This window comes from Haliotis rubra, unplaced genomic scaffold, assembly GCF_003918875.1.
Source record: "Haliotis rubra isolate DU_JTF1 unplaced genomic scaffold, ASM391887v1 Scf74, whole genome shotgun sequence".
Lineage (NCBI taxonomy): Eukaryota > Metazoa > Mollusca > Gastropoda > Lepetellida > Haliotidae > Haliotis > Haliotis rubra.
Window position 1 is genome coordinate 2,564,589 of NW_025767457.1, and position 72,089 is coordinate 2,636,677.

General features: G+C 39.4%; 1 protein-coding gene and 1 long non-coding RNA gene across 2 annotated transcripts; both read left to right on the forward strand.

The window, feature by feature from the left end:
• Positions 1-2,760: 2,760 nt before the first annotated feature.
• Positions 2,761-25,748, forward strand: LOC124259835 (sodium/calcium exchanger 3-like). Its single transcript, XM_046694043.1, has 9 exons — positions 2,761-2,814; positions 4,143-4,312; positions 13,929-14,116; positions 14,987-15,228; positions 18,118-18,350; positions 18,862-18,964; positions 20,402-20,580; positions 21,149-21,478; positions 21,917-25,748. Exons 2-9 carry the CDS (start codon positions 4,166-4,168, stop codon positions 22,154-22,156), a joined length of 1,662 nt encoding a protein of 553 aa, XP_046549999.1. The 5' UTR covers positions 2,761-2,814; positions 4,143-4,165; the 3' UTR covers positions 22,157-25,748.
• Positions 9,422-11,980, forward strand: LOC124259836. The gene is made up of 3 exons (XR_006893936.1): positions 9,422-9,435; positions 10,647-10,653; positions 11,889-11,980. It is a non-coding gene; the product is annotated as an uncharacterized LOC124259836 (long non-coding RNA).
• Positions 25,749-72,089: the final 46,341 nt, after the last annotated feature.

A 72,089-nucleotide genomic window follows, 5' to 3' on the forward strand; every position in this document is an offset into this window, starting at 1 on the left:
ATGTTCGTAACTGCCGGTTCAAGAATGAGTCTCGTGGAGTATTTTCTCTAACTTGCATCCCTATTTATTCAAATTGTTTATAGCTCTGATTGAAAAAATTATTTTTCTAAAATATTTGAAACATATACTGACTCGTTCTCTGTGTTCATATCGTGTGTGTCGCCCTTGCGCGCTACACATAGACTGCATTTTCTGGTGCTGATGCGCGTGCGCTTAGCTCTGGGCTGAGCTGATTTCCGTGATACATGGCTCAAGAGACTCTTTGTTGGTCCTAAATGAGTATATTATCAATCACTTGTACGTTTTTGACGGGTGTATATGAAACACAGAGCAAAGAAGAAAGGATATTAAGTAAAACTCCGTCGTATCGAACTCGGATTGGTCGAACTTACGGTTGACTGGAATAAAAACTTGGTCCCTTTGTATTCTTTCTGTATTCACTAATATTTCGGTTGTGTCGATACCCGTATAACTCGCAGCATTAACATACGTGCCTTCAAATTCGACACAGCAGTGTTTTCACTTGAGTTTGTATTTCTTCAGCTGTTTTGTCGTATTTGTTCTCTTCAAAGAGTTACCTAATTTTACAAGCCGCCGTCGAGAAAATATGAACGTGCGTGTCAAAACAGAAGTGCATTATTGTACGTTGTGACAGCGGTAACGTATGCATGGATGATTAACATTGTCAGCCTGAAGTCAGTCGTTGTTAATAATGAAAATTGTAAACACTAGAATGACGTCATTCTTTTTTATTAGTAAAGTACATTCCATTTGGCAAGAAGTCTCAAGCAGTAAGTCATACCTTGTTCTTTAGAATGAGTGAGTGAATGAGTTTAGTTTTACGCCGCACTCAGCAATATTCCAGCTTAATGGCGGCGGTCTGTAAATAATCGAGTCTGGACTAGACAATCCAGTGATCAACATCATGAGCATCGATCTGCGCAATTGGGAACCGATGACATGTGTCAACCAAGTCAGCGAAACTGACCACCCGATCCCGTTAGTCGCCTCTTTACGACAAGCATGGGTTAGTGAAGATCAATATTTTAACCCGGATCTTCACGGGTTGTTCTTTAGAACCTAAAGGAGCGACAATTTTGGGGAACGTATCTATCGTCTCTGTCTTACGTTCTTTCAGGAACCCTAATCTGTGAGAAATGAGATGAACATTCTATGGTCCATTTTATGCATCTCCCAGTGACGTAGCAGGTGAGGTGAGGTGAAATTGGGTTTTACGTCGTGCTTGAAAATATTTCGCTCATATGACGACGTGCATGCGTGTGTATGTGTATGTGCGGCCGCTTGTACTAGCCCAGACTGAAGCTGGTTATTATAGTGCTAGCCCACTGAGATACCATGCCGCAGTGAAACATGAATACCCCACTCAGACACATTATACTGACTCCGAGCCGACCAGTCCTTGTTGTACCCATTAATGCTGAGCGCCAGGCAGGGACCAACAAGTACCATATTTTAACGTCTTTTGGTATGACGCGGTCGGGGATCGAACCCGCGGCCTTCCGCTTTCCGGAGTAACGTAGGAGAGATCATGCGATTATATTATGTCCGTTAAATTAGAATTACTAAGTACGCAAATAAGCGCTGTGTTTGCTGTTTCAAATTCAGCAATATACCAGCTACATGACGGCGGTCTGTAAATAATCGTGTCTAGATTAGGTAATCCAGTGATTGACATCATGAGCATCGATCTATGCAACTGGGATAGGATAACATACATATACAATGTCAGTGAGTCTGACAAATGAATGTTGGGAGTAACCTTTTGAGATGGCTAACTTGCTGAGAAACAATTCTAACCCCTATCTTTATGGCGGCAATATTTAAATATTTATTGGGTGATTCTGATCCGATTTCAAGTAAGGTTCACGTGTTACTAAATAACTTTCAGACTCAAATGGTGTGTCAGTGTTCCCTGTTGTCCTCGGGATGTGTATTGTAACGGGGATATGTTTAACTTTGTCCTCTTCATGCTAAGTGGCAGGCAGGGTAACAACAAATACCATGCCTTTTGGTATGACGCGGTGTGTGCGGTGCGATGCGGTGGTTGTGTGACAGTTCCATCAAAGCGAATAATGAAGTTCCAACAGACATATTAACATTCATTTGATCACATTCAATGATCACAGATGTTGTCTCGGTTATGACGTTACATGCGCATCCATGACTTGTACGCGACGTCACTTCACATCGTTGCATCTTGCCTGAACGGAATCATCTAGCTGCATAATATATAAGAAAAACATGTTCTACTGCATTTATTATCAAAATTGATAAACATTGTAGATATCTAGCTGATAAAGCTATTACCATTTAACATTAGTAATAAATTCTACCTGAGAGTCTCAGCTTCAAATACAGTAAAATCCCTGTCCCACAGATAAACTGTCTGAAATATATCCGGATTTATAACTTACTTGGGAAAATAAGAACCAACTAATTATATGTTTCTCCACAGAGTCCGGTATCAATTGAATGTCATATTGTGTGTCTCATTATATTTTTTACCAAGTCTTACAATTAGCCACTGCTCATTTAATATTCACTCTGTCTATTTATGTGAAAGCGACAGGTCTATCTCGGGGAATGTTCACGTCTTGTTTACAGATCTTGAAACAAGATGTCAGTGTTTGACAAAATATTTCAGTTCACCTGAATTTGTTATACAATGAATTATTAATGTATGCATTGTCTAACACATGTAACATCTACCGTGCCTTTAGTTTGGGGATGAATGTTTTAGATCTGAGCGGTCAGCAACAAGATGGGACTGCGGACATCATTGAAGTGGCCAGGGTATGTATTTGAGTAGTCCACACAACGGGAAACAGGCATGGATTCTTTGTAAAACAGGGGACTCCTACAAAATAGAGAACCATATATCAACAATTAGGATCATAAAGTACCAGGAAAAGGAAAGTAAACATGTTGACTATGGCTCATTGGAAACAAAACAAGAAATGTATATTCGATGGTGATGTATTGATAAAAGCATCCCACTTGATTTGGACCTTACTTTTGCAGTGTTTCGGCGACAGTTTTTTTTGTGTGTATATAGTTTATACAAAGACCCTAAAGACCCTAAAGACCCTAAAGACCCTAAAACAAATATATCCCATAAAGTCCTTGCAAATCTAGAAAAAGTCTAGATTATCACAGTATCTGGGCTATTTTGATTATATTTTTAAGTACAATTAAGAAACCGGTTGTCTGTTCGCTTCAGAGACTAGATGTTAGTTGATAATATTTTGTTCAAATTCAGTTTTCAAGTGTATACCTTCTTTTCGCCGTCAGTTTAGATATACATTCAGATCAATGATGAACATTGTTCTATATAAATAGACAGACACGCAGAGACAGACAGAGTTTATTTCCAGTAAAAGGCCGTAGGCCCAAAATACATTCAAAAGGAAATTCCAGTGTAGCCAGGGGCACAATGATCATTCAAGTGTGTTTGTAATAATCCTTTTAACATAAAATAGATACAAGGCAACAGATTTTACAGTGTCTACATTAGTATTCTTGAAAAGATTTGCTAAAGAATATACAGTATAAGGCTTTTTAACACATTTTGTAATAAACCTCTCTCTTAGTTGTGAATAGGATTCACAAATGAACAGTACATGAAATTCATCTTCAATACAGGTAAGACCTTTAGATTTACATGATGTACAAAATCTTTGATTATAATCAGTGTTGTTATAACGCCCAGTTTCTACAGCTATTTTAAAATTACTACACCTAAATTGTGCTAAAACAGCTCTTAAATGTGTAGAAAGGTTAAACGATAAATAACGTTCAACATTTAACGCAGATTTAAAATACTGATAATAGTTGCATTTAGGGGAATTACTCAGGGAAGAGTACCAGGACTGTTTTAAATTATCTGATAATCTTTGTTTAAATAAGCTTATAAACATCTTTACATCACCAACATCTTGGCTCAACCAAACATATCCAAAACCAAAATTAAAAAGAATACTTTCTATATAAATACATCTTCTTGAACATTTCTTTTCACATGCAAAAATATATGGACAATATATATTAGCAATGAAGAACATAATGAGTGAATCAGCAGAGTTCTCACTGATGAGTTGATTGCAAAGTTTCTGTCTTTCTAGGAGTGTGGAGAGGTGACAGGAAGATGTCGCTGGATGCGGCTGCTCAGATCGCTGCTGCAAGGATTGCAGAACGCCAGACTCACAACTCGGCGTGGTACAGAGTGAACGCTACTCGAGTCATCACCGGCGGACACAAACTCACACCCCCAGTCAACAAGGCCATCAAAGATGTGAGTATATAGCTACAACTCACACCCCCAGTCAAAGATGTGAATATATACCTAAAACACACACATTTAGTCAACAAGGCCATCAAAAATGTGAGTATATTGATAAAACTCTCTCCTTCTGTCAAGGAGGCCATAAAAGATGAGAGTATATTGCTATACCGCACACCTTTAGTCAACAAGGCCATAACAGATGTGAGTATATTGATAAAACCCACACCTCTAGTCAACAAGGCCATCAAAGATGTGAGTATATAGCTAAAACTCGCACTTTTAGTCAAGGCCATCAAAGATGTGAGTATATAGCTAAAAGTCACACCTTTAGTCAACAAGGCCATCCAAGATCTGAGTATATAGCTAAAACTCACACCTTAAATCAACAAGGCCATCCAAGATGTGAGTATATAGCTAAAACTCACACCTTAAATCAACAAGGCCATCCAAGATGTGAGTATATAGCTAAAACTCACAACTTCAGCCAACAAGGCCATCCAAGATGTGAGTATATAGCTAAAACTCGCACCTTTAGTCAACATGGCCATCAAAGATCTGAGTATAGAGCTAAAACTCACACCTTAAGTGAACAAGGCCATCATATATGTGAGTATATAGCTAAAACTCGTACCTTCAGTCAACAAGGCCATCAAAGATGTGAGAATATAACTAAAACTCACACCTTTAGTCAACAAGGCCATCAGAGATGTACCTTCAGTCAACAAGGTCATCAAAGATGTTAGTATATAGCTAAAACTCGTACCTTCAGTCAACAAGGCCATCAGATATGTGAGTATATAGCTAAAACTCGTACCTTCAGTCAACAAGGCCATCAAAGATGTGAGTATATACCGGTAGCTAAAACTCACACCTTTAGTCAACAAGTCCATCAAAGATGTGAGTATATAGCTAAAACTCATGATCACCCCAAACTCATTATAGAAAACCAGGTTCGATTCCAACATGGGTACAACGTGTGAAGCCCATTTCTGGTGTCCCCCGCCGTAATATTGCTGGAATATTGCTAAAAGCTACGCAAAACTAAAACTCACTCACTCACTCATTCGGAGTAATACGACTTTGTACAGTTTATTCTATACTGAAAAATACAATTTATTGAACAAAATCCACTGCTTTTACACCATATAATTTTCACCACCGATCTGCCTTTTACGGCCAGTGGAATCTATTTCGGCAGATTATCGACCCTGATCATTCTCTGACGTTGGCATTTTACAGTTAAGGGGTTCCACTAGCTTTAATGGGCGGGTATCCTTTGTAGCCGACTCTTGTATTTTCTTGATCATGTATTTACTATTCAATTGATGTGAGCAGAAAAATCACGATTAGAAAGATTCAAAGATAGACTCACGTCCTTGCGTCACCAACCTTTGTCCGGCAAAATGTTCTTAGCCTAGGACATATATATATTCCCATTTTAACCACCCGCCCTTGTGACTTAACAGTAAATACTTGCTTTATAATACCAATATAAGTGTATACTGAACAAATAGGCGTACCGTCTTGCGGAGGACTATGTTACCATGGGAATTACAAACCCTTTTGAAGAACGGGACACATACGAAAAGCCCGGATGTGTATTTCTTTAGACACTCCTTGGCCGACGCGCCAAACATTTGTCTCTCTCACGTCGTCAATTTTTAACACGATAATACTTCTTCACGCATCGACGCAAAATGCATCATGTATCGATTTCAACAACATATTAGATTGATTTTCTATGTGGTTTTAAAAGCCTACACTAAGTGACTGATCCGATGTTCCAGAGAACTGTCTTGAATACAGAATATTGGTGGTACTCCGAACTTGGCGTAATGTTTACATAATTAATAGAAACTGTCTTGCACAAATGACTTCGTGTAGTACGGGTAAACAACAATGGTATGCTGGTAAGAAAGACCATACCTTCTCCTGAAGGCACGACCTGATAAGCTGGAACAAAAGAGCTATACTGACTTTGCTTATAATACACCCTTGGCTGTCCAAGACATTACACAAACCGCGGTGGGCGACGCAGGATGCCATATTTCTAAATTCCTAACTAAAGGGTAGTCTCTGATAAATAGGTCTCTAAAGTTATTTTCTTCGATCACAGCTTCTAAAAATACATCAGGTTTCCTTTGTCGGGAGCCTATGGCTATTAGCGACATCTATAGGGCAAACATTCATTAACATAATATGTAAGTAAATCTCAAACCGTAAACAAGCAAGCTTTCATGCCTTTTGGTCGTACCTACATAATTATGCTTTTCAGCAATTCTGTGTAATGCTTTAGACATGACATCTAAATGACAATCCAATTAAGTGTACATCTAAATTATAATTTTATGTGCACAAATATGTATTGATGTTTTGAAATGAATGGGAATGTAACAAAACATGGATATATATATATATATATATATATATATAAGAAGAAGTTTCTGAAATAATTACACAACACGGATCTTCTCCAACATGTTTCACTTTTATCTTCAGGGAGAAGTGATTACAGTTAAACGGATTATGTTATGACGTCAATTTGTCATGACGTCACAATGCAACTGTATACAAATGTTGTGACGCGGCGTTGCCATGACGTCACATTGGCGGCTTTATATTGACAGTACTAGTAGCACAATGAAAACAAGTATAATTCAGACACATTGCGTTACCTATTTAACGATGGACACAATTCTTTGATGAAAAAGTTTTCTTTAGCTTTACGCTGCATGGCGTCAGCAGTATTCATTTTATAGAAAGGGAATATTTTAAATTTTATTTCCTTTCCTGCTGCGCAATTGTCAATGTGAGCGCTTTAAGGGATGCACCTTGTTTTGGGGTCCTTAATCTGTTGTTTATGGACGCGCATTCTGTCCCTCAAGCACTCCGTTTGTCCAATGTATTCTTCATGACACCCTTGGCATATAATAACATAAATAATATGTTTTGCGGAGCAGTCCATGTTAGAGCGTACATGAAATAATTGTTTCCTGTTTTGAACTTTATACATGAAGTTTCAAGTATATATTCACAAGTTCCACAATTTCCCCGTTTACATTTTGAGACACTGAATTCTGTAGGTTTAATACATGAGTCGAATGTGGCACGTGTCAATATGTGTTTTAAGTTACGGCTTTGGCGTTTACTCTTTATCATTGTTACATTAGCCATAATTCGATTCATTTTCATATCAGCATTTAAAATTGGAACATTTTGTCTTATGATATGAAAAAGTTCCGGATTCTTGGGGTTGTGCGTTGAAACATAGGCCAGATTGACAGTGTTATTTATTTGTTTATCACGAACTTTCAACAGTGTCCTTCTGTCTATGTTTATTGCTTTCTTTATTCCATCTTCCACAAGAAGGACTGGGTATCCACGGGACTGTAGATATGATTTTAGTTCTGCAAGTCGTATGTTCCTTGTCGGTATTTGTGACACAATCATGCAGATACGTCTTGCTAAGTTATAGGGAATGCTTCTCTTTATATGACTCGGGTGGCAAGATGAAAAATGAAGGTATTGTTTAGTATCTGTAGGTTTATAATATATATCTGTTTCTAGATTACGTCCACATAGTTTTACTATGATGTCCAAAAATGGAATTTCAGAATAATTTGAGTCCATGGTAAAATGTAAATGTTTGTTCAATTTATTTAGGATGTTATAAAACAGAGTTAATTTTTCATCTCCAAAGGGCCATAACATGAAGCAATCGTCAAGAAAACGTCGCCAATTTGTTCTAAAGTATTCAGCGACTTCAGGTCCTAACTGTTCTTTCACTTTGGTTTCCAGAGTTCGTTCCAAATACCCTAAAACTAACGTAGCATACGTGGGTGCCATTTTGGTTCCCATTGCTGTACCCTTCATTTGTCTATAACGTTCCCCATCAAAATTGAATGTATCATTATTCAATATGAATGTAACACTTTCTATGACGAATTCCTTGGAGAATCGTGTTGGGAGTAATGCTGGATATTCGTGTAACCAGAATGATATAGCTTCAATCCCTAAATTGTGTGGAATATTAGAGTATAAATTTTTACATCAAACGTAACTAGTTTGGTTTTTCTTGAGTTTGTTGAGGTAAATAGTTTAGGAAATCCATCGTATCTCTAGTATAACTGTGCACTTTGGTAATAAAAGGTTTAAGCACTATGTCAATAAAATTACTCAACCGATGTGTAGCACAACTAGGTCCTGCAATTATCGGCCTAAGTGTCAAATCATTAGGGTGTTCTGTTTCAATATAGCTATCAGTAGCATTTTCACATTTATCTTTAATATCCCGACACTTGTGCACTTTGGGTAATCCATAAAAGTTGCTTTCTTTGCAAACGAAATTTGTTAGGTAATCTAACTCCTTTTTAGTTGTTTCGTTTGAAAATGTAGTTAGAAAATCTGTAAGTTTTTTATGAACATTGGCATTGTTTATAACCTTGTAATTTTCCTGATCATTAATTATTTCCAAAGACATTTTCCTGTAATGTTTAACGTCCATAATGATAACAGCCCCACCTTTGTCGGCCTCTTTGATAATGATGTTTTTATCATTAAGAATATCTTTAAGTGCAATCCGTTCTGAATTGGAAATGTTAGACTTATTTGAACATTTTTGTGGTAATAAAGGGACATTAGATATAGAATCAATGTATTTATCTAGATGTGAATTCCTACCTTTCTTTGGAATCCAATAACTTTTGTTTTTAACGAGTGATATATCCTCTCCTGTGTTAGAATCATCAAAATACTCAATATTCCTTAATTTCCGACAAAACTCATTGATATCACTTTGAAGTTCATTCACATTATTACTATTTGGAGTCGGTGTAAATTTAAGTCCTTTGTTCAAAATCCGCTTTTCAGTTTTGTTCAGTTTCCGTGATGACAAGTTGATTATTTTCACATCTACTTTTGGTTGCGTCGTGATGTTGCTATCCCTGTCTGTGTTGAGCTTCGGCCTGGTTCCAAAAAACGATCGTTATAAGATGTCTGTCCGTTTCCAGAATTTAACATACATTCAGGTGATGTATTATTATGTCTTGAATTTGACTTTGATCTTGATGGGAGTCCGTTATGTTTGTTGTTTCTTCTGTTTGGTTTGGTTTGTTGGTGTCTCATGTTTTCTTGTCTTTGATTGGTTACACCTTTGTGGGGAATTATCTTGCCGTTAGCTGTTCTGCTCCCAATGAATGTAACATTTGTATTCAAATATGTTGTTGCCTGCTTATTTCCGAACTGTTTGTTAGCTGTTTGCTTCTTTCGTGCATCTCCTCTGTGTTTAAGCCATGGGCTTTCTTCGACTATGTTTTGATGGAAGTTCTCAGCATATTTGTTTAGCCAAGTTAAAGATTTCGCCCATCTATTATGCGACTTTTCCTCTTCGTTGCAGCATTGTGTTGACCATCTGTTTAGTAATACCTCTCGGGTTTGCCCCCGCGATATTCTTTCTATTTCTTCTTTCATTAGTGCATCAATACTCAAGTATTTATCCTCTTGAGATTGAGCACGCATTTTCAAAAGTTCAATTTCAATATCCATATCTTGTAATGCACGAAGTTCTCTCTTTCTGCGTTGGTCTAAAGGTTCACTTGGAATAAACGGGATCTTGAATTTTTCTGGTATTTTTGTGGTCTTGATTCATCCATACTATTAATGTATCTGCATACCTGTTGTTTCGAGTGCTTGCCAAAACACTCTCTTGCGTTGCACCAGTCGTGTATTCCATGTTTGACTGAGGGAATTAAATATTTTGTCCGCTTCCTGTTCTATTTGAAACTCGGAGATATTGTCTGGCCTTGATGTCGCCAGTTCGTCTTTACTCCTCTGTATTCCCTTTACTGCCTGGTTTAATGCTTCCTTTATCAAGGACGCATCTGGCAAAGTTGATGATGAAGCTTTGGATTGGTCTCGTAGAATACCTGTAATTGTATCCAGCTTCTCAGATATCATAGAGAGTTTTTCACTGATATCTATAAAAAGTGTGAGGGACTGTGAGGGACTGTGAGTTTAGTTTTACGCCGCACTCAGCAATATTCCAGCTATATGGCGGCGGTCTGTAAATAATCGAGTCTTGACCAGACAATCCAGTGATCAACATCATGAGCATCGATCTGCGCAAATGGGAACCGATGACATGTGTCAACCAAGCCAGCGAGCCTGACAACCCGATCCCGTTAGTCGCCTCTTACGACAAGCATGGGTTACTGAAGATCAATATCCTAACCCGGACCTTCACGGGTCTTTGTCAGAGTAAGTGAATTAGGTTGAACCATGCTTTTTGAACAGTACTTCAGCAATATATGTGTGTCAGTTAAGAGTGGAAAGCAGCCTAAAGTAGTGTATGTGTGGTGGTGTGTGGTCCTGTGCATAGAGCTCAAGTCACAGATCAGTTGAAATTAAGCAACGACGGGGCGGAGAGTCTTGGATGGGTGACCGTGTTTGGCAGTTTGACTCCTGAGAGTTTCTAGGACTTCAGTTCTGCCCCACAACGAAGCACATGTGATACATGTGCTCTCACCTTAGGCAAGTGAGTTTGTTCAAAATTGCCTCTGTTCACCCAGCAGAAAATGGGTACCAGGTGGGATAAAGCATGTGACTATAAGCTTCTAGAGCCTAACAGGCAGTTTGGGTTATCCGGGGTAATAATGTGTTAGCGACAAGAGCATGCTTATGAGAGTGGATATGTGCGCATTATAAACATGGTATATAGTCGGCATTGGTATAGCTCTGATAAATCAAGAACCATAAACAACAAGAATCTGGGATTCGTACCAACGACTAAGGATTGACATCTGTCTGGCCAGTGACGCGATTTCTACTTCTGGACCAACCCAGGTGTCCAATCTTCCTTGTGGGAAATCAGACAAGTCTCCAAATAACAACGACAAATTCTTGTAATGGCTCAGACTTCCTGACACGTCAAGAATTGTTGTATCAATACATCTTCAGCCGTTACCTGACAATCAATATAACCAGTCTAATAGGACCGTCTCCGTTGTCTTTGTCTAACACTCCAAGGTCTGGGGGCGGTGGGGTAGCCTAGTGGTTAAAGCGTTGGTTCGTCACGCCGAAGACCCGGGTTCGAATGCCCACATGGGTACAATGTGTGAAGCCCATTTCAATATGGCATTTCAACCTTTCAATTATCTGGTGTCCCCCGCCGTGATGTTGCTGGAATATTGCTAAAAGCGGCGTAAAACCAAACTCAGTCAGTCAGTCCAAGGTCTGGACAATGGTCAAAGTCCTTGAACGTTTCCAGTTTACTGTCCAGTCACAGTGAGGTAAATTCAATAAAAGGGTCAGCAACCACAGATGTACGGCTGTCGTATTCAATCTCAATTTTAGCATTTTGTGCATCGATACCCATGTTTGTCATGTGAGATAGCTACTCGGTGGTGTATTGGGGAGAGTGGCTGCCCGAGAGTGGTAACCCGGTTGATGTCGGTTTGCCTGAAACCAAAACGTTTTAAAAGACGGCAGTTGTTGTCATCCTGGCTTGCTCACGACATTGTGGGGATACCTCATGGACTGGTTAGCCCGGGTTTAGTATGCTGAGTAGGGTATTCAAGTTAACCTGCAGCATATCAAACCGAAACATAAGTCTCATGAGCCAATTCAGACAATTACCTACTTTTCAGCCGATCCGAATTTTCTCGCGTGAAAGTGAAGAGACACTACAAACAACTATGGTTACACAAAATTCCAATTTCTTGTTTCATAAGAAAATGATATTTACAAATAAATAATAATTTTAAACTTTAAAAAACCCGTATTTCTATATTTTATGGCGAGGATTAGGCAGCATGACCTGAACTAATAGACTGTTCCTGTTTGATGAGGCAGTAAACTGATTCATAATTCATCTGGCTGACTGGTTACACCTGTTATGTGTTCTTTGCTCTTATTAAGTGAATTTTTGTAACGTACAATGTGATTGATATAATATCAAGGCCAGGCCAGACCGCCAAAGTTGTTTAGCGGCCCAGCCTCGTTTTGAGATTTCCAGATTTCCGTTTGTCAGAGCACGCTGTACGACAGAGGATGCTGCACGACGTGTTTGCAAGCATTAGAAGGAGCATAGTGTTGCAATATACAAGTGATTAGATGTATCAAATAATATTGATTAATATTTATATATCCAGTTGAATGAGTTGATCTCAAAATTCTGGACTGGTTATTGTAGTAAGTTGCACAATAGGACCGAACCCAGTCAGCAGGAAACGAGACTGTTGTGTTATCAATGGTTTGACTTGATCTTGGGTTTGCAGTTTTACAGCTGGTATTAGTAGGGGCTTTATAACCAGGTGTAATGCTACTAAGAAAATGATATAAATATTTACCAATATATTACCTCGGATGATATGAAAATATGCACACAGATAAGTTTCAGCTTACCCACATGCACGTATACACACACAAACACACATGTGAACGCGCGCGCGCGCACACACACACACACACACACAAACACACACACACAAACAAACAAACAGAATATCATACACCTACGCACATACAAATACAGACTGGCACTCACGCACATACACACGAACACACGCACTTATAAGTAAGGGCGTTGCTATATTGGAGACATAATAACCGCGATGTTAAACCCCTCATCACCTCACCTTCTCAGTAAAACAACAAATGTTCAAGAAGAAACGACAAATGTGTATTTTTAAATTTTTTTACAATACAAAACCAACGATTGCTCTACATCGACAGTTCTTCAACCTCGCCTTGCTGGAAGCACTTGTCAGTACACTGAGTCCATTAGGAAACACGTTCTCTGACAAGAGACTCGGCACAGACACGCCATTCAGCAGTAAAAGGATAATTTTTTGGACATGAAACCTGTCAACTACGTTACACAAGCACTTTATTGTGTAGTCCTCCTGCAAGATGGCTTCGATCTAAATAATGATTTAATATGCAGTAGATCTATAAACTGAATAGATGGTACATGTACAGACTGCCATTACGTTTGATTCACAGTGCGTGGACAAGTAACGCTTGATTTTATTCGTGTTTCTGCATGTGCATATTACCGTTACTAACTCCCATGATGCAGTGCTCGTGTCATACCTCAACGACTGTGAAATGCTGTTAGATCTAAAACTAATATGCAATCAGGTAATTTCCGTTGATTAGTTCAGAAATCAGAATGTTAATGTTATTGTATTTTACGTTACCGTCAATGCATAAAATAACTAACATTTTACTTGGTCAATTGACAAAATGCGTCAATATTTTGTATTTTGTTTTAACTGACATAGAAATACGCCCAGTTAATTTATTCTGCTAAAGAATTTCACATTTTTGTGAAGTGTTAATTTTATCGACCACTGACTGAAAATGATAAATTTAGAAAGGGAAGTCAATGTAAAGTTTTTTACATTCTTGTTAGTGGCCTCTTGTGATGTTTTAAGGCTACTTTGAACTTCCAAATAGATTCTGTTTAGATAGTCTGTACATCTGTACAATCCAGTGAATGGACATATTTGTCAGTCAGTTTGAGTGAAATATTGTGTCCCGAGATCATCAATCAAATAAACGTCTGGCCTTAAAGTAACTGCAAGCTTTATTCTGCATCTATCTGACATTTACATCATTATTTCAGTTGTACGAAAACGTCGTGTACGAGAACGGAAACGCCGGGATACGGAAAAGCAGCCTTGACATTTCTGAGTCTGGAAAGAAGGCCGCGATTGAGTTCACGGCTGCGAGCTGTGCCGTCCTTGAGAACGAAGGTCATGTCCGGCTCGGCGTGAGACGGTCTGGAAACGTGGAGTGCTCCGTCACAGTAGGGTACGTGTCACAGGCGCCGTTGGTGTAGCATATGTCGTACATGTAGTGATTAGAGCAGGCGTTGTAGGTGTCGCAGACGTAGTAGGTGTCGTCGGAAGTTGCTCAGGTGCAGTAGGTTCCCGTCGACTGCACATTGTCCAGGTCCACACGTGGTAGCATCCAAGTGGCAAATGTTTGAAACCCACCTGCTCATATGGACTTGTTGATGTCATCGTTTACTCAAGGTAAGGCCATGTCGAGTTACCTAATGTTTAAACGTTCACAGAAGAACCGGATCGGAAAAGAATATCGGCTTATATGTGTGGGGACCATTTTACTGCCCAATGGCGTAATAATTGAATACGTTTTATGAGCTGTATATAGATTGAGAGAAAGATAGAGAAATAGTAAGTGAAAGAGAGAAAAAATAGCAGGAAGGAGAGAAATAGAAAAAGAAAGAGAGAAAAATAGAGTGTGAGAGAGAAATAGAGGGAAAGATAGAGAAATAGAAAGAGAATACAGGAGAGAGAGAGAGAGAGAGAGAGAGAGAGAGAGAGAGAGAGAGAGAGAGAGAGAGAGAGAGAGAGAGAGAGAGAGAGAGAGAGAGAGAGAGACACACAGACAGACAGACAGACAGACAAACATACGGCGATGGGGGAAGGAGAGTCCGAGGCTCCAATGGTTTCGTGGAGTCCAATGTCCGGAGGATACTGTTGCAATCAAGCTTCAGTAACTTCCCTCGATCACTTGATTTCAAGACAGGCTGTCAAACAGAGAGCAATAATGACATTTCATTTCAGTATTTATGGAAACCTTGTTAAACGATCCTTGTTTTCATGTAAATTGACCGCGATGTGATCATGTTGATGTGGAGTACCATTTCCTTCACAGCGTGGAGACAATAGACGGGTCAGCGGAAGCGGGAAGCGACTATAAGCCAATCAAACAGAAGCTGACCTTTGGGCCGAAGGAGTGTCTCAAGGACGTGTATGTTGAGATCGTGGACGACGATGTCTGGGAACCGGACGAGTTCTTCTTCGTCAAGCTCTTCCTTGAACCAGAGCAGGTCAAAGGTGACGAGGTCATCTTGGGGAAAGTCTCCATCAACCAGGTCACCATCGTCAACGATGACGGTAGGTGACACATTTCAGACATTCAGACAGTATCTTCTGTGACCGTCAAAACTGATCATTTACAGGACACGTGTTGGCGATTTAAAATGACATGCAACAAAAAATCATTTTCTGTACTTTGACAAATAACAAACATGTCTAATCTTGGAGGTTAAGACATTGATCAGAAGACACGTGTCTTTCATAGTTACCGCTTCCCCGTCCGGATACAGCGAGGTAAATACAGGTATCAGCCCCCTCAACTATCGAACTCTTTTGTATACATCCAGTTTCGAACCGCCTCCGTGGTGTAGTGGTTAGAGCGTCCACCGGAGAGCGGAAGGTCGCGGGTTCGATCCCCGACCGCGTCATACCAAAAGACGTTAAAATTTGGTACTTGTTGGTCCCTGCCTGGCGCTCGGCATTAATGGGTACAACAAGGACTGGTCGGCTCGGAGTCAGTATAATGTGTGTGAGTGTGGTATTCATGCTTCACTGCGGCATGGTATCTCAGTGGGCTAGCACTATAAAACCAGCTAAAGTCTTGGCTAGTACAAGCAGCCGCACATACACATACACACGCATGCACGTCGTCATATGAGCGAAATATTCTCAAGCACGACGATAAACCCAATTTCACCTCACCTCACCTTCATTCAGTTTCGTTTTCATGTCAACATATCCATTGTATACTCATGCCAATAATGGTTGTCGACCCCTTCAATTTTGAGTTGGAGAGGGGGTGTGAGGTGTGTGTGTGGTTGGGGTGGGGGGGGGTGACCAACCATTATTGGCATGAGTATACAACAAACCAAAAGAAGCAATGATCCAAACTCTATTTTATCATGCCGCACTCATTCATTGCAGACTGCTTTAACCAACACTCGCGCACAGAGCAACACAACGTTGCAGACATAAATTTGTCAGAACCATATCAACATAACCAGCATTTAATCGATATTGATAAACGGCATTTTGAATGTATCAACACAGGCGTCGCCGTTCTAAATAGATAGTCAGCCATTTTTACATATATGGCCGCAGTTAAATGCGTTACATAATGCTCATGTATATTCATGAAGAAGGCAAACGGCGTTGTAAGGCGTTCGAAGTGGCAAGTCGTGTTCTCTGATATTCTGCAGGAATAAGAGATCGAACCCGGGAACACTTCCACTAAATTTTTAATTCGATTCCAATATTTGCATGATCAATCATTTCACTCACTCTGTGTTTACACTGTCTCTCAAATGGAAGGAGATTTGCTTTCAGACAATACCGTCTTTAGTTTGGTTCTTACATCAGAAGCGGTTCCTAAGTTACGAGGTCTCTATACTTCCGTAAACAGATAAGGGAAAATATATTTTTTTAAATAAAAGTGTTTACAAGGGAAGTGATGAATATGTAAAAGGTATATATTTTCAATCAAATGAACATTATTCGTCAGAAAGGAGAACATGTTCCTTCTCACGTCACTGATTATTATTTTTTGTAATTACTGACTAACAATACACTCAGCATAGTTAATGCAGGGCAAAATAATCTCCGTTAAAATCTGGACAATGTTGACATCCCTACCTTAGATTTTAAAAAATAATGTGAAATTAAAAAACATTGCAATTCTGATAAACAAAATCCCCACGTTGTCGTTTAACTGCCCATACATTTACAAATATTTGTAAGTGTATTAGATAATCTAGATTATACATGTACCGTTACAGTACCCATGGGTGCCTGTTGTTAAAAGCCTCAAGATCTCGGGTATTTACGTGCAACCTTAACAAGAGCATGTTTGTTTTGATAATATGAATTTTACATGTGGGTGTGAGTCTTATGACAAGGTAAATATAAGGTATATTTATCTTTATAGTGCCACTTTCGAAAATCGATTAAAAACGTTTTCTCTGCTTAAATAAATAATATATGTTCGACGCTTTCATGTTTAACATCGATTGATCGTGCATCTCGAGTTGTGCATTGTTTCCTTTTGCAAACAGGTAAATATAACTTAAGGGTAAAGGGACTCTTATTTTTCAAAAACAGTTTTATTTACATACAATTTGTAAAATATTGACGTTTTAGGCAATATTTTTTTACGGACAATCGCAAAACTGAGACAAAGAGTGATTCTATGGAAATATATTTTAAGACATGGGTAGGTTTCTTTCGTAAACATTTTACGTTTGTAAACAGTCGAAGAAGTATTGAGTAAAGGGTATCTCGGAATACTGTCTGTACCGTTACTCCCATATGAAGCACTCAATGAGATGTCTATTCAAACTGTCAATCAATAACCTTTATGTTGCTATGGCGCCTTGTGGTTATACAATGAACTATATGAAAATTCACATCTCGTGGATTGACTCTGGATACATAGGGATATATCAGTTAAACCGATAATCAAGCTCTTATGAAAATCCGGATTAGCCTCGCCCACTTGGATTAAATATAATTCAGGGTTTGGTTTTTATTCATAAAGTATACTTATGATCATGATATTTTCAATAGAAATACGGGTGCGCCAACTGGATATGTACATTATACAGGCTCTGCTAATGTTAGGCACTGCAATGGGGGATAAATCAGGTTTAGTAGTGTAAATTTCGACTTGTTCTACATCTGCTAATGTTAGACAGCCTTTTCATCAATGCGTTTGCCGATGAAACCACGATGACTGTGTGAGCAAGCTTGGTGAATCCCTCGCCAACCATGGCAAAGAATGAGTTGACAACATTGGCGTCGAATTTGTAGTGGGATGGGTAAATTCCCATCGCTCAAAGACAAGTTGAAAAATATGTAGTTTCTCTTTATGCAAGTGAATATGTTTCATCATCATCATCATCATCATCATCATCATCATCATCATCATCATCATCATCATCATCATCATCATCATCATTTTTATTATTACAGAGCCAGGGAAGTTTGAGTTCTCTAAGCCGAGTTTCATCGTGAAGGAGGGATGTGGACAAGCCCAGGTGGTAGTCAAGCGGGTGAACGGCGCCGATGGCGAAGTCGCCGTGACGTGGAAGACCAAGGACCTTAGTGCCAAGAGTGGCCAGGAATACCAGGGAGGCGAGGACAAGATCCGCTTCAAGCATGGGGAGACCAGCAAGGTCATCGAACTCGACATTTACGGAATCAAGGCAAGTGACGATCGTGGACAAAATAAATAGGGGACCATATTATAATGTTAAAATAATTATTTGGTCTGTTAACAAACTTATGTAAACAAAAGAAATCTAAATTAAGCCCAGATAGAAAGTTCTTCTGCACATATTTTTGTATGTCTCACTCTAAACAAAACAAGTCTCGAATTTCACAATTTATCATTTTGGTGCCGTTTTGCAAAGCGGTCTTAGCGCTAAAGTGATCGTATCTGTCGTACTTTAACATAGACTTACGACAATTTTAGCACTATAAGGTTTCTTTGTACAGCGGCATCCAAGACGTATAATCTGTCATAACGCCGCATGCTCATGATGTCAATCACGGGATTGACTGTTGCAGACCCAGTTTTATGAGATCATCTGTGTATAGTTGGTATATTGCTGAGTGGGGCGTTAAATAACAAGCAAACATATACTATATCCCAGCAACCAACGTGTGGCCTTTCAGGGGTTCATCTGAATAGTGACAATGTACATTTGCTTCCAGGACTCTCATGAACCCAACTTCCAGGTTGATTTGTCCTCTCCGACAGGGGGCGCTGAAGTCGGGAAGATATCACGGACGATTGTCACTATTATCAACGATGAAGGTAAGGCCAATCATCACTCTGACCAATGATGTTAGAGATACAACTGTCTTGTATGGTAAAGTATCATAGTTACGGTCGCCTTGGCAACGAGAACGCTTTGAGGAACGGCTGAATTGCTGCCAATTGTCTTGTCAAAATGTTTCCTTTAATTCAAATGCGCGTAACTCTGCCTGCAAACTTACTCCCAATGACGGCTTAATTAGCTTTAAATCAGTAACAGTCTTCTGGGGCACCCTACTCAACTTGTATACAGGGTTCTGATGTATGGAAGCCCTTCTGGACCAATTACTTCAACGTTATGTCTTGGTTTGGGTAACATTGATCTAGATCACAGAACCAGCACACAGTGCAATTTTACTTGACCACATTAATAATTACTTGTCACGGTCCAGCTGACAATGGGGTTTTCAGCTAAACGTGGTCCTGTGCAGTCTTACTATGGTTGGCGCGTAAAGTGCTGTTGATATCATGAATTTTAAAATATACTAAATGTGAAACAATTAATTTTATTTTTTTATAGCATTCTGAAACCCTCTTTTTTTATTTTGTTTTTATTAAATGAATGGTGTTTGATCCGGGGACCCACTTCTTCAAACCTATACGCTTTGGTGGTAGGGTAGCTTAGGGAACATTGCGTGTGTTCTAGCGACGAAGTCCGGGTTTGTTTCCCAAATGGATACAAGCTTTTCATATGTGAAGCCGATTTTTCTTGTCACCTGTCGTGATATTCCTGAATAATGACGTACTCACGCATTAAAACTATTAAAACGATCATCGGCAGAGACAGCGCTCGGCCATCGTGTCAGCAGACGAACGGTGTCTAGGAGGCTACGTTTGCACGACCTTCGCGCCTACCGACCCTTCCGTGGCATAGCACTGAGCCGTCAACATCGACGTGAACGTCTGAGATGGGCACGCCAAGTTGCAGGCTGGCAGAACAGGCAATGGGCTCGAGTACTCTTTACAGATGAGCAGGTTCCACCTTAACAGACCAGACGGCAGGATACGGGTACATCGACGCAGAGGTGAACGTACTGCACGTTGCTGCGTACAAGAAGTGGAGCCCTACGGCGGTGGCAGCGTCATGGTTTGGGGAGGCATAATTGGAGACAGAAAGACAGACTTGGTGATCGTAGACGGTAGCTTGAATGGTCAAAGGTACATCGACCAGGTTCTCCGACCAGTCGTCTTGCCATTCCTGCAGCAGAACCCCGAACTGTCTTCCAACACGACAATGCTCCATGCCATACAGCACAGCGCGTTAGGGGTTTCCTATGTTGACGTGGTCGTACTAAATTCACAAATTAATGGACTATAGTCAAGAACCAGTGATGATCGTTCTGGTCTAACTTCTACACGTGATTTGGATCCTCCACGATCTCTTAAACTCGTCGACATCGTCCGTTCACACTGTATCCTTGATTTGCTGCCTTTCAGAGTTCAGTGCCATGGTGTCACGCATCCAGGAGAAAACCCAACATAATCTTGACGGACTGAAGATCGACACGGCCACGTGGGGGGATCAGTTCCACGACGCCATGAACGTGAATGGCGGCGACGTCGAGAACGCCAACGCGATGGCCTACGTCATGCACTTCTGCACATTCTTTTGGAAGGTGAGTTAAACTTAAAATTAAAAAGGTCCCCAACGCTTTTGAGGTGAATATTACATATACTATCAGTAAATATATGGCTTACATTACTTGAACTGGTGTAGCATGTCCAATTGTTTCCTCTCTGACCGGGAACGAGTAGTCCAGCAATCTGAAGCGACAGAAACCATGGGTTCGAATCCGAAATTCGACCCGATTGTGTTTTTATGTTTCTTAACACTAGTGCCATCACTGAATTTCAGTGATCCAATCGTATATTGTTCACCGCTATTTTGCCTTCTTTAATCCTAATGGAACCTGTTTTGTCGGATAAAAAGTACTAGATTCTCTAACGAAGGTTTTGTCAGAGTTGTATGACTTTGACATGAAGTTGTTATTTTTCATCTTCTGGAACCAGCACCATGACCGTTTTTGTGGCTTCAGCCATGGAACGGATCCGCCGCGATTTAACTGACGGCATTAAGTCCAACTTGTTTACTTACACTTGATTAGCCACCATCTATTTTAACGTGTAGTATCAAACACCACTTGCTCCGGCCTCCCATTTTGTAATTCAATTTTCACATTTCAGGTGCTTTTTGCTTTCGTCCCACCTCCATCTGTCGGCGGAGGGTGGTTGACCTTTCTTTGTTCCTTGGCGATGATTGGCTTACTGACAGCTATCATCAGCGACCTTGCATCTATATTCGGATGTCTGATTGGTCTGTCCCCAACCATCACCGCCATTACGTTCGTAGCACTCGGCACCAGTATGCCCGACACATTCGCAAGTCGTCAGGCAGCAATGATGGAGAGGTTCGCAGACAGTTCCATCGGCAACATCAACGGCAGTAACTCCGTCAACGTGTTTTTGGGACTTGGGTTCCCATGGCTCATAGCAACCATCTACTGGCAGGCTCAGGTATGGGTTTTCTAGGAAAGATCAATTTATTGAGTGAGTTTAGGTTTTACGTTTTTAGCAATATTCCAGCAATATCACGGCGGAGGACACCAGTAATGGGCATCACATATTGTACCCATGTAAGAAATCGAGGCTAACCCACCATTCCTCATTTTATTGACTCTCAGATCGGGAAATCCTGTGGTCGAATCCTGTGCATTATATTTCAGCCCAGAAGAGTGAGTGAGTTCAGTTTTACGCCGCTTTTAGCAATATTCCAGCAATATCACGGCGGGGGTCACATTGTACCCGTGTCGGGAATCGTACAAAGGTCTTCGGCGTGACGAGCGAACGCTTTAACCACTAGGCTACACCACCGCCCCCAGTCCGGAAGACATTTTGAATATTAAAGTTCTGATACCGTTTGTAATGTGTGATCGAATCATCTTCTTTTATCAGGGGAAAACATTCACCGTCCCGAAAGGATCGCTTGTGTTCTCTGTCATCCTCTACACAATCTGCTCCATCGTGGCCATCGTTGTGCTTCTTCTACGGCGAAATCTCTCCTTCATGGGCAAAGCTGAACTGGGTGGTCCCAAGGCCGGGAAGATAGGCAGTGCCATTTTCGTATTTTTAATGTGGGTATTCTACGTCGTGCTCTCGTCTCTCCAGGCCCAGAAAATCATTCACGTCATTTGAACAACGTCAAATGAGTATCAGGAAGTCATGAGATATCAATACAGCCAGTAAATTCACATTTAAGGACGTTTGAAGCTGGCTTCAACAAGAGATATTTTCGTATCTGTGCCTCGTTTCTCAAACCGATCGTAGCACTGCATCTACTTCACCATTTAACGTTCACTTAACGTCGTCGTAACGCTAACCAAACTCTCAAATAGCATATTGAGAATATACAGAAATCGCAATTTGATGAAGTTTGTCTCCATCTGATTGAATTCCAGTGGTTAAAGTTTTGACGTCGGCAACTAAAAACGTGATCAGTATTGGCGTTCGGTCCATGCCCTACGTAAACCGTTCTGCTAGAAACGTTCACTGGGTATTACAGTGGAGGGGGATCACCTCAGCGAACCGTGATTTTAAATGTTGATACTGGGATCATCCTTGCACCAACATCGCTATATTTTTGGAAAAATCTTATTAGTGCTGCTTAACATACACGGGAGTTACTTTTAGAGATATATATGTACATGACTTAATCAGTGCAACCGGTTTCATAAATCCTTGTGTTGGATATAACTTCTGTGTTATATTCGGGACGATCTAGTATTTCTTCAGTGTACATTCTGCTCTTTTGGTACATTGACACATGTTTAACAAAACATCACACGGGAGTTGCTTGTCATTCAGAGGTGTTGACCTTCACACTGGAGCGAGTTGTTAGTCATCGATTACCAAGTGTATCGATTACAAAGTGTATCGATAATCAAGTGTATTAGATCTTCATTCCATTTCCCAGAAATCCGTCGGTCAATCACACCGATCCGAAATACGCGACGCTATAAATAGCTTACAAATTAATCTTATTCAAATAGGAATGATCTTGATTATGACGTCACTTAACGAATTTCCTGGGTTATCGAGGATGCTGTTAGTCTTGTGACAGACTACCTCGACTTTTTAATTCATGTCTAATATATTTTCATCTGACATTACAAACTGTTATTGCGTATTTGAAAATCAGGATTAGTTTGTAAATCGACATGCACCTTATTGGTGTTTTGCAATAATATTTTGGAAATTGTCAACATTAATTGTTCAGGCAAAAAACAGTTTGTAGCACTATCTATAGCGTCCGTGACGTGTCATGATAAATGTGTTTTTTCAGTCTGTTAAACTATACAGCTCAACGTTTGTAAGGATAATATGATAACGCAATTGTATATAAACATACGCTTATTGTTTACACTTGTCACAGGGTACACAAAGTACGTGATGTAGAGTATCGGTTTTCAGACTTCCGTTTTTGTGGAAGCTTCGTTGTCTGAGTATATTCCGTCACTGACTTTGTGTGTTGGCGATTTGGTTTCTCACTCTGAAAGCGTGGGTACGAATCTCGGATGGAACCCTCACCATAAAGTACTAAATTTGTATTTTATTAAGACTGTGTATTCCAAAACATAACATTTGTTATATTATGAGAATTTGTTTTGTATGTCATGGAAACACGTATAATGGGGAACATTCCTGGAGTTAACTGAGGAATTTTCCCCATTGCCGAACATTTTTTAACATCCTGTAATGATACCCTTTTAAAAATACTTATATGTAGATCTATGTTGTTTAATCACCTATGCTTGTGAAATCCTCAGCTCGTATGGCAGGGGTCGAATATGTCTTTACATTACAAACTGCTGATGATTGCTGAGCCAGTGCGAGTTATCTCCCTTGTGAGAAATCCCTTGGGTGGTTAATAATCTGTGATAGCTAATGATCTCTTCCAATATAGTTGTTTAGTAAACGCAATATGATGGTGATGAAGTATTGAAACGTAAATTCACATTTGTATATATAGCATATTCCCATTATAGGCCCCTCTGCTGTTGATGAAATATTTCCATATGAATTATTATCACGAGTGTCAAAATACATGATTATTGTTCCATCATTACACGATATAATAGGATAGCACATTGATGACACTTTTAATAATTCATATTGAAATATCCAAGCAAAGAAACAGGGGCCTGTGATGCTCATTTAGTGTATGAAATATTAATAGATTTTTTGACACGTTTGCAATTGTATTTCATTATTCCGGACTTGACAAATATTTTTGCACCAACTCTTATGTATATTTTTTAAAAAGACCGGCTCTGCTTAAGGAGTCACATGTTGTTTATGCTTCATTAAAATGTGTTGATGGTTAATGATATAAATAATGACTGGTGATACACTATTGTACAAAACAAACTTCCCCTCTACCGCGAACAGAGCAGGAATGGCTTGTCCTCATGATTGCGACCGACCAGTGATCAACAGCATGAGCATCGATCTACGCAGTTGGGATACGATGACGTGTCAACCAAGTCACTCTGACCATCCGATCCCGTTAGTCGCCTTTCACAACAAGACAATTCTAACACGGATCTCCACGGGTCGTTACTGAACGTTTTCTACTGCCAAAAACTGCTCGTTCGCGAGGGAACGTTTGTTTTGAGTAGTAGTGTATAGATGGAATGGTAAAATACTCGCTTCTCACTCAGATTCCCTACGTTGCCACCGCCGGTGTTATTTCCCCCCCCCCTCAAGGTATGGTGATAATGTGGTTGCTCAGTGCAATGCAGTAAAGTCGGGTGTTGCACAACGTAATGCAATAATGACTTTACTGTAAAGCTTTACTTGGTGTATAACACCTGGCTAAGTTCGTTTTATTCATTACAACATGATAAGAGTCGAACACGCTCATTGATACTGTTTTTCTCGTGGGATAGCAAAACCAAAAATACCATATTAGGTAGTTAATGTACATTGTATACAGCGGAACCCCGTTTTTCCGAACAGTATTGTTCCAAACGCAATTGTTCTTTGATACATTTTCAGACTGATGAATACCGATAATATTAATTTGCTTTCCCAGGAGCTATTTACCTTCAGTATGTAATATTTTTGTTTTGACCAGGAAAAAACCCAAAGCACCACCCCTCTGTTTTCATATTTACCAAACCTCCGTGCAGGTTGACGTGGACATATAGACATGACATTCACTTAACATTAGCGGCGTTTCAATATTGAAACCAAACAAACGCATTTTTTGTATATGTATTAAAGCGATGCTAAATTTTCTTCGAGGTATATATATCCTTCTGTCGACATGAATAGACGTCTCCAATAGTGTTTGTCCTGTAATAAGGGAATCCGGACTAACGGGGTGTCTCTGTATGCAACTGTTTTAGAAACTTTTAAAGAAATACTGCTCTGTCCTTATGTACATAATCAAGGTTCTAAGAATAAAGTTTAACAAAGTTTGTAAAAACGGGATTAAATGACATATATTTTATATCATAATATTACTCCAGTATAATAACTTTCTTTAAACCGTTTTAAAACTTACATATGCTGACTGTTTTCAGAAATTATGTTCCTATTAATTGTTATTTGGTCAATGTATTTTCCCAAATGTATTGGAAGATCTCTCCATACCTGTCTGTGACGCATTGTCACTTGTTAACTTGCACACAGAGACAAGGTTGTTTATGAAGAATCTCTGTTCAAATTACAATTTGTGCACTCTTTCTGTTATGAAATATGAATAATAAATATTTAAAACACACAGATGATGGTTGTGGTCTCTTAAAAAGAAAATTGTAATTTGTAACAGTCAAAGGTTCAGGGGAGACAACTGCGTATAACTTGGTGCAATTTTATGAACTTTTATGGCCGCTTCTAAAGACTATGTAGTTAGAATGAAGGACATGTTTGAATGAATGCTTCAAGCAATATGACGGCAGCCTGTTCATAATCGACTCTCGACCAGTCAGAATTGATGGACATCAATTGACACAACTGGGATGTCATGACATGCGTCTACCAAGTCATCTCACATGTCAACAACCAATCTCGTTAGTCGCCTCTTAAGACAAGCATGGGTTACTGAAGACACATTCTAACCCGGATCTTCTCAGATGGGATAGTATATATGACTGACCATAGCTGCAGTTTCAATATTATTTATAGTGGAGCAGCAGAAGCCTTATTATAGCTGAGTTGTTGAGATACACAATTGAGTGAGTGAGTTCAGTTTTACGCCGCTTTTAACCATATTCCAGCTATATGACGGCGGGGACACCAGAAATGGGCTTCACACATTGTACCCATGTGGAGAATCGAACCCGGGTCTTCGGCGTGACGAGCGAACGCTTTAACCACTAGGCTACCCCACCGCCCCTTGAGATACACAAACCAGCATAACCACATTTTCGAAAGTGGTCAGAATTGATGATCTGCCACTACTGTTAATGAAAACCCATGATGACTTTTATGAAAACTGAAAATCTCCCAATCCTACCAAACTGACAGGTTATACTTTCATGTGTGAGTTCCCTCAACGAAATTATCGGGATGGTTTTGTATAACGGGTTAGTTTAAGAAAACGTTTTCGTATAGTATGGCGTCAACACGTGAAGGTTGCGATAACTTCAGACGATTTAGAAACATGCTTTATGAAATATATGAACTTGCTTCTAGATAACCGCTTATTTAAAGGTGGAAACAATATTCATGCATGTACAGTTTGTAGTTATATTATATCAGAAGTGATATTTTCGCTCTCTAACAAGATGTATCCGACTTTGTGATACATTTTCTATGAACCCCGCTGGGAATTCCGAACTCATTTGGTACTTCGTAGTAGTTTATCTCGAATAACACTGAATCCGCGTATGCATTCGTAACTACTCGTGTCATTCCGGCAAGCCGGATGGCGTCTCGTGCCATACTCGTGGCCATGTTTACGACTGGGCTCTGTCTAAGCGCAAACGGGCATGGAGATTAAAATTGTCTTGCACTATTACCAAGGAAAGATAACTCTGAATTTCCAAACGTGGCTCCTAGAATATCCTAAATCCCGTGGGCAAAACACCAATACGGTCATTCCCATTGTAAATATGTTTCAGTGTTTAAAGTTGCTGATCCTTTAACTCAAAGTGTATGTTTAAATTGTGATTTGCATAGTTTAGCGAAGTTTCACTTCTTGTAGGTCACGGAAAGGGGCGAGTAGTTACGAATGTCGCATATGATGTACGGAAATTACCGATGTTTTGCGAATGCAAATCGATGGAAGGGAGATAACTCTAAATTTGTTTTTCTTGTTGTCTGGTACTCCATACTATGGTCCGATACCCGTGCTTCAAACAGTTCAAAATTACTATTGAGGTGTTCGGTAAGATAAATACGTTGTTCACTGGTCCCTCGGGGCCCATGGGTTGATGTACCCTCGATGTTTGTTTCTGTTCCCTGAGCCCTGAGCCAGATGTACATACATCGAGGGTACATCAACCCATGGGCCCCGAGGGACCAGTGAACAACTTATATTTTGCAAAGGTGTGTCTAATAGCCGTGCAATCCACGTTGCTATACAAGTTCAATAATCTTGACACGGCGCTAAGACCAACTCACCTGTTGCTAAGACGCCGGAATACATCTTGGTTTGTACTATTACTTGGCTTGTACTATGGACTCCTCTAAGGCGACTTCACCGCTTCCCTCACACATTCCAGAAACTCGGGACTCGAACCCCATATTCGCTCCGATTCCCTTATACGTTATCACCATGATTCTCGTGTTCCAAGTTGTCAAAGACCCGTCAGCTCTTTCTTCTCTCTTGTCATATCCAGGTGACACGCTCTGATGAAATTGTAATGCTGTAGGAAGAGGCATTAAACCCAACTCACTCACTCACAGACTCCCTTCTAAGTCATCATAAAACTGCCGCTTCCGACATAACTCACTTTTCCAGTTTAAAAGTGCAATAAACTACGCCTATAACCAACTGACGGATATAACTGTTTTCCCCTGGCCACTTGCATTATGTCTTTATCGAAATGTGTACCATGAACCACAAACCACAGTTATAGGGAAGTGAGTGACATTAGTTTTACGCCGCACTCAGCAATATTCCGGCGGTCTGTTAATAATCGAGTCTGGACCAGAAAATCCAGTGATCAACAGCATAAACATCGATCTACGCAATTGGGATACGATGACATGTGTCAAGCAAGTCAGCGAGCCTGACCACCCGATCCCGTTAGTCGCCTCTTACGACAAACACGGGTTACAGAAGATAAATTCTAATCCGGATCTCAACGGGTCTATAACGAAGTAAAATTATAGGTATCTTATATAACTGTAGTATACTATATGTAAGAAATATTATGTTACGTTTCAGACTGTATTCTAGATTGTACTGCGTCCACACTTCATCTACCGAAGGTTAAGTAAACCTTACTTAGAGTTTGGTGATGATTGGTTTTAACTAGGGCTGCGCAATATAACCGGTTTACCGGTATTTACCGGTTCAGACATGAAAACGATACGTATTGCGATACGCTGATCGAAAACCGGTATTTTGACATGCAATCGGAAAACTTCGTAACACTCGGAAATCTTCGGATATTTCCGTTTTTAAATTGTTCCTTTCCTTGTTTCATTTGTGCCAAACATTATTTACATTTTTATTTTGTCATGATTAAAAGTTTTTATTAAAGCCTAATCAAGCATTGTGATTTTGTTGTGTTTTTGCTTTATAAATCAAGCATTAACTCGACTATAAGTAGTTTTTTGTTAAAAACCTTCTTGCAATATATTGCAATACATATCGCAATACATGCTTTCGTATCGCAATATATCGCAATATGAAAATTCCCTGCAATACCCACCCCTAGTTTTAACTGAGAGTAACTGGTTCGTCTTCACTGTGAGATACCATTTAGTATAACCAGCTGAATCTATCATCGTAGTAGTCGCTCCTCAGTAACGGTATTCATTGCTTTGATGATAAATTCTTTGAACATCACAGCGGATACGATTGGTTTAGATTGAATTTCATCTCTCTTCAGATAATCACCTTAATCCGACTACGTCTTGTCTAAACCTCACCATATAACCCGGAGTTAATGGCGCCCTGATTGGCTACGATATTCGTCGATGTAAGGAGAAGACTGACCCTAGTTTTTAGTCCAGTCAATATTTGAAAGGCCGGTCAATATCGGAACCCAATTAGTGTCCAGTTTGCCATGACACGGCCTGCGTCCATCTCAGAGAGGCGGTCATTTCTGCAGCTCTCCTTGACCTACTTCGACTGGACAATGATAGTAGTAATCAGTCCGGGCTATAGCAGTACATCCACTACGGTAAGACGGTATAGCTGAAGGTCATCGGTCCATATAGAGGGTTCCCCAACGAGGAATTCACCAAGATACTCTACCAACAAGAATTAACAGTGGGCGAAATGAAACACGCAAGTGGTTCCTCTGCACTATTGGTTGTTTGAAGTCGCACTCTAGGCATTGATGGGAGTCTGTAAACGTTCTCAGCACTATACCTTTCGTAAGTCTATGATAAGGTGTAGAGTTCCGACTGGTCGTAACTTTACGAACGCTCTGTGGATCGGGACCCTGCAGGCGCGGATACAGCTTTTTGAGAAAAGTTGTGTGTGTGTGTGTGTGTGTGTGTGCGTGCGTGCGTGCGCGCGCGCACACACACACTTCATTTTCACGAGAGTTTCAATGGTCATTTAATAAAGAAGCTTTCAGGACAAAAAGGTGTGTGTGTGTGTGTGCGCCACCCCACCAACCCAACCACACCCCCACACACACATCCCCCACACCCCCACCCACCCCATCGTCAGCCAACCGAAATCGTCGTCAGCCAACCGCTCCTTGGGCTGCTATGAGTGAGTTTGGTTTTGCGCCACTTTTAGCAATGTTCCAGAAATATCACGACGGGGGACACCAGAACATGGGGGTTCTGCTATAAAGAACATGGGGGTAATAGGGACATACTATGTCCTGGAATCCTCACGAAAGTGTCAGAACTGTAGCCAAATATATTGAATTCAGCCGAGAATGTCATTTACTCCAATACAGTTTTCACGAACCACCAACGATTGGTATTAAATTATACAAAGATTCCCATTTAGAGTAGCGTCGATATGAGCTGCTATCCAGACAAGCGGTTCAGCCGGTGGCTGTATATCTTCTGGTAAGTACATGTATATGTTTCTGATGGCGGACAATTTAATCTCCATTAATTGCAAATGGCGGCCATAGATAGGATGTCTGGTGGTGGGTTATGAGAGGTTTATGACACTCATAACGCTCAACTTGCATGGCGAACGTGAACCGTGTTTGACATTGACTAGAATGAGACACGTCATAAGGGCATACGCTGTAGGCTTCGTGCAGACGTAGTACGGAATAGTTTTGCATAACTTGTCACAACAAACGTTCCACGATCAAGGCCAGGGACTGGATATCGATGTCCATATATTGTCAAAGGTTATTCTGGAATTGCGTTTTTAAGAATTCCAGGGTTGGTTTGAAGTGAATGATGGTGTGAAGGAGTAATTGAGTGAGAGAGTGGTTGAGTAAGAGAATGGTTGAGCAAAAGAGTGAGTGAGACGGTGGTTGAGAGAAAAGGTGGTTGAGTGAGAGGGTGGTTGAGTCGGGGATTGGTTACATGAGAGGGTGGTTGAGTGATAGGGTGGTTGAGTGAGAGGGTGGTTTGAAGTGAGTGGGGATTGGTTACATGAGAGGCTGGTTGAGTGAGAGCGTGGTTGAGTGATAGGGTGGTTGAGTGAGAGGGTGGTTGAGTGAAAGGGTGCTTGAGTGAGAGGGTGTTTGAGTGAAAGGGTGGTTGAGTGAGGGACTGGATGCATGAGATGGTGGTATAATAAGAGGGTGATTGAGTGAGAGAGTGGTTGATTGAAAGAGTGTTTACTGAGGGTAGTTGAGTGAGAGAGTGGTTGATTGAAACAGTGTTTACTGAGGATAGTTGAGTGAGAGAGTGGTTGATTGAAAGAGTGTTTACTAAGGGTAGTTGAGTGAGGGGGTAGTTGATTGAAAGAGTGTTTACTGAGGGTAGTTGAGTGGTTGATTGAAAGAGTGTTTACTGAGGGTAGTTGAGTTAGAGAGTGGTTGATTGAAAGAGTGTTTGCTGAGGGTAGTTGAGCAGTTGAGAGAGTGGTTGATTGAAAGAGTGTTTACTGAGGGTAGCTTGAGTGAGAAAAAGGGGTAGTTGATTGAAAGAGTGTTTACTGAGGGTAGTTGAGTGGTTGATTGAAAGAGTGTTTACTGAGGGTAGTTGAGTTAGAGAGTGGTTGATTGAAAGAGTGTTTGCTGAGGGTAGTTGAGTGAGAGAGTTGTTGATTGAAAGAGTGTTTACTGAGGGTAGTTGAGTGAGGGGGTAGTTGATTGAAAGAGTGTTTACTGAGGGTAGTTGAGTGGTTGATTGAAAGAGTGTTTACTGAGGGTAGTTGAGTTAGAGAGTGGTTGATTGAAAGAGTGTTTACTGAGGGTTGGTTGAGTGAGGGGGTAGTTGAGTGAGAGAGCGGTTGATTGAAAAAGTGTCTACTGAGGATGGTTGAATGAGAGGGTAGTTGAGTAAGAGAAAGGTTGATTGAAAGAGTGTTTACTGAAGGTGGTTAAGTCAGGGGGTAGTTGAGTGAGAGAGTGGTTGAGTAAGAGAATGGTTGAGCGAAAGAGTGAGTGAGAGGGTGGTTGAGAGAAAAGTTGGTTGAGTGAGAGGAAGGTTGAGTGGGGGATTGGTTACATGAGAGGATGGTTGAGTGAGAGCGTGGTTGAGTGATAGGGTGGTTGAGTGAGAGGGTGGTTGAGTGAAAAGGTGCTTGAGTGAGAGCGTGGTTGAGTGAAAGGGTGGTTGAGTGAGGGACTGGATGCATGAGATGGTGGTGGAATAAGAGGGTGGTTGAGTGAGAGAGTGGTTGATTGAAAGAGTGTTTACTGAGGGTAGTTGAGTGAGATGGTAGTTGAGTGAGAGAGTGGTTGATTGAAAGAGTGTTTACTGAGGATGGTTGAATGAGAGGGTAGTTGAGTAAGAGAGAGGTTGATTGAAAGAGTGTTTACTGAAGGTGGTTAAGTCAGGGGGTAGTTGAGTGAGAGAGCGGTTGAGTAAGAGAATGGTTGAGCGAAAGAGTGAGTAAGAGGGTGGTTGAGAGAAAAGTTGGTTGAGTGAGAGGGTGGTTGAGTTGGGGATTGGTAACATGAGAGGCTGGTTGAGTGAGAGCGTGGTTGAGTGATAGGGTGGTTGAGTGAGAGGGTGGTTGAGTGAAAAGGTGCTTGAGTGAGAGCGTGGTTGAGTGAAAGGGTGGTTGAGTGAGGGACTGGATGCATGAGATGGTGGTGGAATAAGAAGGTGGTTGAGTGAGAGAGTGGTTGATTGAAAGAGTGTTTACTGAGGGTAGTTGAGTGAGAGGGTGGTTGATTGAAAGATTTTTTACTGAGGGTGGTTGAGTTAGAGAGTGGTTGATTGAAGGAGTGTTTACTGTGGGTGGTTGAGTGAGACGGTAGTTGAGTGAGAGAGTGGTTGATTGAAAGAGTGTTTACTGAGGGTAGTTGAGTGAGAGAGAGGTTGATTGAAAGAGTGTTTACTGATGGTAGTTGAGTGAGAGAGTGTTTGTTTGAAAGAGTTTGTACTGAGGGTAGGTGAGTTAGAGAGAGGTTGATTGAAAGAGTGGGTGAGGGACTGGATGCATGAGATGGTGGTGGAATAAGAGGGTGGTTGAGTGAGAGAGTGGTTGATTGAAAGAGTGTTTACTGAGGGTAGTTGAGTGAGAGAGTGGTTGATTGAAAGATTTTTTACTGAGGGTGGTTGAGTTAGAGAGTGGTTGATTGAAGGAGTGTTTACTGAGGGTGGTTGAGTGAGAGGGTAGTAGAGTGAGAGAGTGGTTGATTGAAAGAGTGTTTACTGAGGGTAGTTGAGTGAGAGAGTGGTTGATTAAAAAGAGTGTTTACTGAGGGTAGTTGAGTGAGAGAGTGGTTGATTGAAAGAGTGTTTACTGGGGGTGGTTGAGTGAGGGGGTAGTTGAGTGAGAGAGTGGTTGATTGAAAGAGTGTTTACTGAGGGTAGTTGAGTGAGAGAGAGGTTGATTGAAAGAGTGTTTACTGAGGGTAGTTGAGTGAGAGAGTGGTTGATTGAAAGAGTGTTTACTGGGGGTGGTTGAGTGAGGGGGTAGTTGAGTGAGAGAGTGGTTGATTGAAAGAGTGTTTACTGAGGATAGTTGAGTGAGAGAGTGGTTGATTGAAAGAGTTGTTGATTGAAAGAGTGCTTACTGAGGGTGGTTGAGTGAGAGGGTGTTTAGCTGGTTATAGTCCGTTTTGGTCAAAAGCGGACCGATGAATTGCAATCTAACTCGAAAACTAATAAACATAAAATACTCAATGAAACGCTGATCATAATCAAAACATCATACCAACTCTGTGAGGTTTTTGCAGAATTTTTTTCCTAAAAAAAGAAGTGTTGTTTAACAATCTATCATTAAAATATTGACACAGTTAACTATTTGTTACGAGGGAGGAGTGCAGAGAAAGGGACAGCCAGGTGTTCGAGAACGGATTGAGACGGCACAGCACAGGTTAATGAATAAATAACTTTTATGTTGATTCATCCATGTGCAGGTCATGACATTAAGATAGACGTGACACAAGAAGATCTCTGTATATGATGCATTTTCTTACTTATCCAAGTCTGAAACAAGTGCGTCTTTCAGACAAATTTAAAACAGTTCTAGCTTATTGTTTAAATTCAGTGACCTATACAGTATATATTTTCTGATAAATATACTAGTATTTCATCTCTGATTTTGACCAACTGCTTCAGAAAATACGGTCTGCGTCTCATTGGAACTGAAGTAGATGTTAGTCAATCATAACTCGGTCCTTTTTAAGTGCATTATCAAATTAAAAGATTAACAGATATGCATATATCCGGATCAACAAATCACTGTAATTCCATGTGGACCTTCATAAAAGTATTACAGAGTTTCTTCCATTATGGGATTCGTATTACAAAACATATTTTAAACATGTGTCGACAGACGGGTGAATGATTTACAGATGTTTGCCTTATATCTTTGACAAGTTAACATATCTACGCAGTAAAGACACAGTAATAATATTATTAATGGAACAGATATACTACTTTTAAAAGAAGATTTCTATAAGAGAATAACATAAGTAGGTTCTTGGTTCTTTACAATAATATGGCCGAAGATATATATTTTTCAAATGAACCATTTCACGACTTTCTAATATCCAAAGAAATGTTGCAAAGTGACTTGTCGTGTATATTTATAATCCATGTGCCTGAATCTCTTAAAGTATTTATGTATGAAGAATTTAACAGGAGAATGTGATCCAAACGAAATTCGGATAAATATATGCTGAGTCAACAACTGTATTGTTAAATATCATCCAAAAATATATATTCAATCAAACCTTTAATCATCAACATTTAGAAAATGAGTAATCGAATTCTGGTGACGACACGTTGATACAGATCTCTGAAATGTGTCACTCAGAGGAGGTGGTGGGGTAGCCTAGTGGTTAAAGTGTTTGCTGGTCACGCCGAAGACCCGGGTTCGATTCCCCACATGGGTACAATGTATGAAGCCCATTTCTGGTGTCCCCCGTCGTGATATTGCTGGAATATTGCTAAAAGCAGCGCCAAACTAACTCACTCACTCACTCACTCACTCAAAGGTGAACGGGTGGCCCCGTTGCCCGGACCAGTCAAATTACCTTTCTGGTCGAGAGATATTTTGTGCTCGGTTCGCGATAGGGCGATAGCAGTGGTGACGTCACCGAATCGAGACAATGGTAACGACCTGTTTTACCTTAGACCTTCTGCAGTGTATACTTAACAGGCTTCTCTGCTTTGTTGTAAAACACTACTTCAAATATGTATGTATGCCTCCCTACACTATCGTGTACGTTACTTGCTTGATAACGGTCTTATAATCTACATCGAAACGTCTCTCCTAATTGTAAATACAGAGGTTGTCCATTGATGTATCTTATCTTTACTTATCACTCTAACTATAAGCCTCTCAAATGATTCAGTAGTATTGTCAGAATACATCAACATATAAAATACCCCTGATTATCGAGGATGACATGTTTGTGTAGTTACATTGTCATTTTGGAGAGGTGATTTTTTCTAATTGCCTAAATTAGTTGCTCTTGGAACACACATACCTCTTGTCAATAATCGCACGATCATTACAAGGCAACTTGTGGTGTCTTTATTGCTTTCCAGTCCATTGTTGACATAGCTCAGAAAAGCTGTTTGACGTCTAAAGAGTGGTATTACGCGTTCAGCACTGTTCCTAACATGCTCTCCATTATTACCATAATGTGACAGCTTTCAGTTTAACAGTTTCCAACTCATCTGGGAATTAATCAATGTCTCATTTCAAATTTGACAATTACTCTCCTTTTCCCACTTTGCAATGAATAAAACACCCATTTCGCAATTCACAGTTTGAAAGTGAAGCGTTAAAAAATAATTATTGATTTGTCATTGGTATAAAGTTACATTTTGCTAAAAGAACACTATTCAAATTTCAGGAATTGTTAGGAATTGCTGAAGGTAAAGGACGATCCCTGGTGTTGTACACATCACAGTCCTAATGCTATAAATGTACACAAGACATTGAATCCGATAACCAGTGTCCTCCAACTCTGTGCACCAGGTAACAAAGCCGACAATATTAAGTACTTGGTAACAATGTCCCCAGATGACTAATCGTAAAGAATCAATATTCAAGCAGTGTCGCGCTGTATTAATTATCGGTTAAACTAACGGCTCCATTCACGCGATAGCCAATTAAAGACTATTAAATACATTCTGTCTCGATCAGAATGCCAGTCACTCCGGCAATAGAACTAACTGAGTAACAGATATCAAAATCACCCGATTCAGTTTAGGCCTTGGTGGGTATGTTGGAAAAGTCAAATTACATTTGTCATTATTACTTTTAAAAATCTGCTAAAATATATTATGAAAAAGAATCTAGTGTCGCTAGCCCATTTAGATGTTATTAAGATCTACATGTATGAAGGTTTTTGCAAAAGTCAAAAGATATCTGTTCTTCCTGTTACTCTAATTTATGCTTGTGTGTAAAGTCTATCGTCGATTAGTATCAAATATATTTACAAAAAGTTGGAAAGAAGTTATCCGATTATCAATTTGCTTTGCATACTCATGTCAGCCTCGAATGACACATTTTTACAAAATATTGCTGTGTATGAAGCCCTTGCATTGTTGGAAGAAACACATACCTTGGCATCATATTGAACTATGGGCCAATGGCCTCTTCATGCCACAAATAAACAATTAGAACGCTTGTACTATTGTGTACACAGTTCTACTCCATAAACACGAAAGGATATTTATGGGGATGGTCTTCTATACTCCACAATAAAAGATAAAACATCGATTCTTGCATAGCATGAATTACAGAATCAGATTGTCTTTCTTTTTATTTGAGTAGTATACATTTACCAATGTATATAACATGTTCAAATTAAACATTACATAAGATATTATGTACATGTACTGGTGCATGGCCTGGACTCAAAGCAGATTTCTACTTGTGAATATTTATAAAAATGATTTGATTTCAACCTTTTAAGAAATAATAGTGTACATTTTGCATATTACACAACTATAAGGTGAGTGAGTGAGTGTCAAATTCGGTAGGGATTACGTGGATGCAAATATATTTACTTTCCCAGAAAGCGGATTAATTTGTACACATAATTACCTATGCCAAACGTAACTGTACACACAGTTAGAGGATTGAGTGATGGTTAAACAGATGTAATCAAATTTGACAAAAGTCATTTAAACTTTCATTTATATAAAAACAAACTCGATGTACGTTTTTTTTGTTTATGGATAATCCAATGTCCTAACATGAACGTTTTTAACTGGAATTATGCATATAGATTCTAAAGTGATAAAATGTTGCATGCAATGGGAATAGTTCCTACGGGACAATGAGACGTTGTAAGTAACAAAATCTAAGTCTCTGAAGTGTAATAATACTTTTTGCCAGAACTCTTTATATTAAATCTGACACTGTGGTTTCCGGAGGGGATTAGTGAGATATAGGCAATGTCACATGTAGAAATGGGCTATTCCTGTCAAGTATGATTATTCTCGTAATATCGCAAACTGCATAAAGTTGACATTGGTCTATGTGTTTTTTCATCCTATAATTCCCTTGACTATGATCTTTTGTCATCACACTAGGTATTTATATTAAATAGCACAATTGCTCCCCAGCTCTCTCCCTTCCCCGCTGCCTCACTCACTCCCTTCACCCCCAAGCAACCGTTAGTATGCCAGTAACCCAAAGCCTGAACAAGATAGTCTTACAATAAAAAAATATGTTGTCACACTTGCTTGACAACAACATTAGAAGTTGTATATCCATCAAAATTGTCATCATTCTTCAAAATAGTCTTACAATAAAAAATATGTTGTTTAATAAACGGCTCCAAATGCAGAACTTACAATCCCTTTGAGGAAGGCCCACAGAGGCTTAACGGCTAGTAAATTGAAAATACACCCATTATTCTGTTCTTATCTTTGTAAATATGTTCTATGTTCACCGAGGCTATAAGATATAAGAGACAGTTTTGAAAGCGTTTGACGTGGTATAAGTTTTATGTCGGTTTTTGTCTTGATGACGTCGTTTCGCTACAGTGCTGAGAGGAGGTCTATCTCTGTGGCTCCTCTTGATTCTACATGTATATGAAATAGATAGATAGACCGATATAGTAGATGTATTTTTAAAACAACCTAACACTGTACTATCTTTAAATCTCACTAGCATGACAAAAAATTTAGCTAAGTGAGTTAGTGCTTTTAGTTTTATGCCGCTTTTAGCAGTATTTCTGCAACATCACGATAGGGCGACACCAGAAATGGGCTTCACACATTGTACCCATTTGGAGAATGGGACCCGGGTGTTCAAGCAAACGCTTTAACCACTAAGCTACCCTTCCACCTCTTTCAGCAAAGATACAAGCAGTATATGCAATATTGTACAACTATCAATGTCTTTATGTCACATTCTTGTCGTCACGCCCAGGTTCGATTCCCAACACGGGCATATTTCAGGAGTCCCCCGTAACATCAGTAAAATCAGGCCGACTCACTAATATTCTTGATCCCCAGTTTTGTTTGTTCAACACATACACAAAGAACTTAGTTAAGCACCCCCTGACATATCTCACGATTGAATGAGCCCCGATCTTAACCCTTTGGAGCATATCTGGGACATGATTGGTCGTCGTGTGCAACAAAGGGATCCTCCTGTATAAATCGGACCCAATTGGAAGCTGCTTTACACGAGGAATGACGAAGACTGGCCCATCAGAGGATCAGGAGGCTGACGGGGGTATGAGGAGGAGGAGAGTGCTGGCTGTCATACAGTCACATGGAGGTTACACTCGGTATTGACCCTGAATCGTCTAAGACACGGAAAATAACATTTTAATGTTCACATTCACCAATAAATCTAACATTAAACATCCCAGGGTCATACTTGTACAGACATGGTTTTGTATGAAAATCAGTGTTTGTTTTTTTAAAATGAGCAATTATCATCATAAAATCAACATGGATTCCAATCATTTTTGTCGTTTTTTATGAGTCAAAAGGATCATATGGGTCAGAAATACTCATTCTTTCCATCGTGGTCACAGCGAGAAGTTTATGTACACGTTGAAAACCTATAACTGCAAAAATACAGGGGCTGCTTAATTAAGTTCTTTGTGTAGATGGTATCACAGAAGTGTGTCGCTACAGGTGGGACGCGATGACCTCCCACACAGGTCACTGCAACCCAGTGCAACCACAAAGTCGGCTCAGAAATACCACGTCAAGTGCTTGAATAAAGATGTCACAACCAATATTGGCACTTATCTCAGTGTCAATTTTACTAACGCTGTGCCCCAATTGTTTTCTCGTCCATCTACGTTGACTTTGTCACATACAAGAAATTGGTATGATCGTATTGTCTGTCTGCACAACTAGTGTCAGAACGAGTAATGTTTAATGTCGTAATTGGATATCCTGGAGGACGAACCCTTTACACAATATCATGAATAATCGTTACATGTCGGATGTATATCGATGCCGATAAATACCATTCTTCGGGGACAATTTGACGAGGTTGGCCACACAGCAATTCTTCTCCAGCAGTGAGCTTCTCGCAGGCAGCTATGTCTCGACAAGCTTTTATATTAATGTGTAATCCCATATGGGAAGGTAACAATGTCTTCAAACCCTGCGACTATGTCTAAAGTTCTGTGGACACTTGTGAGTCTGTGCTAGAGTATGTAGGCCTTTGCAGATATATAAAAATATGCAAGACAAATGTCTGTACCGTCTCTGAATGTGTGTTAATATTTGTTTAAAGACATCTGTGACGCCACTCAAGTGGAAAACCGATCCATTATTCTAGATAGATGGTGAGGTGAATTCTAATTCATGCCTGCATTGAGTGAGCATGCTTTTACACTGCTTTCAGCAGTAGTCCAGCAATATTACGGCGGGAGGCGGAAGAACGTTGTCAAAACAAGTATTAAGTCATAAAAATGCACCATCCTAAAACACGCAAACGATGTTCATAGCAAAGTATTTAGATATCTAAGATATAGCAGACGCCGTTCTAATTCCTTCGTCACCTGGGACCTAGTGTAAGATTATATAATGGGCTATCCCTTAACAAGAAGATAACAATGTATTTTCAATTGCAAAATTGTATTTTTCATAGCTTAAGTTCACAAGCAAGAAATGATTTACATGCTGTGCAGTTTAGATTTGATGACAATATCAGCTACGACACAATGTCCGGTAACTTTCTAAACCGACAATAAACACATCTCCGTTTGTTTCTTTGAAGTCCTACAATGGCGCCAGGAACAAGATAACAATGTATTTTCAATTGCCAAATTGTATTTTTCAGATCATGTTGTTGCTGCCATGAAAGAAACATTATTGACAAGAAAGGCTGATTATTCATTGTCGCGCTGGATTTCATATCGATAAGTGGCAATTGCTGCTGTTTTAAAAGGAGACTTGCATTTTGTAATGAAAACTTTGACAAAGCAATAAATATTGAGAGACGGTTTTTTACGCAGGCGCCAGTGGACGCTATTCTGTTAAATCAGTTTGGTGTATATTCCAAAGGACTGAATAATACAGGGCTTAAACTCTGTATTCACCGACATGTAAAGTGCATATCTCCTTCTACCATGTTAGACTTGACGGTGACCAAATTGTCTTAGGCTTGCCACAGATCTGAGATTGTTGATGGAATATAACATTCGCCCTGATTATATTTCCAGGTTTGTCATGATCATAGCGTTATTGTGGAATTTACCAAATTGGTAACCGTCTGAGACCTGCATCATCTCGGGATTTCCATCTCAGGCAGCGATCAAGCTATCTGTACTGATAACAGTCTGGAAAATCTCAGAGCCCGACTGAGTCTTTTGAGTGGACAAATGCGTAAGCTGTGTATATGCTATACCAGTACACTTTGGAGATAAGCTCTGATGGGTTTCATGAGCGTAAAGGGGAAAAGGGTGATATTGGACGTAACAGTTTAACCCCTCTGATGAAAAATAACTTTTGTAACTGTAGTTAGTTTCAAGAATTGATAGATAGTATCATGGAAATCTATAAATATATATTTACGGAAGCAGAATGGGGAAACTTTAGGGCAGATATTACATTTGCAGGTCCTCTTGAAATACTACGTGCCAAAATGAAATCTTTAGCGTGGACGGACCCTGATATTCACATTAAAAAGGCAGATATCGTGTCACGTAAGTTGGAGGACATATCATACAGTGTATGAAAAAGCATTTGCCCCGGCGGCCCGCTGCTTGCTAATTACATGGCGGGCTTACAACTTTATTTTATAGCCAGCCCTGTGGGCCAATACATTTTACAAGGGTATATATTTGACCATGTAATTGAATACGGGAAGTATTTAAAATACTTTACAATTGTGGTAGCTAGACGACATCTGTATAGTTCCGTAACTTCCAGAGCATCTAACACATTGTCAGCCAATGAACAATGTTGTTCTTTTCTAATAGTATGTAACAATCACACATCCGCGAATATTTCCGTGAGCAACATTGTCCGCCGTTAAATTTGCTTTTGCACGTGTTAAGGTTTACCTCACTTCAAGTAATTCATTAATTTCATCATTTTAACACCTTATCTCAGTTTCCTTTTTTAATACAGGGCTAGCTACATGTTAACAGGGCCAGCAACATGTTTCAGTTATCAGCCCTGTGGGCTTCCTGTTTTTGAAAGAGTTTCATACACTGACATATCGTGGATAATTGGTACTTTAATGAGGATATTCCAGTACAGATCCTTGGTACTACTTCTTATGAAATATGTTTTTGTTTAAGAGAGGAATACAACTCCTTTACATTTGAATAATTTCAGCTTTGTATGTAAAAACAAGGGCATTCGCTTCTCAGAGGGAGTCACTTGAATCAATAATGGAGGACTTAAACACTGGTCTGTTGACACGTACTCCATCACAGATGCACCTGACGTAAACAACCCACATCCTGTTCGACTTTCCAAAAATACCTGTAGTTTAGGTGAGTAATTATTTTATGTAATATTAGTATTTTACCGATACCCTCCTGGTCTTTAAATATATGTTCCAAACAGGCTCATAAACCATCGGCTTCATATCTACAGACGATGGTCACGTCTTGTAAAGACATAGATTAGGTTTGGGGGTCAGCCATCGAGATTACTACTCGAGTGGCTGCCGTGATTTATCAGAAAAACGCTATTTACTCATCTTGGGTAAGTGTCTCGGCAGGAGAAAGCCAACCAATAAAATACCGTATCAGTTGGGGCCATGTAGGTACTAAGATGGAAATATGAAAGGTAATATATTTAGAAATTTATTCAGATATTTCGTCTCCCTTGTCATCTGACAAAATACATATGGTGAAACTACTTGGATTATTTTTATCATTTACAGGAAAATAGTCCAGATACTGAAAATCACTGTCTGAATAAGACAAAGTTGACACATATTACAAGTTTGGCAACTTTGGAGATCTAAATTGTGAAACAGTTTAACGACAACAGACACCAAACAGCCAGGACCACTTCCCATATCATGTTCCCAGTTAGCTGAAAAAGTCTGAATTTTTACCTTTGTTCATTTTGTCAAGGTGCGTACATCTGACTCTGTACATTGTACAACAAGCAGACTGAAAAGGTGCGTACATCTGAGTGCAGACTAAAAATGCTATCTTTCATAGAGTGTATAGAGTAGCGTCCCATTCGTAAAGGCCATCTATGGAATGGAATCCGTGGTTGTTTAATGACTATCCTGTATTTGCTGGTAAGGAACTTGGTTACAGTAAGAGAGTCTTTGTGATGTATACGGAAACTTTGCCATATGTCACAGAGTCTTTGTAGTAGCATCAACAAGGGAAGACTCCCTCTCACTGTAACCGTCCCATTAGTAACTAGGAATAATACTGACTGACATTCTTAGGAATACTACTACTAATGTATGTAACTAATGATGTTTATTTCTTGCACATGGTATTTATCATTTCAAATAACCTGTACATGGTTAACAAGAGTGTAGTAATCACAACCTAAAATCTCGCCATTTTGTATTTGTGTGGATTCTCATCATCACAAGGGCACATTTCTACCTAACTCGACTACCATGAGTGACGTGATCCGTGTGACACTAAAATATAAACCTGGTGTAAACCTTTGCAAAAACATTTCCGCCTAAACTGTGACATCATCAATTCGATTATTGTAATGTAATATGTTAACGAGCTCCCTTGACGGGATTCGAACCCGAGACATGACTCCACGCTGGTGACACGCTAGCCTTTGAGTTTATCCACCCAACTTGGAGGAGTAGCTGCCTTACTTCTTGATGAAACTGGCGTCTTTACGAGCATGAGCGCCCTGTCTGGAAAAACTGGAGTTCTTAATGTGAACAAATGGACACCAATAACAAACCTCTAGGCTCATTTATCATGTCAGATAATTTCCATGACATAACATAGAAATAATATTCTTCCACAAAGAAATAAAAAAGAGTGCATCATTAGTTTGGAAATGTTGTGTGCTAGAAAGGCTAGACAGTCCACTTCCTCGTCAGGCAGCACTGGAGGTAATCGTGATGGTGATGATGATGATATGACCATATGATGAAATCATGCATTTACAGTTCCCAAGGAGATACCGATTTTTCCGATTTCGTTTTAACATGGGACGGAAAACCTCGACACTTCTACCTTGCAATGAGAGTGAGTATGGTTTCAAGCCGTTTTTAGCAATGTTCCAGGATTATCACCAGAAATGGGCTTCACACATTGCACCCAATGTTTGGAATCGAACCCGGGTCTTCGGCATGACGAGCGAACACTTTAATAATATGCCAAACCTCCCAGCGCAGAGCAACAACAGCATCATCATTATTAGAAACACAAGTAGTGCTATTCGAGTAGGTGGGCCACTCCTGTGTGGGTCATTCCGTCCAATATCCAGACCTTATGTGACGTGAATTGTTCCCTGACCTTTAATTCCAAACCCACGGCAGTGTGTAAGTGGCAATATTTTCAATACCACAGATTACGTCTGGATCCAGTCTGGTCGTCCTCTGCATCGTTGCAGTCAGCTTCAGATGACCAGCTGTCGAGAGCTAGGACCAGCCTCAGTTGTACCTCTTAAGTAGCCTCCACATCAGCAATAACCTTGAATCTTGCATCTGACCATTTCTTCCTATTATCATCACGGGTCACTTGAACATTTGGTCAGCGCTAGCTGATAATCAATAATGTCGATAGTTACCTGCGTATCATTGTATCGTCGCCAAGATAAAGGTAATTTAAAGCACCGTTATCGTGATTGTATGGCTATTCTGGAGTTTAGGCTGATCAACGATTAAATAAGTATATGTGAGAAAGTAATATTGTTCCTTGCTACCACGCACACATGAATGCAATTACATCCCTATAACCTGTATCATCAAAAGAGGTATAGCAGCGGTAGCTGTATCTCTGTACTGTGTCTACGAAAAATCATCATTTGGACTTGTGGCTGTTAACAAACATGTACTAAATGAACGGACAATAATAGGCAATTGTTATCACCCAAAGAGGTCACGCTGTTACAAATTAATGTTGATGAACCATGTGAGGGTGAGTGGGTCTTACGACGTTTTTAGCAATATTCCATCATTATCATTTCGTGGAACAGCAAAGATGGGTTTCACAGATTGTACCCATGTGGGAAATCAAATCCGGCCTTCGACATAACAAGCGAATGCATTATCTGCTTGGTTGCCATGCCACCCTGATCACAAGAGACAATGCTGTTACAAATTGATTTGATGAACCAAGTGTAAGTTTCTTTTGGACATATAATATCTTCTTCCGTTAATTCTGAAATTGAACATTGGAAACCTTATTAGAGACCTTTAGCCAATCATCAAGTAAAAATACTTTTAAAGTATGCGAGAATTGTGGTATTTTATTTGACGTTTCAAATATCACAGTATGTTGATTAATGACAACAGTGAAAATGGTTTGATATTACTTGTTATATGCGCTACACTTGAAGATCCGGGTTAGAAATGATCTTCAGCAACCCATGCTTGTCATATGAGGCGTCTATAGGGATTGGGTGGTCAGGCTCGCTGACTTGGTTGACACATGTTATCGTATCCCAGTTTCGAAGTCGATTGTCTGACCCAGAATCTATTATTTACAAACCGACGCCATATAGCTGGAATTTCTGAGTGCGGCGTTAAACAAGAAAGAAACAAAAATGAAGTATGTACGCTCACCTCTAGCCCATCTTATACAAAGCATCTTGCGAGGTCACAGAAACGTGTGGAAGCAACAATCGAGCCGCATGTATTGATGCTGTATAATTAGGTTCCAGAAATAGGCAGAACCTATCAGCATTTAATATCATACATCACTGATTCCCATGCAATCGGAATATTATGCTCAAAATTACATACGTATAACCTAAAACTAAGGACACGATATTTATCAAACAAACTATTTCCAAAATAATACACAAACCAATTTATTTTAAGTATATAGCAAAATGATTTTGTGGGTGTGTGAGTTGTCTGGAGCGCAGTGGAAAGAGGGTTTAAATACCAGTCTAATTATATATGATCGGGCGTTAGAGAGTTAGCATAGTTCTTAGTTTCAATACTTCAAGTTTAGAACTGAATCGCAGACGATGAATTAAATGAGCTGAGATTAAATTTCGGAATGCAGTCCATAAGGACTTTACGCGACAGGGGTCGTTTTGCAAGGTATATCAGCATATATAATGCATGGATTACACACACACACACACACACACGCACGCACGCACGCGCGCGCGCACACACACACACACACATACATATCCTCGCACCGATAATTTACAGACCGCCGCCATACAACTTGATTATTGCTGGGTGCGGCGTAAAACTAGACTCATTCACTCACTCACTCACTCATACAGAATGTAGCGTATAAAAGACTTTTTCAAGGGAGAGCAATAATGTTTTGGTTTGATATTGTTTCAATACTAATTTTTGTGAAGCCTTTATACTAAGGACGTCACTTATTCCGAGTTCTTTTGCGTAAACTGCCACAGGCGTTGCTGAGTTAATGTGCCTCAGAGATTTCTTTTGGAGTAAAACTACATGTATGCCTGTTGTAATTCAATACTCAAAATCGCTTTCAAACAGCCACTGTGCATGTTAAAAATCCGTACCATATATTGTTTGTGTCCAATGGAGTTACATTGTTTGTTATAGACAGTCTCATTACATCAAAAGGCCACAGGCGCATATGACATAATATCTCATATACGTATCATTGTAAAATGTTTATAAGCATAAATTATGGTGCAAAGTCATGTTTGTTTCATACTGAAGCAAGCAAGATGAACGATGAGATATTTGATGCTGGTATCGTGACTGCAGTCTTTTCGGTGACTATGTTTCCCTGCATTATATGCACAAATGGCAAGTTAGATTTATATGCTAGAAATATACATTTTGACAAATTCATAATTGTGTCTGCACGTTGAGCCATCATTAAGTTTACAAATGTTTCAGCTAAGGGCACAGCATAGCATTTCGGATGAACAAACACATTTCTTAAATCGTGAAAAGCATTGCAAACAAACAAAAAACTGAACGCTATTGTTAATCTAAATTAAACTACTACATGTTATTTGTCTAAGGAATGGTAGATGACGTTCTAACGCCTTCTTCTTCTGGGACCTAATGTTATGTGTTGCTGCAATATTGTTGAACTCGGCGTAAAACAATATTCACTCAACCACTTATCATATGGCGTAAATATACGGAGTATGGCGTCTTTCATCATTAATTCGAGATACTAAATTGTGGTTGGTATGTTGCAAATACCATACCAATAGTTCGGAAATTTGAGAAATGCACGATCCACGTTATCAGGGTACATTTAAAAAAGAGAGTCTGTCTCAAAATATGTTTTTATTAAAATACATGAAGGCTTGTTAATTGGGTTAATACTATTCCAACCGGGTTAGTACTATTCCAACCGGGTTACTGAAGGTCCGTTTTTGAAATGGTGTTGAATGGCAATAAAGAATGATTGATTACGATTATATAAAAACAATTCTTGTTTTTTCCACTGAAAGCACTTTTACATAAAGTCCAAATATGTATGAATACATACATCATGCATATAACGCTCGTTTCCAAATAATAATTAGGGGTATGTACTACACAGTGGGACTACATCAAATTTCAAAACACTGTAGGTGTAAGGAATAATAGGTTTGTTGGTCTTAACGTAAGCTTACAAGCAAGAAATTTGCATGCTGTGAAGTTTAGCCACCACACAATGTCCGGTAACTTTCCAAACCAACAATAAACACATCGCCGTTTGTTTCTTTGAAGTCCTACAATGACGCCAGGAACAAGATAACAATGTATTTTTCAATTGAGAAATTGCATTTTTCAGATCAGGTTGTTGCTGCCATAAAAGAAACATTACTGACCAGAAAGGCTGATTATTCATTGTCGCTCTGGATTTCATATCGATAAGTGGCAAGTGCTTGTGTTTTATAAGGAACGTTGCATTTTCTAATGAACACTTTGACAAAGCAATACATATTGAGAGACGGTTTTTTCATAGGCGCCAGTGGATGCTATTCTGTTAATCAGTTTGGTGTATATTCACGAAGACTGAATAATACAGGGCTCAAACTCTGTATTCACTGACATGTAAAGTGCATATTTCCTTCAGCCATGTTAGACTTAACGGTGACCAAATTGTCTTAGGCTTGCCACAGATCTGAGATCGTTGATGGAATATAACATTTACCCTGATTATATTTCCAGGTTTGTCATGATCATAGCGTTATTGTGGATTTTACCAAATTGGTAACCGTCTGAGACCTGCATCATCTTGGGATTTCCATCTACATCAAGTTGACAGGCAGCGATCAAGCTATGTGTACTGACAGCAGTTTTCCGAAATATCCCCTAGTCCGACTGACTCTTTTGTAGTGGTAAAATACTACACTGGAGATATGCTATACCGGTAGACTATGGTAATATGCTCTGAGGATAAGCTCCAAGTATACCATTTGGAGATAAACTCTAAAGATAAGCTTCGGTTATAAGTTCTCAAGGTAAGCCTAAAGGCTACGCTTTTGAGGTATGCTCTGAGGATTAGCTCCGAACATAAGCTCTGTCCACTTTGTGTTTCAAACGCTGTTGGAGACGAGTTTCACTACTTGTTTAGATGAGAAGCTTTTCTCCTACTGCGACGTCAGCCTCTGAACCCTTAATACTTAATTTCCAGATTTGTCCATCTTTAAGAAACTCTTGTCTACTACCAGCATAAGCGACCTTAAAGGCCTTTCTAAATTACTTAATCACATATTTAATGCATTGCATAAAAATGAAATATTGTTGTTATCTTGTATCTGCTGTCTTGTATATTATGTAAATGTATATAAGTTTATCTCATGTACCGCCGTTGGCGGTTTCTAGAGAATAAAGAGTTTGAGTAAGAGTTTGATACGCCCTGAGGATACGCTTGGGATATAAGCTCTAAAATACTCTCATTTCGATACACTCGACACCACGATAACGGCAACATCTTTCCACTTAAACCTAAATTAACAATAGTTCCACACACCAGAACGCATTTCTAACCATCCAGAAATATTGGCGTCCTGAAAGAGGGTCATATGCAACTTGCTGCTTGTATGCACATGCGTTGGTATAGATTCAAATCAAAGACTTTTCATATTTGGAGCCCTCCTTTAGGTCCCTGACATTTTGTGCAAGGATGTCACGATATACAAAAAAGCATTTATCAAAAGTTTATCTCTTTCACTTCAGATCACAGGTCCGATTTTGAAAATGTCCTTATTTTTATGTTTCATCCGTAAGCGTCAAAACTAAAGAAAGCAAAACAGAAAATGTAGGAACCAGTTATTTGACTCAAGAATTGAACAAAGTGAAGCCGTAGTAAGTGATAAAGACTCTCTTTCGAAATCACGTTTCGTGAAAACCTTGACTAAAATGAGTTTTCTGATTTGATTTTTTTTTAAGAAATGACTCCCCCCAATCGCTGAGAAAAATGCTATTGGCAAATTACAGTATTCGATGAAGGGTTTCGTGAGCGTAAAGGGGAAAAGGATGACATTAGAAGTAACTGTTTAACCCTTCTGATGAAAAAAACCCCACAAATAATGCAACTGTGGTTAGGTTGAAGAATTGGTGGGGAAGGAAACGTTATATGTGACATGATGCCTGAGGTAAAATGACAGAAGCTTTAGAATACACTTCACAGTTGCAGGCCTTCGTAAAATAATAGATGCCAAAATGGCGCGGAAGGACCATAATATTCACAGGGAAAAGGCAGATTTAATGCATCGTGAGTTGAAGGACATATGATGGAAAATGGGTATATTAATGAGAATATCCCGAAACAGCTCCTTGATACTATTTCTTATGAAATATGCTTTTGTTTCGGAGAGGAACACCACTCCTTAATATTTTAATAATTTCAGCTTTGTATATAATAATCGCGTGTAGCATCTTCGCTTCTCAGAGGGAGTCACTTGAATCAATAATGGTGGACTTAAACACTGGTCTGTTGCCACATACTCCATCACAGATGCACCTGATATAAACGACCCACATCCTGTTCGACTTTTCGAAAAGAACATGTCGTTGAGGTGAGTAAATATTTTAAGTAATATTAGTATTTTACCGATACTGTCATTGTTTTAGATATGTTTAAAAAACCTCATGAACCATCGGACTATCTACAGCCGATGGTCACGTCTGGTAAAGACATGGAGTCACCCATCAAGATTACTACCCGAGTGGCGGCAGTGATTTAAGATATAAATGGTATTTACTCAAATAGGGTAAGTTTCGTGGAAGAGAAAAGCCAACGAATAAAATACGGTATCAGTTGGGCCCATATAGGGACAAAGATGGAAATATGAAAGGTCATGTTGATACTACTGTCCCCGTTTAGAAACACATTTCGTCGCCCTTGTCATTCAGCGATGGAGTCAGAATTGAGAATCAGAATAAATATAGTGAAACTACTTGGATATTTTTCATCATTTACAGGAAAATAGTCTAAAATAGTGACAATCATTCTCTAAATAAGACAAAGTGGACGCATGATACATAGGCGGATCCAGAGGGTGGTCCCTTTTGTGCTGAAAGTCTGTTAAATGACCATTGAAACTCGGGTGAAAATGAAGTGTGCACCCCTCTTTTTCTCAATAGTGTGCACCTCCCCTTTCTAAAAAAGCTGTATCCGCCCCTGATGATACAAGTTTGGAACTTTGGTGATATAAATTGTGAAACAGTTTAACGATAACACACACCCAATAGCTGAAAAACTCCGAATATTTACCTTGCATAATTTTGTCAAAGTGCTTACATCTCACTCTGTACATCGTACGACAAGCAGAATAAAAAAATATTTTTTTCATAGACTTTCCTTTAATAAAGGGCATTCTATGGAAAGAATGACATTGTATGATAAAGAGGTCGATTTGGTTACTACCATGTATTTGGAATAATACTAGTAATGTATTTGGCTAATCCTGTTTATTTCCGCATCCGATATTTACCATCCCCAAATAACATAATACATGATCAACAAGAGTGTAGTAATCACAACCTAAAATCTCACTATTCGTGTATTTGTGTGGATTCTCCTCATCACAAGGACACAATACTACGGTTATCTCCCAATTGACAGACACCCATTTGACAGACACCCAGTTGACAGACACAGACACTGAACTAGAAGGTTAATTAGGGTAACGTCGCATGATCCGGCCTACTGCTTACTACAAATGTATACCTGGTGTTAATCTTTGCAAAAACATTTCCGTCTAAACTGTGGCATCATCTATTCGATTATTGTAATGTAAGCTAGATAAGATAGCGAGCTCCCTTGGCGGGATTCGAACCTGTGACATGACGCCACGTTGGCCGACACGCTCGCCTTTGAGTTTCTCCACCCCACTGAGACATACATTGGAAAGAGTCGGTGAATCGCTTCTTGGTGAAATTGGCGTATTTGTGGAATCATTGGCGCCCTGTCTGGAAACACTGGAGTTCTTAATGTGAACAAATGAACACCAATAACACAACTCTAGGCTCATTTATCATGTCAGATAATTTCAATGATAGAAAGTAGCAACGGTCGTGAGATAACATTCTTCCACAAAGAAAGAAACAAAGAGTGCATCATTAGTGCGTTAATGTTGTGTGCTAGAAAGGCTAGACAGTCCACTCCCTCATCAGGCAGTACTGGAAGTAATCGTGATGCCAAAAAATGCAAAACAAACCATTATAACTCAAATCATTAATGAAATGACCATATGATGTAACCATGTCCTTATAGTTCCCAAAGAGATGCACTTAAACGTGAGTCCGAAAACTTGGACACTTGCAAGAAGAGTGAGTATGGTTTTAAGCCGTTTTCAGGAATGTTCCAGCCATATCACCAGAAATGGGCTTCACATATTGCACCCATGTAGGGAATCGAACCTGGTCTTTGGCTGTCGTGAAGAGCGAACACTTTAATCATAATGCTACCTTATCTCCAACCGCAGAGCATCAACAGCAACTTTACCATTATTAACACTAGTAGTGCTATACGAGTCTGTGGACCACTCTATCCATCACTCAACTCTTATGCGAATTGTTCAGCGACTTTTAACTTCAAACCCACGGCAGTGTGTAAGTGGCAATATTTTCAATACCACAGATTATAAGAACATATCAAGTCTGGTTCTTTCCCCGCATCCTTGTTTTAAGCTTCAGATGACCAGCTGTACAGAGTTAATTAGGTCCAGCCTCAGTTGTACCTCTTCAGTAGCCTCCACATCTATTATATATTATCCAAAAACAGAAACGCATAGGCGTTTTGTATTTTTTAAAATCTATTAATTACCTATTGTGTTCAAACAATCGTCAAAATATGCAACAAAAGTGTTGATAACATGATTTTACACAATTGCACAAGTGAAAAGTGAGATTTCTTACAAGAATTAAAAAGGCTTCGACACAACGCAACAGAAATCACCTTCCGGTTGAAATCGTGCAGCAAAGAGCATGCACTGTATGGCCATAAAAATCCAGATTGCTTTCGGAAATCGGCATCCGTTTTGAAGAAATTTCAAGGTCAAATCATTACGCCACGTCTTGACGCTGCGACACGGTACATCGCCATTGAAAGAATGCACGCTGGAGATTACCAATTTTATGTTGCCAGGCGTCTGAATGTTAGTCTGAGCACGATATCACTGCTTGCACCTCGTTACAACCAAACAGGTATAACAAATGACCGTCCCCGTACAGGCAGACCTCGGGTCACCACTGCAGCCCAAGATTGGTACATCCGGGTACTACATTTGCGTGATCGTACTGCCACAGGTGGGAGCACAGCAGCCAGGATGCCTGGACTTCGAAGGATATCCGGTCAAACTGTACGGAACAGGTTGAGAGAGATTGGACTGAGAGCCAGGAGACCCGACGTCGTGGTGCTACGTGGTCACCATCGCTCTCAACGTCTCCGTTATCTAAAATTATCCACTAGGTTGTATAGACATTACCTTCTTCTAAACTGATGTAAACATTCACGTACTAGAGTCTATTTGTGGACGAGTTATGCATGTTTGAAAATACAACACTTTCGCAACAGATTTTTCTGGGTTATGCGTTTCTTTTTTGGAATAGTATATATATCTTGCTTCTGGGCATTGCTTCCTATGATCATCAAGGGTCACTTGAACATTTGGTCAGCTCCAGCTCATAGTCAATAATGTCGATAGTTACCTGCGTATCATTGTATCGTTGCCAAGATAAAGGTAATTTAAAGCACCGTTATCGTGGTTGTCTGGCCATTCCGGAGTTTACGCTGATCAACGATTAAATAAGTATACGCGAGAAAGTAATATTCTTCGTTGCTACCACGCACACATGAATGCAATTGCAGCGCTATAACCTGTATCATCAAAAGAGGTATAGCAGCGGTAGCTTTATCCCTGTGCTATGTCTATGGAAAATCATCATTTGGACTTGTCTGTTTACAGCCATGCTCTAGATGAACGGTCATATGTAGGCGATTGTCGTTATCACTGGAAGAGGTCACCCTGTTACAAATGTTGATGAACCATATAATCAAAAAGAGGGAGAGTCCGTTTTTCGACGTTTTTAGCAATATTCCAACATTATCATAGCATGGAGCATCAGAAATGGGCTTCACAGATTGTGACCCTGTGGGGAATCAAACAAGGTCCTTCCGCACAGCAAGTGAATGCATTATCCGCTTGGTTACCATACCGCCCTGATAAAAAGAGATAATGCTGTTACAGATTCACAAATTGAAATTAATTTGATAATTTCAGACAATCATCAGTCAATTTGTTATAGACATATGACCTACCGTTGATTTACAAATTGAACATTGGACAGATTCTTAGAGAATTTCAGACAATCATCAGTCAAATAGATTTTCCATCTAAATTTTAGTTTTAATCTAAACAGTAACGGTGGTATTTTATTTTACGTTTCAAACATTACAGTGTCGTTAATTAAGGATATAACAGTGAGTATGTTTTGAAATTACTTCTTATATGCATTACCCGTGAAGATATGGGTAAAAAATGGTCTTCAGCAGCCCATGCTTGTAAGAGTCAACTAGAATCGGATGGTCCGGATCGATGGCTGACACATGTCACCATATCCCATTGGAGTAGATCGATGCTAGTGTTGTTGATCACTGGATTGTCTGACCCAGACTCTATTATTTACAGACCGCCGCCATGTAGCTGGATTTTTTCTTTCCGAGTGCGGCGTTAAACAAGAAAGAAACAAAAAATATTATATACGCTCACCTCTAGCCCACTTTACACAAGGCATCTTGCGAGGTCACAGAAACGTGTGGAAACAACATTCGAGCCGCATGTATTGATGCAGTATAATTAGGTTCCATAAACAGGCATCACCTATCACCATTCAGTATCATACATTGCTGTTTCCCATTCAATCGGAATATTATACTCTAAATTACGTATGTGTCATCTTTTGTTCTTAGAAAGCGACTTTTATCAAACAAACTAATGCACAAACCAATGACTTTCAAAAATAAATCAAAACCATCACAGTATGATGTGACTCGTGTGAGTTGTGTGGAGCGAAGTGGAAAGAGGGTTCAAATACCAGTCTAATTATTTATGATCGGGCGTTAGAATAGTTTTCAGTTTCAATACTAAATGCTTAGAACTGAATCAGGGATGATTGAATCAAATGATCTCTAGTTAAGTTTCGGAACGAAGTCCATAAGGATGGTAGGACGATTTATTTAAACTATTTTCATGTTGCAGGATTGCGATATATCATACAAAATATCTCAGACAGTCGAGCGTACATGTGTATTGATCGGGGCCATACATACGTTGTCATTTGAAAATGTAAAATATGTCCCACACACGACTTCGTCGACACTGATGATATATTGGTACCCGTCTCCGTGGGCCGTCCATGTAAGTGTTGCAGCAGTTGGCACCGTGTATCACGTCTTCGACTGTTCCAGCCGTCACTGATGGCGTCCGTGAGATATCCGGTCAATACCTCCTGGATTGGACGCTCACAAATCTATGTGAAACAGGTTTATTTACTCTCGATGATAATACGACTCGTCCGGCTGTCCCAAGGGATAAGGGGTATTTGGCCACCACAATATGATTTAGACAGGTATGGGTCGATACGTCATGTCCGCTACCTCATCATAGCAACTACGTGTACTAGACGCTGATATCGAATGTTGATATTTGTCGTTATTGAGGTAAACGTAATCCAGGAAATCCTTGACAGTTGCCTGATGCCTCCTCCTCATCCATCATTATCATCATCGTCGTCGTTGTCGTCATCATCATCAACATCATCATCATCATCATCGTTGTTATTATGATCATTATCCTATTGCCTTAAGGAGCACTGAATGTCACCTTCGCATACACTCATTACTCTTTTACGTCATTGCCTCATATAATAGTAAGTATAACGAAGTTTCTTTCACTATAAAAACATGTTGTTTATTTAGCGTATATTCCCTTTAAGAAAATTCCATAGAGGCTTAATGGCAAGCAAATGGAAAACACACCCATTATTGTGGTCTTATCTTTGTAAATATGTTCTATGTACACGAACTTTATTTCTTAAAGATATGAAGACAGAACAGTTGTTAAAGTGTTTGACGTGATTTAAGTTTTGTGTGTGTCTTTTCCCTTTGTGACGTCGTTTCGTTATAGTGCTGAGAGGGGTGACTCTATGTGGCTCCACTTGATTCTACGCCAGCGATATCGATGGGAAAGGCAATTTGTTTCTTTGTTCCTCCATATTGAGTAACATGAAATAGATAGATGATCTCGCAGAACAGGGTATGTCACTACAGGTAGAATGTAATGACCTCCCATGAAACCGACTTCAACCATTAAGGCCGTCCCACAATGGATTCACAGAAATACCACGTCAAGTGCCTCAATAAAGATGTCACAACCAATCTATGCACTTATCTCGGTGTCAGTGTCACTAACGCTGTGTTCCCATTGTTTCCTGGTCCATCTAGGATGACTTTGTCATACACAAGAAATTAGTATGATCGTATTGTCTGTCTGCACAACTAGAGTCAGAGAAAATCACGTTTAATATCGTAATTGGATATCCTGGCGGACGAACCCTTTACACAATATCATGAATAATCGTTACATGTCGGATGTACATGTATATCGATGCCGATAAATATCATTCTTCGAGGACAATTTGACGGGGTTGGCCACACAGCAATTCCTCTCCAGCAATGAGCTTCTCGGAGGCGACTATGTCTAAAGTTCTGTGGACACTTGTGATTCTGTGCTAGAGTATGTACGCCTTTGCAAATCTATAAAAATACACAAAAGCAAATGTCTGTACCGTCTCTGAATGTGTGTTAATCCTTTTTAAATATGTCTGTGACGCCACTCTAGTGTTAAAACGATCCATTATATTGGATAGTTGGTGAAGTGAATTCTAATGCACGCCTGCATTGAGTGAGTATGCTGTACGCCGTGTTCAGCTATATTTCAATGTCACGGCTGGAGGCGGGAGAACATTGTCAAATCAGGTATTGAATCATAAAAATGCATAATCCTAAAAACACGTTCAAGTTAATATATAGGATGTTATATTGTGTAAACTGTAACGATGTTCACAACAAAGTATTAGATATCTAAGATATAGTAGACGACGTTCTAACTACTTCTAGTTCTATGACCTAGTGTAAGATACCATAAACAACTACCCCCTATTTTATGGTAGGACTTCTCTTGGAAAATGTCGACCTACTCGGAATACCCTCGCCAAAATATGCTTTTGATCAAAATACATGAAGTCTCATTTATCCGGTTAGTACTTTTCTGACAGGGTTACTGAATTACCGTTATTGAAATGATGTGTATCCAACATTTACCATGACAATGAAGAATGATTGATTTCGATATTAAAACAGGTTATGTTTCATCCACTGAAATCACTTTTAAATTAAACATTTTCACACAAAGACCATGCGTATGAATGCATACAGCATGCTCATTTCCTAATTATATTAGGTGTGTGTACTATACAGTGGGAGGACATCAAATACAAAACCACTGTAGGTTAAATCCGAAATATATTTCACAACATGGGGCGTTCGCAAGAGGAAACTGTCTGAATTACAGAGGGTGAGGAATAATAGGTTTGTTGGTCAATGCTTAAGCTTTCAAGCAAGAAATTTACATGCTGTGAAGATTAGCCACCACACAACATTCGGTAACTTTCCAAACCGACAATAAACACATCGCCGTTTGTTTCTTTGAAGTCTTACAATGGCGCCAGGAACAAGATAACAATGTATTTTTCAATTGCCAAATTGCATTTTTCAGATCAGGTTGTTGCTGCCATAAAAGAAACATTACTGACAAGAAAGGCTGATTATTCATTGTCGCGCTGGGTTTCATATCGATAAGTGGCAAGTATTGGTGTTTTATAAGGAAAGTTCATTTTGTAATGAAAACTTTGACAAAGCAATAAATATTGAGAGACGGTTTTTCGCAGGCGCCAGTGGATGCTATTCTGTTAATCCGTTTGGTGTATATTCACGAAGACTGAATAATGCAGGGCTCAAAGTCTGTATTCACTGACATGTAAAGTGCATATTTCCTTCAGCCATGTTAGACTTAACGGTGGCCAAATTGTCTTAGGCTTGCCACAGATCTGAGATCGTTGATGGAATATAACATTTACCCTGACTATATTCCAGGTTTGTTATGATCCTACTGTTATTGTGGAGTTTACTAAATTGGTAACCGTCTGAGACCTGCATCATCTTGGGATTTCCATCTACATCAAGTTGACAGGCAGCGATCATCTATCTGTACTGATAGCAGTTTTCTGGAGAACCTCCTTGTCCGACTGACTCTGTTGGAGTGGACAAATACTGCGCTCTGTAAATAGCTCTGACAGCTGTTCCGTGGACGCATTCACTCTGGAGATAAGCTATACCGGTAGACAATGGAGATATGTTATACCGGTAGACTATGGAGATATGCTCTGAGGATAAGCTCCAAGTATACCATCTGGAGATATACTCTATAGATATGCTACGGGTATAAGATCTGAGGATTAACTCTGAGATACGCCCTGATGATACGCATTAGATATAAGCCCTAAAAATACTCTCATTTCGATACATTCAACACCATGATAACGGCAACATCTTCCTTTATGTAAAGCTGGACTCGAGTAATATGTACAGACTAAACTCATTTGATTTTCCCAGATAGAGGAAGGTATGGTGAGTCTATTCCACTTAAACCTAAATTATCACGATTTCCACACACCAGAACACATGTCTAAAAATATTGGCGTCATGAAAGAGGATCATGTGCAACTTGCTGCTTGTATGCACATGCATTGGCATAAATTCATATGAAAGACCTGTTACATTTGGACCTCTTCTATAGGTCCCTGTCATTTTGAGCAAGGATGTCATGATATACAAAAAATCTGATCGTAAAGGTATTTTTTAAGAAATCAATTTTTAACATCTATCCCTTTCAGCTCAGATCTCATGTCCGATTTTTAAAACGTCCTTGATTTTTATGTTTCATTGGTAAACGTCAGAACTGAAGAAAGCAAAGCAGAAAAATTAGGAACTAGTTTATTTGACTCAAGAAATTGAACGAAGTGAAGCCGTAGTAAGTGATAAAGACTCAAATGAGTTTTCTGATTTGGAAAATGTTTTTTTAAAAATTGACTCCCCCCAATAACTGAGAAAAATGCTAATGGCAATTACAATATTCGATGAAGGGTTTCATGAGCGTAAAGGGGAAAAGGATGGTATTGGACGTAGCAGTTATACCCTTCTGATGAGTTAAACATAAAACACATGTTCAAATACTGTAACTGTGGTTAGGGGAAGGAAACGCTATATGTGACAGACTTCACAGTTGCAGGTCTCCGTAAAATACAAGATGTCAAAATATAATATTTAGCGTGGAAGGACCCTGACATTAACAGGATAAAGGTGGATATTGTGTGACATGAATTGGAGGACATATCGTGGAAAATGGGTATTTCAATGAGAATATTCCAAAACAGCTCCTGGATACTAGTTTTATGGTATATGCTTTTGTTTCGGAGAGGAATACCATTCCTTAATATTTGAATAATTTCAGCTTTGTATATAATAATCGCGTGCCGCATCTTCGCTTCTCAGAGGGAGTCACTTGAATCAATAATGGTGGACTTAAACACTGGTCTGTTGACACGTACTCCATCACAGATGCACCTGACGTAAACAACCCACATCCTGCTCGACTTTTCGAAAAGTACATGTAGCTTAGGTGATTAATTATTTTATGTTATATTAGTATTTTACCGATACCCTCCTGGTCTTTAAATATATGTTCCAAACAGTCTCAAGAACCACCGGCTTCATATCTACAGTCTTGTAAAGACATAGATTAGGTTTTGGAGTCATCCATCGAGATTACTACTGAAGTGGCTGCAGAGATTTATCAGATAAACGGTATTTACTCAAATAGGGCATGTTTCTCGACAGGAAAAAGCCAACCGATAAAATACGGTATCAGTTGGGGCAATATAGGGACAAAGATGGAACGATAAAGGTCAGGTTGATACTACTGTCCCTGTTTAGAAAGAGACATTCCCTCGCCCTTGTCATCCGACGATGGCGTCAGAACTGACAATCAGAATAATTATGGTGGAATTACTGGAATAATTTTGATTATTTACAGGAAATTAGTCTAATATATTGAAAATCATTGTCTAAATAAGACAAAGTTGATGCATTCTACAAGATTGGCAACTTACGAGATATGAATGGGGGGAAACTGTTTAATGACAACACACACCAAACAGCCAGAACCACTTACCGTATCACTTCCCATTTAGCCGAAATAAGTCAGATTGTTTTACTTTGTTTCATTTTGTCAAGGTGCGAACATCGCACTCTGTACATCGCATGACAAGCAGACTAAAAATGCAGTCTTTCATAGACTGGGCATAGAGTAGTTTCCCTGTAGTAAAGGTCATTCTATGGAATGGACTCTGTTATTATTTTGACTCCAGACTTAAGAAAGGCATTATGCGATAAAGAGGTCGATTTGGTTAATATCCTGTATTAGGAATAATACTTGTAACGTATTGTCTAAACCTGTTTATTTCTTGCACACGATATCTACCATCATACTAGACAGGACTAGATAAGAGACCGAGCTCCATTGGCGGGATTCCAACCTGAGACATGACGCCACGTTGGTCTTTGAGTTTATCCACTCCACTGAGACATACATTGGAAAGAGTCGCTGGCTCAATACTTGAAGAAATTGGTGACTTTGTAGGAGCACTGGCGCCCTGTCTGGAAAACATGGCTCATTTATCATGTCAGATAATTTCCATGACAGAAGGTAGCAACAGCCTGGGATAACATTCTTCCACAAAGAAATAAAAAAAGAGTGCATCATTAGTTTGTTAATGCTGTGTGCTAGAAAGGCTAGACTGTCCACTCCTCATAAGGCGGTACTGGAAGTAATCGTGATGCCAAAACATGCAAAACAAACCATTTTAACTCAAACAAATAAAAAATGAAATGACCATATGAGATGCAGTTAAACGTGAGTCCGGAAACTTGGACCCTTCTACATTGCAATGAGATTGAATATGGTTTTACGCCGTTTTCAGCAATGTTTCAGCCATATCACCAGAAATGGGCTTCACATATCGCATCCATGACATGTGGGAATCGAACCGGGGTCTTCGGCGTGATGAGCGAACACTTTAACCATGATGCTACCTAATCTTCCACCGCAGAGGATAAACAGTAGCGTTGCCATTAGCAACACAAGTAGTGCTATACGAGTCTGTGGACCACTCCTGTATGGGCCATTCAATCCAACATCCAGCCCTCATGTGACGTGAATTGTTCAGCGACCTTTAATTCCAAACCCACGGCAGTGTGTAAGTGGCAATGTTTTCCTTACCACAGATAATAAGAACATCTTCTGTCTGGTTCCAATTTGGTCGTTCCCTGTCTCGTTGTAGTCAGCTTCAGATGACCAGCAGTAGAGAGCTAGGACCAGCCTCAGTTGTACCTGTTAAGTACCCTCCACATCTGCAATAACCTTGAATCTTGCATCTGGCCATACCTTCCTATTATAATCACGGGTCACTTGAACATTTTGTCGGCTTCAGCTGATAATCAATAATGTCGATAATTACCTGCGTACCATTGTCTCGTCGCCAAGGTATTGAAAATTTAAAGCACCGTTATCGTGATTGCATGACGATTCTGTAGTTTACGCTGATCAACGATTAAATAAGTATTCGCGAGAAAGTAATATTCTACGTTGTTAGTACGCACACGTGAATGCAATTACATCCCTATAACCTGTATCATCAAAAGAGGTATAGCAGCGGTAGCTTTATCCCCTTGCTGTGTCTATGAACAATCATCATTTGGACTTGTCGCTGTTTAAACGATGCTCTAGATGAACGGTCACTAGTAGGCGATTGTCGTTATCACCGGAAGAGGTCACCCTGTTACAAATGTTGATGAACTGTGTAATCAAAAAGAGGGAGAGTCCGTTTTAGCAACATTCCAGCATCATTATGACGTGGAACATCAGAAATGGGCTTCACAGATTGTGCCACTGTGGGGAATCGAACAGGGTTCTGCGACATGACAAGCGAATGCATTATCCGCTTTGTTACCATGCCACCCTGATCACAAGAGACAATGCTGTTACAAATTGATTTGATGAACCAAGTGCAAGTTTCTTTTGGACATATAATATTGAACATTGGAAACGTGATTGAACAAATTGAACATTGGAAACCTTCTTAGAGACCTTTCAGAATCTTCAGGGAAAAATACTTAATGTAAACGATAATGGTGGTATTTTATTTGACGTTTCAAACATCATAACAGTGAGATAACAAAGACATAACAGTGAGAATGGTTTAAGATTACTACGCTTGAAGATCCGGGTTAGAATGATCTTCAGTAACCCCCGGCATGCTTGTCGTAAGGGGCGACTAACAGGATCGAGTGGTCAGGTTCGCTGCCTTGGTTCACACATGTCATCGTGTCCTAATTTCGTAGGTCGATGCTCATTCTATTGATCACTGGATTGTCTGGTCCAGACTATTTACAGACCGCCGCCACATACCTGGAATATTGCTGAGTGCGGCGTTAAGGGAGAAAGAAACAAGAAACTATTACACGCGCTCACCTCAAGTCCACCTTATACAAAGCATCTTGGCGAGGTAACGGAAACGTGTGGAAGCAACATACGAGTCGCCTGTATTGATGTAGTATAATTAGGTTCCAGAAATAGGCAGAACCTATCGCCATTCAAAATCATTACTGTTTCCCATGCAATCGGAATATTATACTCTAAATTACATAGGTATAATCTAAGACTATACATAAATAGCAATGTTCGTGGAACACGGCATTTATCAAACAAACTAATACACAAACCAATTACTTTCAAAAATAAAGCAAAACAATTTCAGGATGGTTTTGCAGTAGTGTGAGTTGTCTGGAACGGAGTGGAAATAGGGTTCAAATACCAGTTAGATTGTATAAGATCGGGTGTTAGAGAGTTTTCATAGTTAGTTTCAATAGTCCATGTTTAGAACTGAATCGCAGGCGATGAATTAGATGACCTGTGATTAAGATTCGGAACGAAGTCCATAATATTGTAAGACAGATTTATCGAAACGTTTTTCATATTGCAGGATTGTGAAATATTATGTAAAATATCTCAGACAGTCAAGCGTACGTGTGTATTGATCGGGGCCATACAAATGTTGTCATTTGAAAATTTAATACACGTCCTTCACACGACTTCGTCGACACTGATGATCTATTGGTATCCATCTCCGTGGGACGTCCATGTAAGTGTTGCAGCAGTAGGCACCATGTATCACGTCTTCAACTGTTCCAGCCGTCACTGATGGCGTCCGTGAGTTATCCGGTCAATACCTCCTGGAATGGACGCTCACAAATCAATGTAAAACAGGTTTATTTACTCTCGATGATAATTCGACTCGTCCGGCTGTCCCAAGGGATAAGGGGTATTTGGCCACCACAACATGAGTGAGACAGGTATGGGTCGATACGTCATGTCGGCTACCTCATCAAAGCAACTACGTGTACTAGACGCTGATATCGAACTTCTAAAATGATTTATATTTGTACCTGTTGAGGTAAACGTAATCCATTAATCCTTGGCAGTTGTTTAATACTTCAAACTCCTCCTCATCATCATCATCGTCGTCGTCGTCGTCGTCGTCGTCGTCATCATCATCATCATCGTCGTCGTTATTATGATCATTATAGAATTGCCTAAAAGAGCACCTCGTGTCACCTTCGCATACACTCATTTAACTGTTTATATCATTGCTTCATATACTAGTAAGTATAACGAAGGTTTATCTTCTATAAAAACATGTTGTTTATTGAACTTACATTCCCTTTAAGAAAAATCCATAGAGGCTTAATGGCAAGTAAATGGAAAATCCAACCATTATTTTGGTCTTATCTTTGTAATTATGTTCTATGTTACACGAAGTCTATTTCTTAAAGATATAAAACAGAAAGTTGTGTAATCGTTTGACGTGATGTAAGTAATAGTTTTATTTCGTCTTTGGCCTTTGTGACGTCCTTTCGTTATAGTGCTGAGAGGGGTGACTCTATGTGGCGACACTTAATTCGATGCCAGCGATGGGAAAGGCGTATGCCAATTTGTTTCTTTGTTCCTCCATACTGAGTTACATGAAATAGATAAATGTCTCAGCAACCACAGCAACCACCAAATGTGCAGCAACCACCAAATCCGACTCACAATGGATTCACAGAAATACCACGTCAAGTGCCTGAATAAAGATGTCACAACCAATATTTGAACTTATCTCAGTGTCAATTTCAATAACTTTCTGCTTACATTGTTTTCTCATCCATCTACGTTGACTTTGTCACATACAAGAAATTGGTATGCTCGCATTGTCTGTCTGCACAACTAGTGTCAGAGAGAGTAACGTTTACTGTCGTCATTGGATATCCTGGCGGGCAAACCCTTACACAATATCATGAATAATCGTTACATGTCGGATGTATATCGATGCCGATAAATACCATTCTTCGAGGACAATTTGACGAAGTTGGCCACAAAGCTATTCTTCTCCAGCATGAGCGTCTGGCAGGCAACTATGTCTCGACAAACGTTTACATTAATGTGTAATCCCATAGGAAAGTAACTTGTCTGCAAACCCCTTTATGTGTATACATTTTGTAAATCTGTGGACACTTGTGAGTCTGTTCCAGTGGATGCAGCCTTTGCAGATATAGGAAAATATGCAAATGCAAATACCTGTACTATCTCTGAATATCTGTTAATCTTTGTTTAAAACAACAGTGACGCCACTGCAATGTTAAACCGATCCATTATTGGATATAACCAATATCAGCCACCACACAATGTCCACTGACGTTCCAAACCGACAATAAACACATCGCCGTTTGTTTCTTTGAAGTCCTACAGTGGGTTATATCCCAAAACTTCCACATCCCAAAACTTCCTCATCCCAATACTACCACACATTGTTAAAACAACAACTCCTCATCACCCCTTTTTAGGTAATAGGATGGCCCAGTAAGTGCACTGAACTGAAACAACAGATAATGATACATCACCTGACTTAGCAGAGTAGAGATTTCAGTAGAGAAGGGAGCAGTTATTTAATAAATCTGAAATATATATATTCTAAATTTCTGCATATTTCATGTTGGCAAAAATTGTAAATTTTGTTTCCTTGTTTTATCTTGAAATGTTGTTGATTACGTGCATAGTATTCTGAATATACAAAACAAAAATTATGCAAGCTTAACGTACATTTAATGAAAGGTCTCGGCTTCTATGTCAGAATTTAACACTCTTTAGACCAAACATAAAATGAATGATTTTACCAATTAAATAGTGTCCTGAATATATCAACAATTAGACGGTTTGACTGCGTATCTTATTGTGAGCAACACGCGCACCTGTTTGGCATCAATTTAACGTAAATGAAAAATAGTATTTCACAACACCCAAATATTTTGCAGTTATGGCTACGTGTGCCAATTTCTTATGTAAATATTATTCAAACAATCAAAAACTTTCAAAGAATAAAAAACGCCTACCCTATATCCAGGTATAATATGGTATTGAACAAGGCTAAATGTATATACTGAAAATAGTTTGATGAAAAAATATCTGAACGATACGCAAAGTATACATCATAATACTGAAAGTGTAATCGGAAGGATAGGGCGATTGTGGTTTACACTTGTTCAACCGACCTTCACCTCAAAGAAATTGTCTAACATGTACAACAATGTTGACGTATGACATCACTACCGCCGACCGATTTCTTATGAAATGGCGGCCACGCTGACAAGGGTACACAGGATTTTGCGAGGACCCTTCCCTTGATTCAGGGATCGTTTGTACATAAATATGAGATGTAAGTAATCAGAATGATTCTGACTATATGTGTATTGTTATATGTTTTATCGTTTTCATTGTAAGTAAGAAAAGAAGCCAGAAATGCTGATAAAAACCTTTGTCGTGGCTTCACGCTGCACGGACACTTCGACAATTTCTTATGAAATATCAAATGATTGCATTGCTTCTTTTTTTAATTTCCCATTTCTTGCTACGATACTCTTTCCATGCATATTCTAAAGCTATTGAGCCATTGCAAGCAATGAATAGACGGCTGCATGTCGGAAAATTTCAGAAAATGCTACGTTTTCGAATTTTTTTCCTTAAAAGCGCAGCCTTTCGAGCACAGCGTTCGTTTGGAATTTTGACACTCAATATCTTCGTTTCATTTTATCAAGACAGTTGATATTGGTGACAAAGACCATTTGTAATTTGATTCTAAAATGTATGGGGAATTCAGTGATGCATTTGTCGCAGTTAAATGTGATATACACGTGATGCAATTGGCGTCTCATTACCGGCCTCCGCGAAACTTGATTTTGTAAACACTATCAAATATGACGGAAAGCGCACTTCGGCGTTCGTGTTTTAGGCTGGATTTACACTACGTCCGCATATTTTGACGCATGCGTTACCGAGTGCGTTTTTCTAATACACTAGGTGCGATCATCTGCGATATAAGCCAGTGCGTTTTGACTCTATGATGGCATCGAAGGTTGCTTTTATGCTAGACGAGGAAGAAGAAGAGATGGAGGAAGAAATCCTAGCATCTCTGGCAGTTTCTGTGCATGAGGAAGAGAACAGAGCACGGAGATGGTGGTTCATCCCTTATACCAACAAAGATTTCTTGAAGGAGCCTATAATCGTCTTATATGGGAATTAAAAGAGGATGGTGAAAAATTCCAAAACTATTTCAAGCTATCTAAAGAGCAATTCTATGCATTACTGTCGAAAATGGAACATACAATATCGAAACAACACACTAGAATGCGACCCGCTGTTGCAGCACGGGAAAGATTCACTATTCCTTAAAAAGTAACAATTATATATATCGAGTTTAAGAGCTCTTCAATTTCTACATTGGTACATAAAAGGTAACAATTCAAATTAAATAACATCAATCTTTGATGTGTTTTCGAAACATTGAACTAAAAAGTAAGTAGAAAATATTTACTTCCATATCAACTTTGTTCTTTCATACACTCACGTATTACAAATTCACACAGAATTTGAGCAGCACTTGGCTTTCCTGGGGAACATAGTTATGATCCTAAGGGTTCTGTTGACATGAACCAAATTGAGCAATATCTGGGCAATTTTATTTTTCACAATACTTTTGGAAGCATCTGGAAGTAGCTTTAAATCTTTTGCATATGACCTCTTTTCCTGTCTTCCTGTTTGTTCTGAGAATGGAATTTATCAAATGTTTGTTATATTATAGAATATGTTATGTACAGGCAGGCGCAGAAACACATTATAAATAATATCCCATCAAAAAACACAGCTTCTCTGCAGTTGGAATCATGTATTTTTATCGAAAGATGAGGAAATAACCTTACCTGATTGCCCACGTGTTGGGGAAATACCTTATTGGAATGACGTCATCAGAGGAATTCCTCATGCGAGTTCATTTGCGTTGCGTCAAAAATAGAGGCCTACCTATCTAAATCGCATCGGATCGCAACGCATGCAATATTCGCGCCTAGTGTATTGTGTGTAAATGATAAAAAGTACTGATTGCATTTTTTCCGACGCAACGCATGACGCAACGCAGAGAAAATCGGACGTAGTGTAAATCCAGCCTTACAAGTGTATTTTCAGAATTATCATTAGTGATTTCATGAAAACCTGATATCAGTGATCATTAATATGCTATTTTTGAAATTCAATACATCTGAGTAGTAATTATCCGATTTGAACATTTGAAAACATACACCAAATAACGCTGTGAATCGTGATTTCGTAATGTGTCAAATATGGCGACATTTATGGTGAAGCCCATTTTGAAAGTCCATGTTATTTCTCCATCAGGATCCATCGGTAAAGTTGGGTTTTCTCGGCTTTCTTTGGCTTTCCATGATTACGGCTGAAAGGGATGTACCGCGAAGTTGTTTCGCGCCTTTTACCGGTGGTTTGAAAACGTTCGAAAATCTAAAAATAGCACACCGCGCCTTGACGTAAATCCGTTAAGCCGGCGTAGTAACGCCTAGGCTTAACCGACGTTGTGCATGGCGTGTAAGATGAGGGCGCTGCTAAGCCCGACGTAGTGTGTTACGCCTGACGTTAGCTACGCCCAACATGTGCATACGGCCACAGATAGAGAAAGGTATGGGTACTTTATTCCACTTAAACCTAAATTATCACCATTTCCACACACCAGAACACATTTCTAAAACAAAATATTATGGATGTCAACTTCTTCTTTATTGACATCCATAATATTTTGTCTTATACTTGAATACCAACTTCTATATGCCTCTCAAGAACCACACCAGAACACATGTCTAAAAATCGAGAAACATTGGCGTCATGAAAGACGACCATGTGCAAATTGCTGCTTGTATGAACATGCATCGGCATAAATTCATATGAAAGACCTTTTACGTTTGCACCTCTCCTATAGGTCCCTGTCGTTTTGTGCAAGGATGTCACGATATATAAAAAAAAATCTGATGGTAATGGTATTTTTTAGAAATCAAGGGCTTTTTTACATCCAACCCTTTCCGTTCAGATCACAGTTCTGATTTTGAAAACGTCCTTGATTTTTATGTTTCATCAGTAAAAACTAGGAACCAGTTTATTTGACTCAAGAAATTGAACAAAGTGAAGCCGTAGTAAGCGATAAAGACTCGCTTTCGAAATGACGTTTCGTTAAAACCTTGACTGAAATGAGTTTTCTGATTTGGAAAATGATTTTTAAAAATTACCTCCCCCGATCGTTGAGAAAAATGCTATTGGCAAATTATAGTATTCGATGATGGGTTTCGTGATTGTAAAGGGAAAAGGATGATATTCTACGTAACAGTTTAACCTTTCTGATGAAAAAACCCACAAATAATGTAATTGTGGTTATGTTTAAGAATTGGTGGGGGAGGAAACGCTATATGTGACATGATGCCTGAGGCAAAATGACAGAAACATTAGAGCAGACTTCACAGTTGCAGGCTTTCGTAAAATACAAGATGCCAAACTGAAATCTTTGGGGCGGAAGGACCGTGATATTCATAGGAAAAAAGCGGATATTGTGTAACATGAGTTGGAGGACATATCGTCCAAAATGTGCATTTTAATGAGAATATTCCAAAACAGCTCCTTGATACTATTTCTTTTGAAATATGCTTTTGTTTCGGAGAGGAATACCATTCCTTTAAATTTGAATAATTTCAGCTTTGTATGTAACAATCGCGTGTAGCATCTTCGCTTCTCAGAGGGAGTCACTTGAATCAATAATGGTGGACTTAAACACTGGTCTGTTGACACATACTCCATCACAGATGCACCTGACGTAAACAACCCACATCCTGCTCGACTTTCCAAAAGTACCTGTAGTTTAGGTGATTAATTATTTTGATGTAATATTAGTATTTTACCGATACTGTCCATATGTTTCAAAAACCTCATGAACCATCGGCTTCATATCTACAGACGATGGTCGCGTCTCGTAAAGACATAGATTAGGTTTTGGAGTCAGCCATCGAAATTACTCCTCGAGTGGCTGCAGTGATTAATTAGATAAATGGTATTTACTCATATAGGGTACGTTTCTTGGCAGAGAAAAGCCAGCAGATAAAATACGGTATCATTTTGGGCCGTATAGGGACAAAGACGGAAATATGATCGGTTGATACTACTGCCCCTATTTAAAAACAGACATTTCGTCGCCCTTGTCATTCAAGGATGGGGCCAGAACTGACAATCAGAATAAATATGGTGAAACTGCTTGAATAATTTTGATCATTGACGGGAAAATAGTCTATAATATTGAAAATCTAAATAAGACAAAGTAGCCGCATGTTACAAGATTGGCAACTTACGAGATATCAGTGAAGCAGTTTGACGACATCACGAACCAAACAGCCAGGATCACTTCCCATATCACTGCTCTCGTCCCCAAATCGCCGAAATAAGACCGACTTTCTACCGTGTTCCATTTTGTGAAGGTGCGTACGTCTCACTCTGTACATCGTACGACAAGCAGACTAGGGCTGGGACGGATACTCGGGTACTCGAATCCGGGTCGGGTACAGCTGGAATCGAGTCCTATTTCAAGGAATCGAGTACCCGGAAAGGGAGAGAACTCAGTAATGACAAGGGCAGGTAACTCTAACCTAGAGCAATATGGACGACACGCATGCTAAGTTGAGTGTTTGGGCTCATTTTGAGCTTGATGCAAATGGCAAGAGAACCAAATGCCGACTCTGTGGTATCATGTCTGAAATTGATAGTACAGTCTGCTTATGGTTTTGAGATTTATCAGTGTTAGACCCTGCAAGTGAATTCTACTGAAGTGGTGAAGGTGTGGGACTTCATCCCTTATGAAGCTGACACGCCAAGATCAGGATATACTTAATCTCATAATTTAACACAGTTACAAATTTGAAGACCCATACGGTTTTTCAATCTAATATGTCAATCTACTGTGGAAGCTGTACAAGGTCAATGCAAAAACATCTTGCACTGAAACACAACCTAAACAATAAACGTGTTCATTACATTGTGTATTTGTGTTCATTGCTTATCAAGCTTTTAAGATTACATGTACATTTCTATTTTATTTCAATTTCATGAAACACAGCTTTTACATTTGCGTTTAACATGAATACATTGACTATTAAAGAGATTGCAACTAAATGATTGTATGTGTTGGGAATATCAATTAAAACTAAGGAATTAACATTCTGATTTGCAAATACAATGTTCGACTGGTTATCATTACAATAAGAAGGAAGATGATCAGAAATAGAAGCAGAACTCACGTAACATATACATTTTATAGTTTAACAAATAATAATCAGCATACAGTTATTCCAATGAAGATAGATACAATTTTAGAATATCGATTTAACAATAGTTTTGTTTTTCATTTAATAGGGAAACTGTAATGCAACTGAGTTGCGCAACAGAGCAAAATGACCAGTCTTCCCAGATGCGAGCCAAGCATTTTGCTATATTGCTTAACTCAGTTGCATTAGAGTTTGCCTGTCTGTATATCTCGTACAGAATTCTCCGGTCAGTAAATACATCAATCAAATTGTATTAAATTATGCAAGTTTACATAAAGTCTGCATGTAAAACATTATATGTTCAGTTAGAAATTATCACACATGAACGTAGTTGTCTACTGGCTGAATGAATAACTGGTCTTTTTCATTATTAACGTAACACACATTTTTGGCATTGTCCAGTTAATGGAGGTTATTATCAACGACGGTAATTTATCTGCGCATGAGCAGTGAGTAGTCAAATCACAGTAACAGCGGGAATGAAAACTTCTGTGTTTTAACAAATGTTCTGTGTTTTAAGTAACAATGTAAGTAATGGTGTTACTCTTTATATTAGTTATAAACAGACGTAAATCAAATAGCCTAAGATCAGTTTCAATGTCCCATTGCCATCCTTTGAGGTTTTCTGTTATAATATCTGTCAAATCGTGATTGAATATTCAGAAAGTTGACTGAAGCTATGTATTCCTTACATTTGCGGGTACTCGATTCCAATTTTCCCTACCCGTCCCAGCCCTAAAGCAGAGTGAAAACATCTATCTTGCATACACTGTGCATAGAGTAGCGTCCCTTTAGTAAAGGACATTAGATATGGAATGGACCCGCGGTTGTTTCGACGACAGACTTCAAGAATGGCACTATACCATAAAGAGGCCGATTTGGTTAATATCCTGTTTTAGGAATAATGCTAGTAAGTAAATAACCTGTTCATGGATAACAAGTGTTTTAGTAATCACAACCTAAACTCTCACCTTTTATGTATTTGTGTGGATTCAAGGACACAATACTACGGTTATCTCCCAATTGACAGACACTGAACTAGAAGGTTAATTAGGGTAACGTGACGTGATCCGGCCTACTGCTTACTACAAATGTATACCTGGTGTTAAGCTTTGCAAAAACATTTCCGCCTCAAGTGTGGCATCATCTATTCGATTATTGTAATGCAAACTAGATAAGATACCTAGCTCCCTTGGTGGGATTCGAAATTGAGACATGACGCCACGTTGGCCGACACGCTCGCCTTTGAGTTTCTCCACCCCACTGAGACATACATTGGAAAGAGTCGGTGACTCGCTTTTTGGTGAAATTGGCGTCTTTAAGGAATCATTGGCGCCCTGTCTGGAAAAACTGGAGTTCTTAATGTGAACAAATGAACGCCAATAACACAACTCTGGGCTCATTTATCATGTCAGATAATTTCCATGAATGAAAGTAGCAACAGCCTGGGATAACATTCTTCCACAAAGAAAGAAAAAACGAGTGCATCATTAGTGTGTTAATGTTGTGTGTTAGAAAGGCTAGACAGTCCACTCCCTCATCAGGCAGTACTGGAAGTAATCGTGAAGCCAAAAAATGCAAAACAAACCATTATAACTCAAATCAAAAATGAAGTGACCATATGATGAAACCATGCCCTTATAGTTCCCAAAGAGATGCACTTGAACCTGAGTCCGAAAACTTGGACACTTCTACCTTGCAATAAGAGTGAATATGGTTTTACGCCGTTTTCAGGAATGTTCCAGCCATATCACCAGAAATGGGCTTCTCATATTGCATCCATGTAGGGAATCGAACCCGGGTCTTTGGCTGTCGTGAAGAGCGAACACTTTAACCATAATGCTACCTAATTTCCAGCCGCAGAGCATCAACAGCAACACTACCATTATTAACACTAGTAGTGCTATACGAGTCTATGGGCCACTCTATCCATCACTCAACTCTTATGCGAATTGTTCAGCGACTTCTAGCTTCAAACCCACCGCAGTGTGTAAGTGGCAATATTTTCAATACCACAGATTATAAGAACTTATCAAGGTTCTTTCCCCGCATCCTTGTGTTAAGCTTCAGGGCCCCATTCCTCAAAGCGATCGTAGCGCTACGACAGTCCTAAGTCTATATTAAAGTATGGGAGTTACGATCATATTAGCGCTACGATCGCTTTGAGGAACGGGGCCCAGATGACCAGCTGTACAGAGTTAGCTCCAGCCTCAGTTGTACCTCTTCAGAAGCCTCCACATGTATTATATACTATCCCAAAAAAAGAAACGCATAGGCGTTTTGTATTTTAAAAAATCTATTAATTACCTATTGTGTTCAAACAATCGTCAAAATATGCAACAAAAGTGTTGATAACATGATTTTACACAATTGCACAAGTGAACAATCGACTTTACATGAAAATG

Bases quoted from the DNA above. Each gene is read 5' to 3' on its own strand.
- LOC124259835 (XM_046694043.1), top strand. From the start codon at position 4,166: ATGTCGCTGGATGCGGCTGCTCAGATCGCTGCTGCAAGGATTGCAGAA. The intron at 14,117-14,986 runs GTACGTGTCACA...TTTCCTTCACAG, and splicing joins GAGTGCTCCGTCACAGTAGG to CGTGGAGACAATAGACGGGT. The intron at 20,581-21,148 runs GTGAGTTAAACT...TTCACATTTCAG, and splicing joins TCTGCACATTCTTTTGGAAG to GTGCTTTTTGCTTTCGTCCC.